This window comes from Mirounga angustirostris, unplaced genomic scaffold (genome assembly GCF_029215605.1).
Source record: "Mirounga angustirostris isolate CCGP_5_RB_7025 unplaced genomic scaffold, mMirAng1.0.hap1 SCAF_80, whole genome shotgun sequence".
NCBI classification, from domain to species: domain Eukaryota; kingdom Metazoa; phylum Chordata; class Mammalia; order Carnivora; family Phocidae; genus Mirounga; species Mirounga angustirostris.
The window spans coordinates 1-72,089 of record NW_026991788.1 but is presented as its reverse complement, the minus strand read 5'-3'; the positions used below and the strand labels follow the sequence as shown (position 1 = coordinate 72,089).

At 39.2% G+C, this 72,089-nt stretch overlaps 1 protein-coding gene across 9 annotated transcripts; it reads left to right on the top strand.

Annotated features, from left to right (window-relative positions):
• The first annotated feature begins 35,988 nt into the window (after positions 1-35,988).
• Positions 35,989-66,472, top strand: LOC135363249 (mitotic spindle assembly checkpoint protein MAD2A-like). 9 transcript variants are annotated; one of them, XR_010408901.1, is made up of 8 exons: positions 35,995-36,449; positions 41,394-41,766; positions 42,674-42,820; positions 45,788-45,908; positions 47,127-47,230; positions 47,546-47,635; positions 50,511-50,664; positions 66,301-66,472. XR_010408901.1 is itself a non-coding variant. In XM_064583879.1 (7 exons), exons 2-7 carry the CDS (start codon positions 41,694-41,696, stop codon positions 48,074-48,076), a joined length of 672 nt encoding a protein of 223 aa, XP_064439949.1. In that variant the 5' UTR covers positions 35,993-36,449; positions 41,394-41,693; the 3' UTR covers positions 48,077-53,715. The 9 variants fall into 9 exon arrangements, 6 of the variants coding, with proteins under 6 accessions (XP_064439952.1, XP_064439953.1, XP_064439954.1 ...); XR_010408902.1 differs by lacking the exon at positions 66,301-66,472 and adding an exon at positions 55,486-58,111; XR_010408900.1 differs by lacking the exon at positions 66,301-66,472 and adding an exon at positions 54,612-58,111.
• Positions 66,473-72,089: the final 5,617 nt, after the last annotated feature.

The following is a 72,089-nucleotide window of genomic DNA, read 5'->3' as shown; positions in this document are numbered from 1 at the left end:
AGAGTTCTTTATCCTACTCTGGCGGGGTCTGGGAAGGGGTGTCGTTAAACGGGAAACTCGGAGCAGTCGAGTCACTTCTTCCCCCTCCAGGAGACTAAACACTAGACTGACTAAACGAGGGAGAGAAGAGTCGTGTGATACGATAGAAAAGAACCTGGGCTTTGGAGCTTCACCAGTCAAGGTTCAACTCTCAGCCTAATCCCTGAGGGACTCGTAACCTTGGGCAAAGCCATGGTTTCCTCACTACACAATGGCGACAACAGCCAGCTCCTCCGGTCATCACTGGCACATCCTGGGTGGCCTGGGCAATATGAGCCCCCATGCCTCCAAACACATTGGCCTTCCTCTGCCAATTGTGGCTCATCTAGAAAAGTACTCAGCTACTATTTCACCTCTGCTACGTCATATGGAAACTAGCAAGAGATTCCAGAATATCCTAATAAGATGACAGGTCTTCCCCAAGCTCACCCAGAGAGAGCGAGCATGAGGCAAAGCAATGCGTGAGAAGGGACTGAAGTTAGACAGACAGATACGTTTTCTCTCCAGCTGTGTGGGTTTTCCCTCACAACCCCACCAAAATCCCTGCTTCCCAACTTTATGATACTTCTTCATTTAAGAAATGGTTTTCTTAAGTTTTTGTTCATACTTTATAAAGTTTCATAAGATGGTATGCATCAGTTACAGCTCAGTAAAACTGGAAACAAAATTTAAAAGCAAAAAATAAGTAAACTTTAATAAGGTAGGCTACTTTGAAAATTATCCTTGTTTTATTTATTTTTTGATATGTATTTATTTGAGAGAGGGAAAGAGAGAGCGTGAGCGGGGCAGGGGGAGAAGAAGAGGGAGAGGGAGAAGCCCAAGCCGATTCCCCGCTGAGCACGGAGCCCATAGTTGGCTCCATGTGGAGCTGGATCTCACCACCATGAGATCGTGATCTCCGCCGAAATCAAGAGTCAGACGCCCAACAGAGGGGCCCCGAAATTTATCCTAGGCGTAAAGACGTAACCACTGACCCCAAAATGTTAGCTCTTAAACGAGGCCACGCATTGTAACTTTAGCCCACGAATGGGCAGTATTTTAAAATGTGTACCCAAAGTACACGGGCAAGTATCACTCTTTCTAAGTTATTTCTGAGAGAACTCTGGTTTCTATGTGTTTTTGTTTTTTTGGTTTTTTCTTAAGCTTTTATTTATTTACTTGACTGAGAGAGACACAGCGAGAGAGGGAACACAAGCAGGGGGAGTGCGAGAGGGAGAAGCAGGGTTCCCGCTTAGCAGGGAACGCGATGTAGGGTTGATCCCAGCACCCTGCTTTCATGACCTGAGCCGAAGGCAGACGCTTTACCGACTGAGCCACCCAGGTGCCCCTGGTTTCTACATATTTTTATCAACTCTGAATTTTACTGGGAAGTCCTTCCCATTTTTTCTTAGATCCAAGGTCTGTATACAAAATGTGATTTATAACTATGCCCTATGGAAAAGAGCACCCCATTCTTGTCTTTTTGTGTTACAGATTTGTCTTGTACAATTTCTCATTGAAAATTGCCTCAGGATATTTGGAGAAGACATCACTTCCCTCTTGGGCGAGAATTCAATGAGTCGTGGTAACAGCGAGAAGGCTGCAGGTACCGGGAGTAATTTAATTGGCTTTAGTGAGAAGCAGACAGCAAGGTTGCCAGGGGTCATGGGAGATGCTTAGACAGAGCTGTTCTGGAGCCCAGAGCATCGCCAGGGCAAGGAGTTCCATGGGCTCCTTCTTCCGAAGGCTGGCTCACAGGTCAAGGGAGGTTCCACACTGTTGTGAGACCAAAGAAAGGATAAGATGAGGTCTCTGACTTCAAGAAGTTTCTAGTGTAGATCATAAGGGCATTAGGACTCATCATGGTATGCTACAGTGTTTGGGAATTTCTCTAACAAAATTTGAATGGGTGACATATATATATGTCATATCATACATATATGTTTAGTTATATATATAATATATAATTAGAAATTTAGAATATCTAATTTTTAAACAGAATATATATACTTATGTATATTAGATGTGCTCTGGTTGAAGCCAGAGCAAGTGGCCTTTCTTCCCCTCCCTCCTCTTTTGGCTCAGGGGCTCTTGAGGCACCACAGGATTCCAGTGCCCTTTGAACTGGGTTGAAAAGAACTGGCATCAGTTCTTTCTCTCTAAAATTGTGGATAAAAATATTGTCTAAATCTTAGAATTGTTGTAAAGATTAAATAAGGTGATGGATGTAAAATAAATTTCAAAAAAAAGCCATTAATAGGACTAGGAGAAGTGCCCCTGAGACTAGAGCTAGTATATTTGAGCCTAGCTAATCACAGCTAACTCGTAGCAGTCCACCTTATAATAGACTTTCGATTCAGAACTTGGAGACACATCTCATCAATCCCTCTATATTTTTGACATTTCTTGGTTTTATGACGTTTTTGTCATTGCTTTGAGGAAATCTTTAGGAAAATACATGTCATCAGGAATTAAGATAAATCTAGTGTAGTGTCTGAGAATATGCTTATATAAGACAACTGTTTATTTTTCATTTCAGTAGTGTCAGGAAATCAACCTCTTGAATCCAAGCCAGTGAGAGTGAGAGTGATTTACAAAAAGGCACAACTGCAGAATGATACGAAGACCCCATCTGGCATGGTTCCACCCAGCTACCTGTCTACAGTTTTCTAAGTCACTGAAGACTACCATCTACATAATGACACTTGACTCTTCCGTTTTCTTTAGTTCCTATAAAATAGAAAATAAAATGAACTGTTTTTCCAATGAATGAAAAATGAGCCCCTTCCAAGGAACTTGCTCATCCCATTAGAATTTTTCTTTTGCCTCATCTCATATTACCCATATTGAGGAAATCTTCCCACAAAGTATCTCCTCTGTCTTCAATACCTACCATCTCATATTATGTACTTTGTTGCATTGTAGTGTATTGCATATTTTTATACTGATGCAATAAAAGTAATTCCATCACTCAGTGGGTTAGACATCCATTTTACTTGTTTATGATTCATATCAACACTTCAGTGGAGGCTCATCTGAGCAGTTCTGGTCTCAGCTGAGGTCACTTGAGCACCTGCAGTCAGCTGGCAGCTCATCTGGAGCTAACCTAGGAGTCTGTTTATTGGTGTTGGCTCTCAGCTGGTCCCCATGTCTTCAACGAGCTAGCCTGTCCTTCTGCATATGGTGGAGGAAGAGTTGCCAGAAGCAAGAAAAGCTTTTCAAGAGTTAATGTGGGAGAGGACTGTGCAAAGCACCATGCCAAAGACAGTGATTTACAAGACAAGGAGGTATTCATTATTTATTAAGACCACACATGATAATCAAAGCTCAAGGCAGCACCACTACTACACACATCCTTTTATTCATCGGCTTTTAATCCTCAGTGGATTATAATCAGCATTTCCTAAAAGGCATTCAAAGTGTGGTAGGAAGTATCTTTGAAATAGTAACTGATTTTTTACCTCAGGTATTCTTTGCCTCTATCCTTGTCCCGGTCTTAAGCTGTCTTACGGACAACTAAATCACTTCCTCAGGGAATAGAAGCTATAGGAGAATATGAGGAAAAGGGAGCCCTTTGTTGCTTATGAGTTTTAAAAATTTAGCTTTCTAGGAAACAAAACTTACTCATGGCATAGAGTAGAAGATTTAGGTGGAAATCTCATGGGAAAAGCCCAAAATCATTAGGTACATGGGACATCTGCCCCTTTTCCTGGATAGAAGCCAAAAGAAAGCAGGAAGGCCTCACAGAATAGCTAATTGACTTGTCTAAGAAAGACGGGGCCCCTGTGGGTCCACATAGAGTTTCTTATACCTCAGTGTGGAACAGATCAGTAAGAAAAGTATTCCCATCAATTCCAGAATAGTATGGAAGAACTACAGAGAGCCACCAGGTTTGAAAGACATGTCTCAACAACAGTAGTACTGACCAATTCCCCAGGACCAGAGAACAGTTAGGACATCTCAGCAGATGCTAGTATACATCAATGACCCAAAGCAGCAGATAAGTGCCACCTCGCCATTTCATAGCCTTCTAACTCCCTGGCACTAGAAGACTCCAGAACATAGACACACTCCTGGGGGAAATTAAGAGATCCTGAATTTCTACCAATCTGGGAACAGAGAATCAAACTAGACACCAAGCGAGCTATTTAAAAACACAGAATTGGACATTTATTACATATGTCAATGTATACATTGAGGTTGGTATCAATATATATAGAATATATGATCCAAGCACAGTTTTCCTAGAAAGGGTTCCCTGGTCAAATAGGTTAGGGAAATTCTGTATTTTCCTTTTGAAGTCAAATGCTCCAGTTTTTTCCACACTTATTTGACATTACTTGGCCCTTTTGGAGTAACCCCATTAATTAATGATCCTGGGAACATACATTAATAAACATCGCTCTGAATTTATTTCTTCTTAACTCACAGATTTTACCATTTCACTCACCTGCTAAGAAGCCATCAATAGATCTTTGAATTTTTTTTTTTTTTCAGAAAAAAATGTCCTTTTTTAGATCCTCCACAATGCAACCTGCTCTAGTAATCAATTTTGTCTTCACTCTTTCCCATTGTAGATCCTTTGCTTTAGCTAGGTCAGAAACGTTACTGGTCCCTGAATAAGTCACACTCACTTTTCTAACTATAATCCTCACCTCTCCTTGGTCTCTACGTTTCCACCCACTAACTAGGTAGCCATCTGGGTTCTCCACTCCCAGAATTTCACAAAGCCTTCCTGATCTCAAATTAATTGTTCTTTACATGAGCGCTTGCCCCTACTAGACATTGGCTCGTATGCTGCTTTGCACCGTCAGGAATTATGCCAGTGTGTTCATACATTATTCAGCAAATCCAAATTCCTGTGGTAAACAACTGTATCTTGTGTTAGTTTTATATTACTTTTAATGCCTGGCTAAATTTCTACTCAAAAAAATATGAATGAATATGTTCAATTTTCGAAGGGTGTAGAGATTTTATACACATTGGTAGCAACTGCAAGTTTTAAAACTGAAGAGGTAGAATACAGCACATATGGAATTTCAATGGGTGGCAATAAGACATCATCAGTTTGACCAATTTTTTTAGATATGACTTCACAGCCTTATTCACAAGTTCTGGGATATATTATTTTTATTCATTATGTAAAAAATCTGATATCGGTGTGATGCATTTGGGAATAATTGCATTTTTGTATTAAATTTCTTCTAAATATCAACAATCCAGAATAAAAGGGGCAAAAAAACATGGCTGGGCAATGCATCTGTGAGTTTTTAAGCCAAGGAAGATATTAAAAAAAAAAAAAAATTGAAAAGAAGAGGAGCTAGAAATACCAGAAGGTAAAGAAAAGCTGAAATTGAACTTATTTGTCAATGGCAACTCAAGAGATTCCTGACCTAGGAAAATGGTTAATAAATGTTAGTATTTCCTTCAGGAGACTCAAGCATAATGTCTCCTTGAGAATAACAATTTATTTCTTAAATTTGAGGAAAAGATCCTAGGAACTCTGATAAACTGTAAAAGAACTTAATTGCCTAATCTAGAATGAATAAAAGGCAATTAGACATTCTGATATTGGCCTTTACCATACCTGGGAGTAAGATGTGTGTAGTCATCAGTCAATCTGCACTTAGTGATGTAGTTAAGGTTAAACATCTCCAGAAGTAAAATAAAGGTACTTAGAATGACTCTCCTATTTTATTCCAGAAAGAAAGCGACTCACAGGCTACCAATATCAGCAAATTAATATCATGGATGGTTGGGATTAATTACCATGATAAATTAAGTGGGATATATATATAATCACTCAATGTTTATTCCACAAAAGCAACATGTAAGAATTTGGTGAGTGGAATATATATTAGTACAAGAAGCCACTTCTTTTCAGAGAGCACTGAACGATGCCTTTTATATTTTTCTGTAATTCTTTCTATGCTTAAGCCGAATGGGCCAGTAATACTCTGAAGATTTATAGTGGATGGTGACTCTATTTTCCAGTTTTGTTTTGTTTTACTTACCCACAACATAATTGGTGCTAAGAAAAAATTGGCTTCCTTATGGTCCTGGGCCTAAATGTCAGTATTAATTTAGTTGGCTTAATCTTTAAAAAATGGTATCATTCCTTTGTCAAATAAAAGAAACAACTAGAAAACCAAACTGTCAAAGGAAAGTTATAATTTCCTAAAATGGAAAAAGAGAAACTGCTTTGTAAGAATGGGAGTTTTTCCAAAATGTAAAAATATAAAACTAGTTGGGAAAGAAAAAACAAAACAACACCGTCTTCAGGATAGTGATTACCTCTGTGGAAGGAAAGAATGGGATTGAGTAAAGGGGGAAAAAAGAAACTCCAAGCACACATATATTAATTTAATTTCTTGAAAGATTTAAAAATGCTAACATTTCACCACGTGCTTCACACTTCTTAAGAAAATGTTAGAGGTGACTTTATTACATAAATATCCACAACATACCCATGCATACACACACACACACACAATTTGTATATATAAACATACAAAACATTGTTAAATGAATAAGTAAACTACAGAAATTCTTATCATTCAGCAATTTTATCTTTTTACCATAGGTTTTGTGATTCCTCTGTATGGATGACCTGGTTCACTCCGTCTAGTATTCCATTATATGATAATGCATTTATGTGTGTACACATCTACCTTGATCAAACTTTCTAGAGGCTTGCCTAGTTTATTAGCTTTCAAAGAAATAGATTTTAAAAATCATCTCCATTAATGTTTTTTCCTAGGTTATTAATTTGTGTTTTGCTTTTACCATTCTGTTGCTTCAACTTTCTTACTGTTTTCACTTCTTCATCTAGCTTCTTGGATTAAATGCTAGCTCATTTAAATTTAGTAAATATATTTAATAAGACTATTCATAACTTCTAAGTACTGCTTTATCTATATCTCACAAATTTTTCATATTTTAGTTTGTTGGTAAAACAATTACAGTTTATGATTCTCTTTGTGAAGTATTTTTTCACTTACTCATTGTTTAAGCTTTTGTTTTTTTTCAGATTTTCTAACCTATAGGATTTTAATTACTAGTGGTAGTAGTTAATTTCTAAATAAATTACATAGTAATTAGATAATATGGTTTGAATAACTATGACTTTTTGTGACTGAGAGTATACAGTTAATTTTATACATATCTAATGTGTTGCATGCATGCTTTAGGAGAATGTGTATCCTCTGTTGTGTTGTCTTTTGGGTGCAGGCATATGTAAATTCACAATTATGTCCTATGCGTTCCTCAGATTCTCTGTATATTCTCCAAATATGTGGTTTCTGAAAGAGGTGTTAAATTTTGCCATTATGCTTACATGAGCTTTTCAATTTTATTTTGTAATTCTGAATTTTTGTAGTTGTTGGCTTTTGGTGTTTTATAGTTTAACTCTATATTGTTAGGCAAATACAAATTTATAACTTCTATAGCCTTTTCATGAAGTATAGCTTATTTGCTTTATTCACATTAATGTGTTGACTTCATATTCTATTTTGACAGATATTGTTGCACCTGCTCTTTTTTGGTTCATATATGCTTAGTATATTTCTTTTTTTTCCTTTTTATATTTTCTGTTTCAGAGTGTGTTTGTGTGCATGTGTGTATAGCAGTGTGCCTTATAAGCAGCATATAACTGATTTTTTTTATATCCATGCTGATAATTTCTGATTTTTAATAGAGTGATTTAATCTATTTACATTTATTGTCGTTACAATGTACTTTGAGTTACACTGACCACCTTATTTTGTATTTTTCTTTCATCAGAGATTTCTCCTGGTTTCTTTTTTCTTCCTTTCCTAATTTTTATGTGTGTACACATCTACCTTGATCAAACTTTCTAGAGGCTTGCCTAGTTTATTCATGCAGGCTAATTTTTGTTGGATTGATCATTAAAGTTTAGTATTTTCTCTATCAATTTTTATTTATATATATTAAAATTTCTCAGCTATTATATCTTTGACTAATTTGCTGCAATATCCCTCTATTATCTTTTACTAGAATCCACTAAAATTTTATGAAACGGTGATTCTCAAAGGACACTCCATATAAACAACTCTTTTAATTTTTCTCTTTATACTGCATCCTGAGTAAACTTCTCAGTTCTTTCTTCCAGTTTATTAATTCTTTAACTTTGGACATTCTAGAGTTAATTCTTTTAGTTTCATGTCTTTTTTTCACACCTATATGTTTTCTGGGATTACTAATCAGATCTTTTTCCTATTCATATAATTTTATATTTTTTCAATAAAGATCATTTCAGGGGCGCCTGGGTGGCTCACCGGGCTGAGGATACGATTCTTGATTTTGGCTCAGGTCATGATCTCAGGATCCTGAGATGTATCCCCGCTGAGGCTCCCCGCTCAGCAGGTAGTCTGCTTGAGATTCTCTCTCTCTCCCTCTGCTCCTCCCTGCTCTCTCTCACTCGTGGGCTCTCTCTCTCAAATAAATAAATAAATAATCTTTAAAAAAAAATAAACATCATTTCATTCATTTTCCTCTCTGATTTTGGTACCAAGAAGGAGGATGCTGCTGTGACAAATACCTAAAAATGTCAAAGCAGCTTTAGAATTGGGGAAGGGGTAGAGGTTGGAGGAGTTTTGAGGGGCATGCTGGGAAAAGTCCACATTGCTGTGAAGGGACTGTTGGTAGAAATGATAGATGTTGAAGGTGATTCTGGTAAGTGTTCAGAAATAAAAGCGAGAGCTTCAGGGATAGACTCTATCTTCTTAGAGAGTATGTAACTAATCAGAAACAGAATGTTAGAAATATGGATGTTGAACATCTTTCTGGTGAGATCTCAGATGGAAATGAAGAACATGCTGTTGGAAACTGTAAGAAAGGAGATCCTTGTTATGAAATAGCAAAGAACTTGGCTTAACTAGTGTTCTAGTGTTTTCTGGAAGGTCGAACTTGCAAGCTATAAGATTGGGTATTTACCTGAGGAGATTTCTCAGGGAAGTTTTAAAGGAGTTTGTTTCTTCCTGATTGCTCATAGTAAAATGCAAGAAGAGAGAAATGAGTTGAGGCAGGTATTAAGCAAAAGGAAATCAGGACTTGAAGATGTGGAAAATTCTCAAGTTTTCCAAAATCAGTTTGTCATTTCTACTCTAACACAGGTGCTCATGCTGTTGCTGCCCCTAGATGGTTCCTCCTGTTCTCTTCCTGTCCAAATCCAACCTATAGAGTGTCAGCTTCCCAACAAAGTCTGTCTTGATTTGTTCAGTCATGTTGGCATTTTCTCTTGTGAATTTCTATAGCCTTGTAATCATTTTCGTGTAATGTTTGTGACAGGTAGTCTTTAAGGCACATCTTTTTTTTTTTTTTTTAATTTTACATTTTCTGAAACTGAAGTACCCCCCCGTCTGTGTATATATGTATTGTTTTTTTTTTCAGCAATTCTCTGTCCGCCCTCAAATGCTTTTAAATGGATAACACATGCATAATCCATGGGTTCTAGAAAATGAGGAAGTAGGAAACTTGACTTCGCAATTGTTCTCAGGTGGTCCTCCATGGCACCTTCCAGAGCCACCAAGAGCAGGGCTAACGCAGTGGGAAAGTTAAGTAAACCAGTGGAGCCCTGCTCTGGTCACTCTTACAACCTTGAACAAGCAGCTCACCTCTTTCTTTCTTTCTTTTTTTTTTTTTTGTACTTTTTGGCTTTATTATTTTATTTATGGGTCTGAGGCAAAAGGTTTTGTGAACCTGAAAATATTGGTATAAATATGTAGTATGTTTTAGATTTGTCTCTCTCATTAGAACACAGGCTTCTGCACCCAAAGGGACTAGCGCCGTTATAGCTAGATAATTGGGTCAGCTTGTTCTTGATTGGTTTGTGTGCAAACATCAGACTACATCCACAGTGAGCATTCCTCTTAATCTTTTCAAACAACTGTGTGCCAATCTCCTAAATGTTAGTTTCTTTCTGTGTCTTAATTTTCTTAAAAAAGTGGTGTCTTAGGCCTCCCAGAATGAACATGAATTATTGCTCTAGTATTTATACACAGCAAGTTTTAGATTTCTTTCCAAAACACATGCATGGGTTTTAAGGAAATCTGTAAATGGCTATAATTTAAGATCAGAAAGTATTACCCTTAAGATAATATTAGAATTTGGAAGGAAAAAAACACAACTTTTATTTAGGAACTTGTTATCTCGAACATAGAATTCTGTTCCTGCAGAATTTCAAGTTATATACTTAGTTTGGATGCAAGAAGCAAATGTTGGAAAACTAGAAGTAGGTGAAGTTTGAAAAGACTACACAGGGAATGAATTTACATTATCTACTTTCCCCCTTTTATTTGGGGGGGGTGAGAGAGAAAACAAGCATACACTTTATTGTAAGAAACTGGCTCACTTGGGGTGCCTGGATGGCTCAGTCAGTTTAGCATCCAACTCTTGATTTCGGTGCAGGTCATGAGATTGAGCCCCACATCAGGCTCCATGCTCAGTGTTGAGTCTGCTTGAGATTCTCTCCCTTCCCCCTGCTTGCATGTTCTATTAATTAATTAATTAATTAATTAATTAATTAAAATCTTAAAAAAGTAATGGGCTCACACAATTGTGGAGGCTGGCAAGTCTGAAATCTGTAGGGCACGCTGGCAGGCTTGAAATTCAGGTAAGAGTTGATGTTACAATCTTGAGCCCAAATTCCAGGCTGGTCAGATAAATGAGAAATTTAGGCAAGGTTTCTATTTTGCAGTCTTGAGGCTGTATTTCTTCTCCTATGGAAAACTGGTCTTTGCTCTTAAAGCCTTCAACTGATTAGATGGGGCCCCCACACACTAAGGAATGTAATCTGCTTTACTCAAAGCCTACTAATTTAAATGTTAATCACACCTAAAAAATACATTCACAGCAACATCTAGACTAGTGTTTGGCCAAACTATTGGGCACCATAGCATAGCCAAGTTAACATAAAAAATTAACCATCACAGTGTCTCATTACCTATTAGGCTCTGTTTTCTGACATCTTTTCTTCACTCAGCTCTACTTAGTTTCACCTTAATCCACCAAATAAAATGCAACATGATTTCAGCCTTGTAAGGGTCTCCAATTTGCTAAAGACCTGAAATCCCCGAACTAATCAAGATTTCAGAGAGCTGTCTAGATGACACAGCCACAAAGACCAAATCTCCAGGAGCTTTGTGTGTCAGAGGTTTTCCCGCATGGTAGGTTTGGTGGAAGAGACAATGAGTGAAAGAAGTGGATGATGTGAGGCAGGTTGAGCTCAAAATGTTAACACAGATTTGTCCCTGAATTGACCTTATGGATGGTGTATCACTTGTGTCATTATTTCTAGAAGTAAATTTTCATGAAGTCTTTAAAGGAGTACCTTGATACATATGTCAAGACTGATGAAGTGTGGGTAAGTAAAGGTGGATCTGAACTGCTCTTTCCTGCTGCATTTGGAATCTCAGTGGTCATCTCCTGGATTTGTTTAGAGCAGAACTGATACAGCACATTTCGAGCTCTCAAAATGACATTTGAATGCATTCAAATGAATGCAAGTAGCTGTATAAAGTAAGCACTAAAAAATGAGATTAACCACTGCTAGGCTTCATGAGCCCTAGCGTGTTTTTCTTCTAGCACCGTGGTAATAATAAAACTTACTTGTAGAGGTCTTGGCAGTTTAAAAGCAGCACATTTGTATTTCCACATTTGAGTCTCCCTCCAAATAGCATGATGGTGGGAGGGGGGAACGCCTGGATGGCTCAGTCGTTAAGCATCTGCCTTCGGCTCAGGTCATAATCTCGGGGTCCTGGGATCGAGTCCTGCATTGGGCTCCCTGCTCGGCGGGGAGCCTGCTTCTCCCTCTCCCTCTGCTGCTCCCCCTGCTTGTGCTCTCTCTCTCTCTCTCTCTCTGTGTCAAATAAATAAATAAAATCTTAAAAAAAAAAACAAATAGAATGATGGATAAAATATTGTTCTACAGATATGGAATTTGGGATTCAGAATTCCGATTTCACTTGCTGAAGGACAAATAGTAAATACTGGGGTCAGAAGTAGATAGACCACAGCTTTTTCCACTACATCATCTAGTCTGTTAAACATTCTTAATTGCTGTTCTGGGAGATAAAAGTCATTATGTTTCTAAAGGAGATTATGAACAGCACTGAACGACTTGTTTTAGTGGTAGGGGTTCTTACACAGGAAAATAAAAAGCAACTACTTGTGGCATTACTGTGAAAGCCCCTTACTATGAATTATCAGAGAAAAAAGTTAAGTTTACATGAATTTCATTGATTTAAAATGTAACATGAAAATGCTGGAAGAAAAAAGAAATGGTGTTTTTCAGTTATGATAATAAAGGAAGTAATTTTCTTTTGTGACTGGTAATTGCATTGGAAAACATTAAAAAAAAATACGTGCCACTCAAATTTAAGTAGATCTTTGAAGAAGTGGAGGAAGGAGGAGATTCATTCTGAGGATCAGCTTGATCTTTGCTTCTTTCACAGAGATCAAAAGATTTATTGTTACTTGAGAAGGAAAAGCAGAATTCAGTTAGGACTGAAATGAAGGACGCTAGGAGCAGAGTAGCTGCCTTCTGTACTTCCTAATTGGGTATCCTGTCTCCAACTAGATACTCTTAACTGATTCTTCAAATTCTTAATTTCAGTAATTAAGTCATGTAGACATCAGAAGGATGTTAACAGAGTCCAGTAAGAGCAACAGGATTCAAAGTCATTGCAAATGACTAGAGGAGCAAAGAGATGAAGGAATTGGAAAAGAGGAAAACTTTTTTCCTGGCCCTCCAAAGTCAATCTGCAATGCCTCAAATGAGTTCATTTATCATTCACAAGCTAGATAATAGGTCTCAGAAATCTCAGAACGGATTCTCTCCATATAAATCCATCCTTTGTTTTAGGTTCAAAACCTAATTATTCCCATTCTGTCATCATCAGCTCGCGGACTTCCGAGCCGTGCCCAAATCAGAATTTGCTGGCTGAAAGTATATTTAGGGGCCTGAACTTTGTGGCAGAATGTTCTTAACTTCCCTAAAATCAAACTCATCACACACAATATATTAAGTTCTGAAGTTGTGTTGTTTTTTTTTTTCAATGCTTTATTTATTTATTCATGAGAGTCAGAGAGAGAGAGAGAGAGGCAGAGGCAGAGGGAGAAGCAGGCTCCCCGCCTAGCAGGGAGCCCGATGCGGGACCTGATCCCAGGACCCGATCCCAGGACCCCGGGATCACGACCTGAGCCGAAGGCAGACACCCAACCATCTGAGCCACCCAGGCGCCCCTGCAGTTGTGTTTTTTTTAAAAGCACAACCATGACAAAAGTAAGTGATAAAGCCCCAACTGCATTTCATTTCCATGACAATGAAATGTCATGGAACAATGAAATGTTCTCTGTTTCTAAGAGGATCATACGTTCTATAGCACATAATTTAAGAAGGCAAGTTTTAGAGCAGTACAGACATTCAAAATTTGGGCCATGTATTTAATTAGGTTTTAAACTGCAATTGTTATTCATTCTCCGTCTTTTGCCCTTTGCTTATCTCAGTTGACAAGCATATTCTCAATAGCCTTCCTCTTTTTCCACATATATGGAATTCCAACCATATAGAGTTGAGAATTAGGAAGGAAATTAGTATTCCCTAAACACCAGTCACTGTCCTTCATAGTGCTTCATTTTATTTACTTCAGAGCTTTCCTCAATATTGCCTCGAATGACCTTGCTCTTTTGTTCAGTTGTTCATGGTTAATTTGTCCCTCACCAGAATGTAAGTTCCATGAAAGCAGAGTCCTTCTCTGTCATGTGCTCTTCTAGATCCTGAGCCCCCAGAGGTGTGCTTGGCACACAGTAGGTATTTATGCTTTGGTTTGTGTTTGTTTTTGTTTTTGTTTTTGTTTAGAGAGAGAAAGCACATGTGCGTGGGGGGAAGGGGCAGAGAGAGGGAGAGAGAAAATCTTAAGTAGGCTCCACGTTCAGCATGGAGCCCGACACAGGGCTTGATCTCATGACCCTGAGATCATGACCTGAGCCAAAATCAAGAGTTGGACGCTTAACTGATTGAGCCACCCAGGCACCCTAAGGTATTAATGTTTTTTAATAAACTCCAGGCACAGGATTAGACACATTGTGAACATTACCTCATATAATTCTCAAAGTGATCTTGAATATAAATGTATTATCCCTTTTTCACACGGAGGAATCAAGCTTAAAGGAATTAACTAACTTGTCAAAAATCAAACAATTAGGAATTTAGGTCTGATGGTGTGTTCTGTTTGGGGTCCATGTTATAAGGAATGTTCCCAAAGTGGTCCATGGCTGTAAGTGAGAGGATTATGGGTAGTAAACAAAGTGGCATTAAGTAATGACAGCATTAGACCATAAGAAAAGTATTCCCTCTAAAACTTCTTTGTAATTAATTTTATTACATCAAGGATAAAGTCTCCGATTGGTGCCAGTGCCATTAATCTGGTGCTCAGATTAATGCTTCCCCAGTAATTGCTACTCTCTCCCTCTCTCTCTCCTTATTTCACTTAAGGGCGGCAGGTAAGTCTATAAAGCCAGAGTTTGTTGGCAGTGTATAAATTTTCTACAACTTAAAGCAAGTGGTTCTGGTTTCCCATTTGCAATAGTTACATAGTTCCTTCAGAAATGAAATTTTAGATAAAAGTCCTGAATTTAGGGGCGCCTGGGTGGCTCAGTCGTTAAGCGTCCGCCTTCGGCTCTGGTCATGATCCCAGGGTCCCGGGATCGAGCCCTGCATCGGGCTCCCTGCTCCTCCCTCTCCCGCTCCCCCTGCTTGTGTTCCCTCTCTCGCTGTGTCTCTCTGTGTCAAATAAATAAATAAAATATTAACAAAATAAAGTCCTGAATTTACTTAAGGAAAATATTAATGGTACAGGGGATCTATTTGGCAAAAATTGTGGAGGTGGCACAGTGTCTGGTTTAGGAAACCCTGCTCTAAAGCAAATTTACAAGGCCCTGAAATAGAAACAAGCAACAGAAGGCATTGCTATGATCGGGAAACTCAGACACATAAAATAAGTATCTCCAAAATTCTTTAGAAGTGGTGTGCTTGAGGAACAAAAAACGAACTCGACATAACTGGGGAAAATACCACTGAGATACAAATTCTGGATGTACAGTGAAGTTATAGTTCCTGACTAATGGTGCCAAAAATACAGTGGGGGACATATATAAGTAACCAGAATACAAGTAGGGAAATAAAAAATGCCCAAAAGAAGAAAAAAATACATGTGGATGTGAGAAATCACAGCTCTACGGTGTTAGTTACCTTTAATTACCTTCTGTTATCATTAAGTTTGTTAATTATAATTAATAATTATTTACAGTAATGACATATTTGTTTAAAGTCATAATACATAAATTCTATAAATATTATAAATTAACTTACTTAATTTCAATTAATAATTTTGTCATGCATGCTCAGAATAATGAGTATCCTTGCTAAGCCTATCGTATAAAAGGAGAAATAAGAACAAATAGCTTTAATCTCATTGTAGATGGCACACAAATGCAGAATATTCCCACTTGCAAAAGGGCTGGGCACTCTTTCTTATAACTAACTGCCAGAAAAGCCTCGATGGCTTTGGCAAACAGGACCTGCGAAACTGCCAACCATTTAGAAGAAATCGGAATTCATAACCCCGGTAAAGCTGCCACGTCTTTAACACGGTACCAAATCAGGGCTCCACCAAGGTATGGTGCTGCCCGAGAAACTGTCATCACTTAGTACACTTCTGCGTAAACCTCTCCCGATGAAGGGACTGGATTTGCTCTTCTAGTCTTTATGCTGACATCTGTTTGTAGGGAGTATCGGAGTCCATTCAAATGGTCCCAAAGCTGGGGCTTTCTGTGAGGCCACCTGTCCGTGGCTTGCTCCTTGTTCTGCCAGCAGCTTCCAAGGCAGAAGCTATAAGCTAATCCAGGACATCTGCCACTCTCTAGCTCCGGAGAGGCTATCTGGTGACAGGGCGGGCAGGGACCCGACAGCACAGACTCCACGTCCAAATTCTGATTCTCCCGCTTATTTGAGCGAGTTGCTTAATTTCTCGAGGCCTCAATGTCTTCAACTGCAAATTGAGTGAACGGATCTTATTAGGAGATTTTGAAAATTAAGTGAAATAAAGCAAGAGGGTATTCGGTGAGGCCGGGCACATGATAAGTGAAACGTCAGTTATCATTAGCCACTATTAGCCTGTGTTAGAAGTACAGTGTTCTCTCCTCTGGGCATTCCAGAGCCCTTGGGAAACACGAGCCTTTTCATCGGACGCTCTTGTGTCGGTCCTTAGGGTAGCGCTTCAGGCCCGCTTCCCCCATGCAACTTTTGGCTGTTTCCTCAGCCCCTCCGAGTTCTCCCCCCCTCTCTCTCTCCCCCTGTACCTCCCCGGCCAGAAGAGCGACTCTGGAGGCCCTACCTCCCTCAGTGACTCAAATCCCTCTCCTTCTGCTACACCACCAAAGAGAAAGCCTGCATTAAAATTCAAACAGGGACTTTGGTTTCTCCAGAGAGGTGACTTTCACCATAACCTCCGCAGAATCTAGTCTGGAACATTCTTCTCATTTGCCACTCGCTTTAGTTGGCTAAGAGTTCACATCGAATACAGTGCTTGTGCTAATCTTTTTATAGCCACTGGACGGCAGCTCCCTGGAAACTTCTACCTTTTGCTTCTGACAAACAGTATGTCAGACATTTGCCCAAACAAAACACAAAGAAAGTGCCTGAACTCCGCCTGTGCTATCTTTGCATGCCTTTCACTTTATAGCCAAGTGCTCCGATAAAGACGTCGTGTACATTTAGTGAGATAGAGTGTGTAAGACCCTTAGACTCCTTCGCCTGTGTCTAGAACAAAATGTTTGCTTCTTCAGAATATCTATCTGGAGGAAGAATCATTCCCGAATGGTCTATTTCCAGGAGTGTTTGCCGAGTGGGCAGTGGGCCCCCGCTGCTGGGTTCTCAAGCCCTGCCAGGCTGGCTTAGCCGTTTGGCTTTCTGAGAGCCAACTGGAACGAAGACACCACAGAACTCTTACTCAGTCCTTGCTTTTACTCATCCTGAGGCTTGAGTGTTCACATCTCCTCGGATTCTCAACGTACCGGAGTACCCTTATTATAAATTACCTCTTTGGGCTTAGGCGAGCACAAGTGGATATCTGCCATGTATAATAAGAATTCAAATTTAAAACTGAAATTAAAAAAATTTTAAGGACATTAAGCTTCTCAGCAATCTATTGGGCTTTTATTTTTCTTTCACTGTAAAAGCTCATCGACTTGTTTCAACAGCCAACAGGTAGGGTTAACTGCCTCTAAAAATATCAGGAAAGAAAAACACTCTTATTCAGTGAATTTCTCAAAGTAATGAGGAATATAAAACACACACGTACATAGCATTTCAGATTTCATTTTACCCTCGCCAAAATTATCTTCTTGCTAAAATGACCTAAATCTTTTGAATTAAAACAAGAGGAGTTTCTTATGATACTCAATATTCAATATTCTTGTGATATTAGTAATATGTGCCAACTCTAGAATTTTAAGTAGTGATATGATATACTTTTGCAAATGCGTATCATTTATTGTAGCAACAGATTTTAAGCAATTTGTGGGACTGGGAAGTCACAGTAGCTGCTTTACTTCTTTTTGTAACGTATATGTTAGGAAATTTAGTCCCACCATCCTTCCTCAGGCTCTTCTTTGACTATTTACACATACCCTTCCAACATACTACGCACTTTCTTGTCTCTGCATCTCCCCCTTAACTAAGTTTGCAAGGAAAACTTCTAATCATCCTGCAGGGCGTGATTTAAACATCACCGTCGGGGCAAGTATTCTCTGCACTTTCTGTCTATAGCTCTCTGAGCAGAAGCAATTTTTTACTTCCCTTTTATTTTTCGTCATATCACTTTGTAAAAACATCTAGCATTTTTATATCTGCTCTATTAGTAATTTCAGGCCTGTCACCCCAAGTTATCTGTAAATCCCTTTATGGCAAAAACTAGATCACGTTCATAATCGTGTCTTTCTAGCACATTAGACAATTTCTCATTGATGACTGACATTTAGTACATGTTTGTTGTTGTCAACAAGGAATTTCAGTTCAGAAAAATGTGAGGAAAGTGTCAGGTGGTCCTCTAGTGATGGTTTTGAGAATTACTAAAATGTTATTAAATATAGTACTAGGGCCTTTTCTGGTTTAGACCTATTTTTTCGATTTATGATTTTATTAAAGCTTGCCAAAAGTTTTTCAAAGTAGTTTTATCAATTTCTATTCCAAGCAACAGTGTGTGAGAGTTCCAGTTGTTCCCTACCTTACCAACGCTTAGCATTTTCACATTATATTTATATACTTATATACATACACACATATTACTCGATTTGGTTTGATGTCTTATTCAGCACTTTTGTTTCTAATGTTTATAAGTGGAGTTGGACTACATTAACTAAACTTTTCCTAATTTAATCATTTCCTTCATTCCACTTTGGGTACATGCTTCCTTTTTTCTAGTTTCTTAGAGTGAAAACTTAGGTTCACACAGATTCAATAGTCTTTCTGGATTTGTATATGTATGTGTGTATACACATATGCATGTATGTATACATATATTTATATATTAGATATCATTAGATATATATCTTAATATATTAATAGTATTTATAGTATATAATATCAATCTTATGTCTTACATATTCTTATTAATATCTACTTTTTTACTGTATTAATTAATATGTAATATTATTAGTATATTAATATTAGCTATAGTAATATCAGGAAAAATATATCTTAAGGTAGAACTATTTTCTGAAGAAGTTTAAGTTCTAATGATAAATATTTAATATATGCAATATATATGTAATATACGATACATATAATATATAATCTAATATATAATAAGATATATATTAATGACATAAGTTTATCATATATCTTTATTTATACATAATTAATATGCATATATTAAATATATATTACATATTTTATATTTGTATTTGTATGTATATTGTATATTTATATTGTATTTTAAATGTATATTATATATTTTATATATATTACATATAATATATAAATTATACATTAGACTATATAAGTAAATAATATATAAGAAGTTTAAGATCTAATGATATATATCTAATATATACATAAATATATATTAGATTTATGTATGTGAAAGATATATTCAATTATATATTAGACTATAATTTCATACTTATATGTAACTTAATATATAATGTACACATATAATGTGTGATTGATATATATTATGTCTATACATTATATATTATATAATTTATACCTTTTGTGCAATCTGCCAAGATAGGTGGGATTCTTTCTCACCAGATTAGCTTTCTGTGCTTATGCTACTGTGTTTTCTCCCAATTACTTAAAACAAATAAAACCCAGAAGTTCCTTACTTCTGAGACAGCTAGGATTGCTTACAGTTACCCTAATTTCTGCTTATGTTCATTTATAAATATTGTGCCGTCATTTCAATTACCAAGAAACCAAGCTACAACCATTCATTGTTCTCAGGTACTTATGCATCCATGTTAGAAATCAAGTGACCAACCTCCTCTGCTAATGCTTTTGACTCTTCTCAAAGCCAGCCACAGAATTCAGGAAAATCAAAGGTGAATGAATAAGCAAATTCAAGATGCCTTTTTAAACTATTTTGTTTTCTTTTTTTCTTACCCTACAAAGGAAACACTACTAGAAATAAACTTTATTTAATATTCCATCTTTCACAATTAGCTCAATAGTATCATAAAAGCTACAAGGGAAGAACTGTGAAATCAGACAAGTTTCACCCTCATTGGTTGTTACATTCTGGTAAAAGTGTTATTAATTTAATGTATGTCAGAGATTATATACTTTATAGAAAAGCACTCATATATCATACATAATATGTTACTATCCTAAAGGGAAACTGATGTAATCCTTATGTAACCTTTGCATATTCTACCCAAAAAGAGGATTTTACTTTCCTCCATTCTGATGTTGTTGGTTACTGATATAATCAACCACAGTCATTCATCCTTATCCTCCACAGGTAAAAATTTCCTTTCCTGCTTGCCCCAAAGCTCTGACATTAGGCAGAGAGGCCAAACACTGTCTTCTGTAAGGAAGGACAGTTTCAGAGCCTCGTGAAAAGGATTGTACCAGGCACTCTAATGACGCTTCAAGGAATGGACTCAAAATACAGCCCAGAAGCAGCAGTTTGAAAGACACCTGGAAGGAGACTGATTTCCTGATCTTGCAACTTGTGCTCGGGGTATAGGGATCTTTAGGAGATTTCTCCAAGAACAAAAGAGCTGGTGGGTGCAATTTCCCTCCCCCGCGCCCCGCCCCCCAGTCTAAATATCTAGACAACTGCAGGATCCAGCATGAATACTCTTCACTTAGCTTGCTAACACCGTATGCCTCACCCCTGCATTCTCCTGCGGACCTGCCCACTTCAACACACCCTCAGCCAGAGTCCATCCAAAGCCGCATCACAAGCCTGGCAGTGTGCAAGCAGCCCTAACAGGGGCCAGCACCACTCCACAGTGACTCCTGCCCTGGGGAGAGGGCAAGAAAACCACATACACCAGTTTGTCTGCAGCCCCAGCAGTGGGCTGGGGGCAGACATATGGTCTGACTGCAGGCCCCACCCCCCAACAAAAGCTCCTCGGGGGACAACACAGGGAAAGTACCCTACAGTTCAGTGAGACTGAAGCTCTGGCAAACTGCTGATCTGAGTAAACTCAAGCCCAGGAGGGCCTCAGACTGGCCTATTAACAGCACAGAGACCAAACCCTGCCCACAACAGACAAAGAGAGCCATTGCAGATGACTGGACTAAAGACAAACACAGGTCAGCCACAACAGTAAGGCACATACAACACACATAGGAGACGCCTCTGAAGCATCAGGTTCTGGGCAACAGGGGACATTGCACTGCAGGGCACAACAGGAACTCTTCTTCATAAGGCCACTACCTTCAAGAGCAGGATATGTAGCTGACTTTCCTAACTCAAAGAAACAGAGAATTAGACAAAATAAAGAGATAGAGGAGTATGTCCCAAATAAAAGAACAGCACAAAATCACAGCAAGAGAGCTAAATGAAATGGAGGTAAGTAAAATGCCTGATAGAGAATTTAAAGTAGTAGTCATAGAGATACTCACTAAATTTGAGAAAAGAGTGGAGAACCTCAATGAGACTCTCAACAAAGAGATAGAGAACATAAAAAAGAACCAATCAGAGATGAAAAACTCAATAACTGAAATTAAAAATACACTGGATGGAAAAGAGGCAGCACGCTGGAGGAAGCAGAAGAATGGGTCAGTGACCTGGAGGGGAGAGTAACAGAAAGCGATCAAGCTGAACAAAGAGGGAGAAAGAAGAATAACAAAAAATGAAACTAGACTTAGGGAACTCAACACCACCATCAAGCATAATAACATTGCATAATAAGGATCCCAGAAGAAAGAGAAGAGGGGGCAGAAAATGTAGTTAAAGATATAATAGCTGAAAACTTCCCAAATCTGGGGAAGGAAACAGAGATCCAGATTTAAGAGGAACAGAGGGCCCCCAACAAAACCAACCCAAGGAGGTCCACACCAAGACACAGAGCAATTTAAATGGCACAAAGTAGTGGGAAAGAGAATTCTTGAAGCAGCAAGAGAAAAGAAACTAGTTGCGTACGAGGGAAACCCCATAAGGCTATCAGGTGATTTTCAGCAAAAACTTTGCAGGCCGGAAGGGAGTGACATGATATATTCAAAGTGCTGAAAGAAAAAAACCTGCAACTAAATACTCTATTCAGCAAGGCTCTCATTGAGAATAAATGGAAAGATAAATAGTTTCCCAGACAAAAAAAGTTAAAGAAATTCAGTACAGCCAAACCAGCCTTACAAGGAATGTTAAAGGAGATTCTTTGAGTGAAAAGAAAAGACCATAAGCAGGAATAAGAAGCACAAAAGCAGTAAAATCAAGTATATCTACAAAAACTAGTCAAAGGAGTCACAAAATAAAAAGATGTAAAGTATGTCACCATACACCTAAAATGTGGGGAGAGAGGAGTAAAAATTTAGTGCTTTTAGAATGAGTTCAAACTTAAGGGGAACCATCAACTTAATAAAGACTGCAATATGTGTATAGATGTTACATGTAAACCTAATGGTAACCACAAATCAAAATCTGGTAATATATATGCAAAAAATAAAGAGAAAGAAATCCAAGTAATCCACTAAAGAAATCCTCAAACTGTGAGAGAAGAGGGGTATGTTCCCTCTAGACCTACTTTGTTGAGGGTTTTTATCATGAACGGATGTTGTACTCTGTCACAACTTTGTCTGCATCAGTTGAAATTATTGCATGGGTTTTATCCTTCCTTTGTGGTTGTGATGTATGATGTTGATTGATTTGTGAATACTTTAGTATTTACCCTTGCATCCCAGGAATAAATCCTATTTGATCGTGGTGAATGATTTTTTTAATGTATTGTTAGATTCTGTTTGCTAATATTTTGTTGAGGATCTTTGCACCTATGTTCATCAGAGATACTGGCTTGTAGCTCTCTTTGCATTTTTGGTAGTGTCTTTATCTGGTTTTGGTATCAGGGTAATACTGGCTTCATCGAGTGAATTTGGAAGCTTTTCTTCCTCTATTTTTTGGAACAGTTTGAGAAGCATAGGTATTAACTCTTTAAATGTTTGGTAGGATTTGCCTGTGAAGCCATCTGGCCCTGAACGTTTGTTTGTTGGGAGTTTTTTTTGGTTACTGATTCAATTTCATTGCTGGTAATCAGTCTATTCAAATTTTCCATTTCTTCCTGATTCAGTTTGGGAGATTATATGTTTCTAGAAATTTATCCATTTCTTCTAGGTTGTCTAATATATTGGTATGTCATTTCTCATAATATTCTTATAATCCTTTGCATTTCTGTGGTGTTGGTTGTTATTTCTCCACTTTCATTCTGATCTTGTTTATTTGAGTCCTCTCTCTCTTTTGATGAATTTGGTTAAAAGTTTATCGACAAAATTGATAACTTTGTTGATCTTTAAAAAAAAACAAAAACAGCTTCTGGTTTCATTAAGAAAGACTTTTTGAGGTGGCAACCTTTGAATACAGACTTAAAGAATGAGAGATGACAATCTATGTGAAGACCTGGGCAAAGTATATTCCAAGCAGAAGGAATAGCAAATCTGAATCTCTGAAGCAGCAACAAGTTAAGGGAAGAGCAAGAAATCTGGTATGGCTGAAGCAGAGTAACAAAAAAGGAGGAAGTAGCAGGTAAGTTCATTAAGGAGGTAAGGACAAGATCATATAGGGCCTTGTTTACCATGGTAAGAAATTAGAATACAATTCCAACCAAGATTTAAGCAGAGTAGTAACATGAGGCAATATAATTTTTAATAAGATCACCCTGGTTGATATGTGGAGGACAGACTGCAGAAAAACCAAGAGTAGAAACAGGGAGATAAGTTAGGTAGTCCAGATGAAAAATGATTATGAACTGAGCCAGAGTGGCAGCTGAATAGACGGTGAGAAATAATTATATTCAAAATATACTTTGAATATAGAATTAGAATGGTCCATTTTAGAGCCCAATCCTAATGAAGAAGAAGCTCAAACTCAGAGAATTGAGTTCTCTCCTGCTGGCTCACAGGACAACCTTAAGTTTTCATGATAGGTTAAGGACCTTGCCATAGCTTAATGGGAGCTGAATTTCTAAAATATCTGGGCTGGCCATAGTGTGTCCTCAAAGCTGGGACAAGAGTTCCCATAGCTGCATATTTGACTGAGTGACTGACAATACTGTTCTCTGTGAGTGCCAAAATAAGCAGTTCTTTTTCCTCTCATTTGCCCATGAGGATCCATTATTAATACTTCATCTTTTTCATATACCTTGTTAATTGGTGGAGTAAATGATTTTGTAAAAAAATAATTTTCCTTTCCTTGGTAATGGAAAAGTCTTCGTGTTATCCAAGCATAATAACCATCATTTATTAAGTGTTTATATAAGTCAGACCACACCAAATTTCTTACATATTTTATCTCATTTATTCATCTCAATATGCCTATGAAGTAGGTATTGTTATGACCCTATTTTTTTTTGCACATGAGGTAACTGAAGCCCAGAAAATATAACTGACCTGCCCAGAACCACATGGCCCATAAGAGTAAGAGCCAATGTTCAAACCCAGAACTTTTTCCAAAGTCGTTACTCTTAACCTGTATCATATGCATACACAAAAATAGGCTGTGGATAGCAAGAGGAAACCGATATAAATATTGTGAGACGGAAGATTATTCTAGCTTTCCCTTCTCATTCACATGTTCATCCAAGTCCATTATACTTAAACAAAAAATTCCCCATTTCAGATCTTTGGGGGTCTTCTAGGGATTCTTTTACCTATCAGGAAAATTTTCCTACAATGGTGGAGATTTTTTTTAATAAAAAGGAAGAGAACAAAAGTTAGAAGTTAAAAATGGAAATGGTAGAGAATAGTTTCCCCTCTACGTCTAGGTAAATTCATTTCACTTAAGAGCTCTCTTTAATCTTGGTGAAGATAGAGACCCTGAGCGAGTAAAACCAGTATTCTTCCCAACACCTGCTCTCACACAACGAGGACTAAGGATAATCAGGGAAGAAGAACCTACTCAATCTGCATCACATGCTTCACTAGACTGGCATTGTTCCAGACAAATAAATTACTTGACTACAGAAGGAGCAGTTATATTGGAATTTCAACTAAACAACTACAATAAGAGCAAAAAATAACAATATTAACAACTATGGATTTGTGCACTTATTAATTGTTCAGAAATGTGAGATCCACAACTCTGATGTGTCTGTTGTCCAATGCTTGGTCTGTGGTATACAACAAAAACTTTTCCCTGAAAATTCGTGTGAAATTTACATCCAGTGAGATTCACAGAACCCAATTTTTTATTGTCCATTTTGTCCGGGACTCACTGCCTTATTAAAATCACCCTCTGTCAGCTATTTTTTTCTAATGTGTATTGGTTTCTTATTTAGTCAAACTTACACATTTTATTTCCACTGAATATGGAATTCTAATTCCTTATTATTTAACCTTAACTCAAATCTTACCCTTTTTTTGATAAATTAGGACACACTGGTCTTATAAAATATTATTTGTAATTATCTGCTAGTACATTCCTCTCTCTTCTCTCATTTGACAAGTGAGACATACAATAACTCAATCTTTATGTAAAGATATTTGATGAAATAATATAGATTTTACAGAATACTGTGTATGTTATTTCTATTGAATAATTCATTTTAGTGTTTCCATCCATCAAAATATAGCATTCATATAGAGTTTCTCGAATAAATTTTTTGCCCCTTATGAACAGACATATATAAATGAAGTAACTGCCTTATAACATGAACTTGAGTTGACTTATTTATTTGTATGTGGGGGTTTATACACTGATTTGTCTCCAAAGATCAGTTGAATTAATTTTTAAAAATGGAAAACATAAAAATTTTAATGTGAAGACTACAGGGAAGGTTTTAATTAAGGAGAAGGCTGACAGATTTTCCTGGTGATGACAACACAGACCTTGTTAAATTTCTTTGTGAGGACAATGAGAGAAAAGATAGGAAGGGTGCTTTTATAAAGTTATTGTTATTATTACTCAAGTCAATGAGCTGGTAAGTACAAGCTTAATTATGACCTCTGTTCGTCATCTTGATACTTAATAATGCACCAGATGTGCTTTTCCTGCTTTGTCAATTGCCTGATCTATCAGTTGACTGAGTATTCCCTGCCAAATGTGTAACTATCTTCCATCTCCAGAGGAGATAGATGGTTTATCCACATCTAGCCTCCAGGCAAGTGCCAACTCATTTTCTTCTCAAAAGATCTTGCTCCCTGGGACAGGTTCCATCAGAAATTAAGCTGGACATTTGTTGCTTACTCACCACATCTTAGGTCAGAAGAAACATAGGAAACAGTATCTCAACTTGATAAGTGATTGAGCTATGTCAGATGGCAAAATAACTTTAAGTTAAACAGTTATTTTTGACATGGAGTCTTTCCAGAAGATTCACTAGCTCCAGAAGTTAATGAAATGAGTGTCCTACACAGATACAGCAAAGGAGCACTACTAATTCAAGTGCTGCTCTGCAGCTAACAATTCCGTGGAAGTCTTTCATTTATTTCTCAGAAAAGTTGAGCTCAAATTGAATAAAGAATTGTATTTTTTAAAAGATAGAGAATGAAAGATTATAAAAAGGAGTATTTTAGATTCTTATAAATGGAAAGATATAAATTATCATTTTTTCATTTTAAACTATCCTTTTACTAATGAAGAACATAATTCTCCAATTTTCAAAGAGTAAAAACTGATATTAAATTCCAAATTTACTTACCAATTGAATTACCCTTCAGCTATTTCAGGTGCTCACTATTTTTTATTTTTGGTCTTCATAGGAAAATTTAGATCATAGTTTAGGTCAAACAACAGCCTTACAATTTTTTGTTTTGTTTTGCTTTGGTTAGGTAAAGTATTCTTTACTCAAAACTCAAGAGTTAGTCGTCAGTATTGTACTGACAAATACAGCCTAGGTAACATACACAATTATTTTTGCCTTTCAGAGTAAAAGACCTTTGTTCTTTAGCAGATACACACTCATACACACACACACACCTACAACTTGAAAACCGAGCTTCCGTTAGGCCCTTTCGCCATCTGTCTGTAGAAGAAATCAGTCATTTGATAGGCTTTGTCATATAGACTGACCATCTGCAATCCTGGTAACAGTATTTAAGCTATGAGATCCCAGTAGGAAATCTGTTTAAATGTGCTTTCTCAGGTCATCCAATGTTTCATGTTTTCAACTATTTTAAAAGTAAATAAAAGGGGGGCGCCTGGGTGGCTCAGTTGGTTAAGCGACTGCCTTCGGCTCAGGTCATGATCCTGGAGTCCCGGGATCGAGTCCCGCATCGGGCTCCCTGCTCGGCAGGGAGTCTGCTTCTCCCTCTGACCCTCCTCCCTCTCATGCTCTCTGTCTCTCATTCTCTCTGTCTCAAATAAATAAATAAAATCTTAAAAAAAAAAAAGTAAATAAAAGGGAAAACTTGGTTATATTGGGAGAAGTTTCCTTTTCAAGCAGAATGATCTAAGTAAACACTTCTGAAGATGATATCTGGATGCATACAATTTGACATTGTGCATTTCTGCAAAAATACGAGATTAGTTGAAGGTATCAATTAATAAATAGGGATTATGAAAAGTCATTTTAACAAATATAGAAGATTTTGATATATTCACAGAAATAATATAATTTTGGATATAATATTAGATAATTTTAGTTCTTTAAAATTAACATAAATTAACACAGTTACTTTCAGGAAATTTAATCCCAGAGCTGAAATAAGGCTGTCTGTGCCATACTATCAAATATATAGCTAGCACAAGCCGAATGTACTAGAGAACAAAATTAGAAGATGACTTCACGAAGAGTTCCATGGCAAAAGTCATTTCTACAAATTATAGAAAGAACTATTAGTTTCCTCTCATAAATATACAGTAAGAATATTTAGTTTAAGTTGTGAAAGGCTATCCACTCATGAAGGCTATTCATTAGATACTTAATTAAATATAAGGCATATTTTACAAAGGTACATTTTATGTGTAGCATATAATTCAATATTATCAAGATGCCTTAGTGTCCCTCAATCTTATAAAACTTAATATTCAAGAATGGGTCTGATTTCACTGTTTGTTCTTCATAAAACCAGGAAAGAGATAGTTGCAAATAATCCAAATTGTTCCTTCTATTATTAGGCATTACAGAGTCACTGAAGCATCTGTGGCCCCAACAGTCCTGCTTTCTAACTATAGACAGTCACCATGGGCTAGTGGGTACCTATATCCTCTAGATAACATAGAATGGAGCAGAGAATAAACACCTGTTCTTCAGGATCAGCACTCACTACCAGCCCTGGAGTCCTTCCTAGCAATTCCCCTATCCCTTCTACTCTACAGCTGGCCTTTTTTACTCATCCCTAACCTCAGCCAAGTTCCCTGAAGGTTATTCTTTGTCTCCTTAAATCTTTTACATACAGGTCTCTCCTCTCAGCCAGACTTCCTATTGAACTCTCTTGGCCATCTTGCCCAAATGCCACTTAACAGCTCAGGATGATCATCTGTGTCTTGTCTCTCCTTCTAGATTTAAAGTTCCTTGAGGGTATATACCATATTTTATGCCTCACTGTGATCTCATGTAAACCTACAAAGTACACTCAGTAAGTTTACATTAAGTTGATCCTAGGGCCATACAATTTCAGCATAAAATTCATTGGACTGGATCAGAAAGAGTCAGACTTGACTTTACATGTTTTATTGGAGTTGGCTGCCTGAAGAGCTGTGTGGATAAAGACTGAGCAGTGGTTATCTGCTGTTTCTGTAGGACATGAGAAAGATGACACCCATGCAAATAGTTGTGATCTTAGCATGAATTCGAGGCAAAGAGTTGCAGCTTCTCATCTAAATGTTTTCGAAAGATTCTGTAGAAGTGGTCTTGCGTGAACTTTTATAGGATAATATGTACTCTTGGTCACGCTCTGCTTCTGTATTGGTCAAATGAATATTTATTTATTTCCTTTAGACCAATGGGACCAGTCTCTGGCCAGGAATCTGGGAAATGGGCTAGGTAGCGCCCAAAATGAATGCTGGCTTTTGGAGTGTAGGCTTTTAGGATTGCATAATACTATCCTTTATAATTACTGCACTCCTAATCTGTAATGATAGGCCATGTACAAGGATATTCAGCGTCCACAAAAGACTGACTCTTCATAGTTCCTGGCTTAGTAGTAACAACCACAATGAGAATTTCTTGATTCAGAAAAGCAGAATAAAATTCTCTAAATTTCAAAGAGTAAAAATTATTATTAAATTCCATATTTTCTTACCAAGTGAATCACCCTTCAGCTACTTCAGGTGCTCACCGTTGTTTTATTGATTCCTTGCTTCAAGTTTCGTTTTATCATATTTAATAGCAATTATTGACATTTTTTATGACTTCTCATAAAACTGGAGGCCAAAGCAAGTGGACTCACTTGCAAAAATTCTGAAAGTAAGATTAGTACTTCCATCTTCCAGAACTTCCTAATCCTACATACACTAAAGGAACCTGAGTGTCACTAAATGTGTGCCTTGGGTTCTCACCTCTCCATCTCACATCCTCCAGCTGCACCAACAGTTAAAGCCAATCTTGATAAAAGTTCTTTATTAGTGTGTTCTCATCAAAAAACACCATACTCTACACTAAAAAGCTAAGGAGTCAGCCAAGTTACCATTTGCCTTTCATCACTGTCTTAAATCTTGGAAGTTTAGATTTCAGAAGACCAAACAGTATTCCATTTAGAATTATAAAGCATTATGAAACCAACAAGGTGCTTTAATTTCACTCAATTTACATTTAGGACCTCTCAGCTGCTATTTCTCAAGAGTTGCTGAGAAACAGTTTTTACTAAATCTACAGAGCATTTTAAAAAGGGTGTAATTTTCCTCCTACAACATGGAATGTAGAGAAGCTAGCTAATCAAAAGCAGGCTCTTTACTAATGTAACAGTGATACAAACAATATTAAATATTAAAAGTTTTATTCTTGGAGAAATATTTATGAGTTATGGGAAAAAGTAACACATAAAAAGTATAAAAAGTAACCACAGAAACTTAAAATATTAACAGCACATACAAACAAATGGGTTAGCCTGTACTGTGAAATGGTAAATGGACTGAACAAAGTATTATGTTCCATTTTCTCTTATCTACACTCATCAGAGTTAATATTGTGCAAAATGCTGGGCTATGCTATCTGTTCCCATTTGTAAAGAAGACTTCTGCACACTTTTCAATGCTCTCTTTTTCTTTTTGATAGGCAGAAAGTTTCATATATACAATTTGCGTATTTTTCTGTCAACGGTTTCTGCAGGTCAGTGTAAAAATAGAATGATTTGATCTTTTTAAAAGTGTGCTGCTTTTTGAAAGAACTTTTAAAGAAAATTTTTAGAACTGGGTGTTATACGCAACTAATGAATCATTGAACATGACATCAAAAACTAATGATGTATTATATGTTGGCTAATTGAATTTAAATAAAGAAAAAAATTTTTTATTTCATTTGTTTTTGAGGGAGCAGGCACAAGAAGTTTAGAAAGATTAGGCATACTTTATTCAATGTATTGAAATGATTTTATTTCTCTTCTGGTACACTGAGGTATGAGCCACTTAAACACTCAAATGGGGTGATCCTGTGGATGGTACAATGACAAATACCTTTTTAAACAAACATCTCATTGGTACTTAGCTGTGAGGGCAGAGTACCAAACTGAAGGCAGAACCTAAATTCCTTTTTCAGCATATGCATTAAGAAGTAATTGTACATCTAAAACCTTTAGAGTCTTTTCAGTTTCGTTGCCCTGTCATTATAAATATGCACTGTATGGTTTCTCTTCTTTAAGAGCTTAAATATAAGGCAGGCATATACAATTCTGTCAGCACCATCCCAGTCACATCATCTCTCTCCCACATATAAATACTTACATAAGGTTAATTTATACCTGCATTTAAGAATGTTTGTATTTTGTATCCATGTGATTTTAATTTTGTAGAATATTAGGTTACTTTACATTCTCTATATCATAAATCCATCTGTATCGCATCCCTCTGTCAGGAAGGCGTGTCTAGTATCTGTCCAAAATCCCTCCTGTTTTCGTGGACGTCCGTTTCCTCTGTGTGTGACCTTCGCTGATACAAAAAACAGCTGTTCACCATTTTCTATGTAATGTCTTTTTACATGGATCAGACTTTGTATGTCAAACTGAATTCCGGGGTGCCACAAGAGACTTGGGTAGAAAACCCTACGTTTGATTTGGGAAAGAAAATTCTCTGTACTGATGGGAATAATTGCACCATTATACAGCTTTATTATTCATAAGCTGGCTTAGTCTTTGAAATGGAAAATTATGATCTAATTTAAATTCACACATTTAAGATATTAAGCGGATCCCTGCTGTGCAACAGCTTGAAGCGTGTATTCCAACACTGTCCTCAGAAAACTATTTCACGTGAGGCCAGGGCTGCTAAGAGTAAAAGGTGATTTTATTAAGTGTGATAAGACTTCCAAAGACCATGAAAAGAAATAACCCTTCCTCAAAGATCAATTGCTAACATATTTACATACAATACACAAAAGAACTGCCGAAGTAATTTAAGAAAACTTTTTTTTTCAAATTGCCCCCACAAATATCTACTGGACACATGCTACATCGCACTCACTATGCTTTATGACAGTGTTATTCTATAAGGATTCCTGAGGTGGCCTCCACGGATCCTTCTCCTGGTGTTCACACCCTGTTGTGATTCCCCTCCCCTTGTGTGAAGGCAGAAGCTTGACTTGTTCCCAACAAACAGAATATGGCAAAGGTGATGGGATGTATGTAATTATGTGTATGTGATTGCATGGTTATGTACATAAGATTATAGTCCCGTCTCGCTGGGGTCTCTCTCCCTTGCTAGCTCCAAGGAAGCAGGCAGTCATGGTGGGATAATGAAGGCGGCTTCTTGAGGCAAAGGGGGGCTCCCAGCCAACAGCCTGTTAGGGTCTCCAGCCAGAACTCAGCAAGAAAAAGAATCCCTCGGTTCTACCACCACAAAGAATTGGATTCTGCCAACAGCCTGAGTGCACTTGGAAGCAGGTCCTTCTCCCACTGACCCTCAGATGAGGCAGCTCTGGCTTCCCGCCCGGTTGCCTTGTGAGACCTCCCCTGAGCAGAAGACACTGTTTAGCGGAGCCTAGACCCCTTATTCACAAAAACTGGGAGATGACAAATGTGTGTTGCTTCAAGCCACTAACATTGTGGTAATATTGTTACAAAGTAGTAAATAACTAGGTCCTCACTCTTTCTTTGTCTTTCTTGACCTTGAAGTCTTGGAAGCATACAGGCCAGCTATTTTGTACAAAGTGCCTCAAACTGGGTGTGTTTGTTTGGAAATCCCGCAATCCGATCCTCAGGATTAGATTTAGATTCAGGAATAACATAGAAGTGATGTTGTGTCCCTCTCAGAATATCCTATTTAGAGGTTTATATGCTTGGTTTGTCCCACTATAAGTGATATTAAATTGATCACTTGGTTAGAAAGGTATCCATAAGTTCTCTCCATTGTAAAGATACTATTTCCCCATGATGACTAATAAAAAACTTATGAGGAGATACTCCATTCATCATCAAACTCTCACTGATTAGTTTTAGTAACCATTCATGATCCTCTTACTACATAATTCCTTTTGTATTCATTAGTTAGCATTCTACTGTAAGGAACATTCTCTTCTTTCCTATTTACTTACTTATCTAGTGATTGATTTATACCAGAGTGAAATTACAGTTTCTTATTTTAGTCAGCTGTTAAAATCTGTTACTATTACTGTATCCCAATTTTGATATTTAAGTTGCTCTAGATTTGTCCATTGGAAGCTCCCTGCAGATATATCCTCTGTCCTTCTGACATATTGCCATCTTTTCAAGCCTTTCTAATTTTCTAGCAAAACAAGATTTTCCAGGCTTATCTAATACTTTCTGTGTCCTAGACCTGGAATTTTTTCTCCACAGACTTCTGATTCCTTTTAAAGTGAAGAATGGTTTTTAGACACCAAAATCTGGGTACTAACTGTACTCATTGCTACTGGAATGTCATAGCTTCTAGTACTTCTCAGTGACAGGGCTGAAGTAGATACAGAGATATATCCAACAAAATATGTGTAAGACAAATATACTAAAAACTACATTACTGGGAGAAATTTTAAAAGACTAGAATAGATGGATAAATCCACTATGTTCATGGATTATAAGACTCATCATTATTAAGTTGTCAATTATGAAAATGTCTTAGCATCTTACAAAGCTGCAAGTCTATATATTGGCTGGGATTGTGGTCACATCTGGGGCTCGAATGGGGAAATATCGACTTCTGCACTCACACAGGTTGTTAGCAGAATTTGGTTCCTTGTATTTGTAAGACTGAGGGATCCATTCTCTTGCTGACAGGAACTCCTTGTAGGCTGTCAGCTGGAGGGTACCCACAGCACTTAGAAACTGCCTGCATTTCTTCATCATGTGGGATTTCTCCCCGTGATACAACTCACACCCACACACAAACCCACATATTTAATTTTTAACCTCCAATTCCATTTCAACACCACAATGTACCTTCTAGTCTTCCCCCTTCAATAGTGAGGAAACTGGATCCCATTATAAGTGCAAATATATTAATTTTCTCAAGCCTGGAATACACTGGAAGGTTGCAAAGGGGACAGAATATACTGTATGGGATTTGAATGAAAAAAAAAGCAGGTCAGTCACTGATATGAGGAATTCTTAATCGCAGGACACAAACTGAGGGTTGCTGGAGTGGGGGGTGGGGTGGGAGGGATGGGGTGACTGGGTAATAGACACTGGGGAGGGTATGTGCTCTGGTAAGCGCTGTGAATTGTGCAAGACTGTTGAATCTCAGATCTGTACCTCTGAAACAAATAATGCAATATATGTTAAGAAAAAAAAAAAAAGGAAGAAGAAGAAGGTAGCAGGAGGGGAAGAATGAAGGGGGGGAAATCGGAGGGGTAGACGAACCAGACGATGGACTCTGAAAAACAAACTGAGGGTTCTAGAGGGGAGAGGGGTGGGAGGATGGGTTAGCCTGGTGATGGGTATTGAGGAGGGCACATTCTGCATGGAGCACTGGGTGTTATGCAACAAACGATGAATCATGGAACACTACGTCTAAAACTAATGATGTAATGTATGGGGATTAACATAAGAATAAAAAAATTAAAAAAAAAAAAAGCAGGTCAGGAAAGATTTCATGACTCCTGTAATTTACATTCCTTTTTTTGAGAATTTGATCATCATTGATTTATTTTTTTCTAGTTGTATGATCAAAACCTCAACAGTAGAGGTAGGTAGAAGTCAAATCATGCGGAACTTTGTAAGCCACATTAGAGAGTTTGGGTTTTATTCTACTACGATGGGAATTGGAGGCCTTTCTGTTAGGCCTCCATTGTGCATTTGTTTGTTGTAAATAGCATTAACAGCATTTTTAAAGTTATTTCCTGATAATGTTTATTATTTACTCAATCTTCAACTCATTCTAAAACAAGATTGGGGATGCTTAGGGCAATCCATACCAGTAAGTTAAAACATTAAAAAATCTATCAGATAGGGATAAAAAATAAAATGGAGCTGGGAAACAAGAGGTCAGGGTGAGGTCACCTTTAAGAACTTTAAAGTTACAGAGATTTGTTACAAATTGTATCTGAGATCTCTGGAGACTAGAACAGTTTGAAATAACTCATCCCCCAAACCACTGTGATATGCTCACTTCAAGTAACCAGCCTTCACAAGAACCCCCAATCTGCCATGTATACCACACAGAATTCAGACTCGCTAATGGCAGAATCCACGGATTGTTTTTCTTGCAGTAACTTTTCAGAAAACTCTCTGGTTTCTGATAATTTAACCCTTTCAGGTTAAGAGAAAAATGGACAGTTAGATAGTGCTTGTTTATTTAATCAAGGCAGCCAGCTGAAGCAAACAATTCAAGCCAAAAATTCACTTCATTTTTTGTAGGAAAGTATAGTTTTAAATTATAACTGACCCTCTGTTAGGAGAAAGGCATGGATTTCCACAGGGAAAAACTGAGCACTGAGGACAAAGTCTCGAGTTCACGAGCACTGTAATCACACATCAGGATCACAGAACTCGCATTTTAAAATCTGATATAATTTATTGCACATTATTTCACATTCTACTGCTTTGCTTACTTTTTGTTGGTTTGTGGTTACTTGCATACATCAGTGAAGTTTCAGAAAAACTATAATTATAGAAGGACAATTATTTAATGCAGGAAGGATAAACCATTGCATTGGCGGGTTGGAAGACATTTTTTAAAGTTCTTATATTATCAATTTAATTATGCATTTCTATGTAGTAATACTCATTCTATGAGTAATGTCTAACATTCTTGCCAAGAATAGTTTGAAAGGACTTTGTTAAAAGTATGTCAGCTAAATCACTATGGGTATATCACTGCTAATGGTGTCGTTCACACGTTGTGAAACATACAACTCCGTATTTCATTCTGCCCCCAAATTAGGTCATTGCAAAATACCGTTATTAAAACTGCAAATTGCGGGACAAGGAGATGGAGATGAGAACAAAGCAAAAGGAAGACACCCATTCCTTTTTGGAAAGCATGATTGGGATAGGACAAAATAGAGTAGGAAAGCTGAGCCCTTTGAAACGGATACTTTTTTGTGGGGTGTGTGTTAATTCCATTTAAATATAAATGACTAATAAAACTTGGGCTAACCAGTCTGCTCTGTACTATCCGCGGGTAGCGTCTATGCTCTCTAACCTAATTGTACAGAGGTTCCCTTGTCTTCTGACTTCATACACAAACCATGATGATTATTTCAGTTTTACCTTTTCCTTTTCCCAGAAAATCTTGTTGCAGTCATAAAAAGGGAATGTTTGATGCAAAGACGCCAAATTTATAATTATTTGTGGTTATTAACAACATAGTAATTACGGAAATGCCTTTGTTGGAAGTTACCCACCAGGAGCCGCAAATCCGTGGCACACACCCCCGGGCTGCCTGGGCTCGGAGGAAGGTCGATCCCTGCGCCTTCCAGACCCCAGCCCTGGGGAGGAAAGCGAGGCCGGTCGGTCACTGTTCACTCAGACCTGAGAAAAGTCGCCAGGGTAGCCGCACCTCTTACTTTTGGTGGAAGGTTCCCCTGACTCCAGCTTTCAGGACTTGGGATGGGCGCACACATCGCGACTCTCCCTTTCGTACTGCGGGGCACTCTGCGAACACACCCCCAGTCACCTCTGCGCGCTCCCCGGAACCCGCTCAGCCCACAGCGCACCCCAGCGGCCGAGCGGCCTCCTTCCAGCGGCGGCCACGTAGCTGCCGGCGAGCTCGCCAGTTGCCTCCGCCGCCGCCTTGGAATCTGGGGCCCCGACGGCCGGCGAGACCCCGCCTCCGCCCGACCCCGGGGAGGCCGCGCGGCTGCTGCGCCTGCCCCAGCCGCCGCACCTGGGAGCGGTGATCACCAGGAGAGGTGGGGCGTGGCAAGAGGCTGGCCGGGCGCCGGAGCAGCTTCGCCAAAAGCCAGCCGGACCGGCGCAAGGCGGAGGGGGAGGGTCTCGGGGCAGAGGCCGGCTCCTCCGAGGGAGAGACCCCAGCTGGGGTGGAAAAGGGCACAAAGCAGCTGCACAGACGCTGGGCGCGGATCATGGAGCGGGCCAGCCCCGGCTCCGGGGAGTCGAAGCTGCAGCGGGACCAGGATTCCGTGGAAGCGTGGCTGGATGATCACTGGGACTTTACCTTCTCTTACTTTGTTAGGAAAGCCACCAGGTAAGAAGAGGGCCCCTGGAAGACCCACCCGGGGCGCTGAGAGTGACCTGGGGGCTCATCTCTCTCCCTTACTGAACTTTCCTCTTCCTTTACCATTAAACGACCTCGGTTCCCAGGCCCTTTGCTTTTGAAGTAGGTCTTTGGTCCTGCTAGGGTGTAGACACCTCGACTTTATGGCTAGTACAGTCGAAAAGCCCAAGCGTGGGATTCGATCCAACTTGCTCAAAAAGTTCAATGCAAAAATGTACATGCGGACCCCCCCCCCCCACACACACACACAGCCCGGCTGCCCCGGTATTCCCTGAGAGCAAGATTATTTACATACATCCGCGCTCACGGGCCTTCCCCCAGCCCTTCTTTAGCCTCCCAGTCCCCCTAAATCTCCTCAGCGAAACCAAAACAGTTTTGAGCCCCTTCCCTGCGGCTCCGGAAGCACCATTTCCAACTCGGTCCCAGCAGCTCCGCTCCTCCCCCGTCCCCCCTCGCCCTGGCCCTTGGCGGGGCGGGGAAGTCGGGGTAGGGGCGAGACCACGAGGAGCCCAAAGGCAGCAACATGCCGGAATCTTCCCGGAGTAAGCGCTGTCGCCTTTTGCCCCTTTCCAGTCCCTTGCTTGGCCCGGCGCTTCCTTTCACTCTCTCTTGCTCCCAAGGCGGCGCCGCTGGAAGGGCTCCGCAGAGGGGTTCGCGGCGCGCACACAAAGGGCGCTGGGGAGGCGCGGCGGGAGCCGACAGCGGGGCGCTGACGGGTCCCGCGCAGCCCCAGCCGACCCCAGAGGCCAGCTCTTCCCGGTCGAGAGCCAAGCGCCGGGGCGGCCGCTGCCGAGGGCGGGGCGGAGGGTGCCTGTCCTTTGGGAGGTGGCTGCCCGGGGGGCAGTTGGGGCGCGCGTGGGAAACGCTCCCGGAGAGTTGGGGAGGAATTGAGGTGGAAGCCGAGGAAGGAGGGGCCGGAGCGGAGAGTGGAGGCGGGCGGATGCCCTGAAGCCTGAGGAGTTGGTGGGAAGCCGCTGGCGCGGGCAAAGGCTTCTGCACGCGGACTCCGACTGCCTCCAGGACGCGCCTCTTTGGAGAAGAGTCCCGAACCCGCCGCCGCCGCCGCCGCCGCCTCCAGGCAGCGGCCGTCGGGCAGCTGGCGCGGGCTGCCTTGGCCGCCAGGAAAGCGCTCTCAAGGCGGTGATGGTGGAGCGGCCGGCCGAGGCCCGGCGCTGGGCTCCCCCCCGCCGGCGTTCGGCCTCCGCTCTGCCGGGCGCTCCCCGCCAGGGGGCGGCGCAGCGCGGAGCGAGCGGGCTGCGGCGGGCGGCGGCCCGGTGGCGGGGTCGGTAAGGGAGCAGGCGTCGAGTCACCGCCTCCCCTGGGCACGTCGTCGCCCCCCGGCGCCTCCCGGAGTCCAGAGTCTGCGGAGGCCGCGTGGTCTGCACGTGGACCTTCCTATGTTTGCTGTGTTGCCCTTTGGAGACAAAACAAGGTAGTCCCTTCAGCCTCCCCCCACTTGCCACTTTACCTTGGGGGCGCCCAGCGGGGGGCGGGGGGGCAGAGGGATGCTTCATTGAAAATGGACTGTCTGATATTTTTGTCTTCCTTTATGCTCTTACGGTGTATTCCTTTGGGATTTTAGAAGGGGCTCTTTTTAAGGCAGTTTCTCCTAAACGAGTTTGTGTCGATTTCATCCCTTTCGGGGGTTTTGGACCGAGGCGATAGCTTAGGGCAAATCTTATCTCTTCTGTTTAATTACTCCGCCCTCCTTTTAAAGTCCTCTTTCCCCGCTTTGGCTGTCTTCCTTCAAAATCTGAATCTGGAGCAACCAGAGGATAAACCCTGAAAAGAAAAGTGGTTTCTTTTCAAAGGACAGTTTCCTGCGAGTTCGGGGTGAGGCACGAAGGCCATCTAGATCTGGAACTATTGATTGTTGTGGGCCCCCAGTTTTCAAAGGTCACCTGCTACTCCGAGGCCATCTGTCCCTAGTTTCCTTTCACCCTTGCGCACTTGCACTTTTCTGCCCCCATTGAATGGGGAGCGGGCAGGAGAGCTGGGCTGATTTTTTTCAGTGTGTCAGGCTGTTCTTTGGAGATGTTCTGTAGGCAGATTATTAGTAGTTGAAAGAAAAAAGTGATTTGTCTTACAAGTCAACATCAGTGTCCTCTTCTTTTTTTCCTTCTCTCCCTTTAAAGACAGAAACTTAGGATAGTTTGGTGATCTTTTTAAGTAGTCATACATAAGAACACTTCACTCAGAGCCTGCCAAATCTTTGAAAGTAACATTTTATTGGAAGTTAAATGGAAGGGGTTACATTTAATTTTCTTTTCACATTACTTTTTCTCCCAAGTAGCACAGGATTACAGTCCTCATTTCTCAAAGTTACACTTTTCTGTGTAAAATTCAGATCATCTGAAACTCTGTATAAAGACTTTTTTAGTTACGGTTTTTATATTATAGTTGATGTTGACAATAGGCTGACCACTTTCTATGACATGTATGTGTATATATATTCTTATATATTTCTAAGAGTTTATGTTGAGTAAAACGTGGAAAACGAAAGTGTAAAATATTTAAGAGTAGTACAGGCCCTCCTTAAGTATAAAGTGCTGAAAGTTGTCAGTTTAAAGAATACGACCTAAGAGCTTGTGTGTAGTCAGAGGTTCCTGTTTGGGCTTATATTTGGTGGCATTAACTAGAGATTTAAGATTGAGAGATTAGACAGTAGTTGATTATAAAAATTCCAAACTTCTAAACCCAGTGTGATTCATATGGTTGTGGTAAAAACTTATTGCAGACATTTTAACTTTATAGCTAGGATTTTTTTTTTTCTTTTAACTAGAAGCTGTTACTCTGCTTTTATCCTTTTTGTTACACTCTGTAAGTGTAAAATGAGTACTGTGTGTGATTCAGGACCCCATGAGACAGTTCTGTAGAAACATTTAACATGTTTTTAAATTTAAAATAAATTTGGATTCACTTAGATTGGCCATCTGTGCCGGTAAACAGGCATGTTGATGGAACTACTTCCATGCATGACATTCATGCATGCTTTTTTATCCTATTCCCAAACTGAATGATCTGTACTCAGTAGTAGTCACTGAACAGAATGAAGGTTTCTGGCATCCCTAAATTCTCATTTAAATACCCGTGAATTTTGGTTGACCTTGAAAGCAGTTCGGCTGCTATATTACATTGTTTCCTATAACTATCTTCAAATACAGAGCTAAGCACCTAGTTCAAAGCTACAAGCTTGGAGCATAGATGCTTTTTAGTAATCACAGCCTGTTGATGTGAATTTGAGTGTCAGTTGAACAATTCATAACATAATCTATTGGCATAAAAATTAACTGGAGACTAGTAAACTACAACATACGGAAACTCCCACCCTCACCATTCTAGACAACTTTGCAGTTCTACCCGCCTGAGATACTACTGTGTTAATTAAGGGCTCCAATCTTCATGCTTTTGCAAATGAAGGCTTCCGGGTGCTAATGCCACTTTAACAGCTGTTGTTATTCTTGACAGCATATTAAAATAATGTTACCTTTCATTAGTTACTAATCATTTCTGCCATTGTGGGTTATGTTTCAGATCATTTAGTATTGTAGGGGTAACGTGATTGACTTCTTATTGCTTTGTTTTGTACTAGGCAAAAGCTTGAGAATATTTGACATATAATGGAAATAGGAGTTACTAACGAGGACCAGTTTTTATGACCGCTTGGATCAAAGTCCAGAAACCGAAGTTTTACACTTCCATGTAACTTTCTATGAGAGACTTTTTACTTGACACTGCAAAACTGTGCTGAATTAGTTGACATTCTGGGTCCTGTGTTTGAGACTTTTTTCTTTTCTCTTTTCTTTCTTTCATATTTTTTTCTTATCTCTAAAAGCTGTAACATTTTTATTGGCAAGATATTTGTATTAAAATCAGATGATGGATATAAAATAAATATTGCCATCCACTTTTTAAAAACACTGTTTCTGTAATTACATAGGAATATAGTTTTCAATTTTCAAACAAATGATTTGTTAAGCATATTTTATTAAGCTGTCAGTAGTGTTGAAGATAATAAAACCCTGTGGTTATTGACTCAGTGTGACTTTAATATTATTTATAATATTTTTTATGATGGTAATTCTGATGCAGGAATGACCTTTTCTTTTTGTATTGTTTATAAACAGGGTTCATATGGTCAGCTTTAAGCTGCTTTTTTAGTGCCCTGAAAGTACTCATGTGTATCAGATTCTTTCCTCCTAAAAGAAGCTGTAGGAGCCCTTATAATGATGTTTCCCATTGCCCTTCTATCGCTAGTGTTCTCAGGGTTTCAAATTCAGATCCATTTTAGAGTCTGCAATGCAAGGTCATGATTCCTAACAATGTGGTAGAATTAATGCAGTGGCAATTATTCATAGTTGCAGATCTCAAAATAAATCTATTTGCTTAGCTAACAAAAACTTAAGTAGGCATATAGTACAATTCAGTAGCTTTTTTCCAGATCTGTGAAAATGGCTGATATTTTCATAAGATCATGTTTTCAACACCTCAAGGTGTACAATTTTTAGCATTTTGAATATGGTGTGCAACAAAATTTTCTTTTAAAGTAATTCCACCTAAATATTTAAATATTTAAAATATCTGAAACTGACCCTCCCCCCTCTCATGTGCTCTCTCTCATTCTCTCTCTCTCAAATAAATAAATTCTTTTTTTTTTTTTTTTTAAGATTTTTATCCATTTATTTGACAGAGAGAGACAATGAGAGAGGAAACACAAGCAGGGGGAGTGGGACAGGGAGAAGCAGGCCCCCCGCGGAGCAGGGAGCCCGATGCGGGGCTCGATCCCAAGACCCTGGGACCACGACCTGAGCCGAAGGCAGACGCCCAACGACTGAGCCACCCAGGCGCCCCAATAAATAAAATCTTTAAAAAAACAAAAAAAACACACCAGGTTTTGGCGTCTTCTTCCCTCAGGCCGGTCTAGTAGACCACAACTACACACGCCCAGCCGGGACCCTGCGGAGCTTGACCACCCAGAACTGGGCGACCACGCCTACCCCCTGCGCCTGCGGACAGGCCAGCTCCGAAAAGCGCCCAGAGGACCTGCAGGCCCCGCCCCACGGGGCGGGGCCTAGGGGCTCATCGCGCCTGCGCCGAGGCCCGAGGGCGTGCTGCGCCGTTACTTTTGAAACGAGTGGCGGGGAACTGCTGTGGGCGTCTCTGCTGTCGCTCTCTGCCGGGGGGAAGCGCACTCCTTCGTCTGTAGGACTGGCCATGGCGCTGCAGCTCTCCCGGGAGCAAGGCATCACCCTGCGCGGGAGCGCCGAAATCGTGGCCGAGTTCTTCTGTAAGTCGTCCTCGCGCAGGCCGGAGGGCGGGGTGAACTGAGGCCAGGCCGCCCGGTAGGCCCGGGGCTCAGCCGCGGAGGCGGGGGAAGCGGGAGGGGGTGGAGGGGAGGCCGCGAGGCCGCGAATTAAGCTCTCTCTGCCCCAGCCTCCTGCCCGGCGGGAGAATCTAGGAAGAAGCGGATGCAGACGCCGCCTCCGGGCTCCTTGCTAATGGTGGAGCTTGAGGCCTAGGTGCTGCTGAGGCCTGCGGCGCGATGTAGCCCCTCCACCTGCAGCGTTGCTTTCAACTACAGAGCCAGGCACTTTCCGCCCGCCCCCAGCCTCCGCGACTTCAGACGGAGTAGGACCGGGGTGGGGGCCACGTATATTTTTAACAACCCCTCGGCCCCTCTTTGATTCTGGTATTGGCGGTGATGGACTAGAGTTAGGAAACGCCATTCCGGACCAGGACAGTTGGGCCTTCTGATAGGATCTGGCAGGACTTGTGAGGAGAAAAGGAGGAAAAAGAGGGAAAGGTTTGCTGAGAGCATTGCAGAGAACAGTTAATCAGTTGCTAACTGAGATGCAAAAGCCTATTTTGACAGCCTCTAACCACATAATCTGAATTGGGACTTGGATTACAGTGAGTTGTAGTACTACTTTGACAGTAGATTAATGCAGTTTGGCGTTTTTCTCTTTTTTTGCCACAGAAATGCAGGTATCGTGTTCTCTCTTAATTAGAAGCAAGGTTTTAAGAATGTTTAATGCCACTTTTTACCTACTCTGCTTTCAGCAAAACACCCACAAACACGTTAAGGCATTTATGGTTTTATGCCATTAATGAAACGTAGCCACATCTAAATATGTTTTATTTTCCAGAGTTACAAAGTGATAATGACTTTTCTTTAACATTCCTTTTGTTTCCAGCATTTGGCATCAACAGCATTTTATATCAGCGCGGCATATATCCATCTGAAACCTTTACTAGAGTGCAGAAATATGGACTCACCTTGCTTGTAACAACTGATCCTGAACTCATAAAATACCTAAATGATGTGGTGGAACAGCTGAAAGGTATTTAATTGTTGCAAACCATTTTGAGTTTTGCAGGCCTTGTAGAACCCATATTTTCTGGCATCTTGGTGGTCATTTTTCAGCTCTGTACAAAAAGGTATAAAACACTACAACCTCAAATATAGTGATTCTTAATTGGAAGGAAGCAAATAATATATAAATTGAAAGAAAGTCCACCCTTCCCATACTGCAGTTTGAGTGGGTTGAATATTTTGATATTAGGAATCTGATATGGCTTCACAAAACTGTCTCCATCAACTTCCTTAGAAATGATTTTTGCAGTTCATGTAGCCAGATGGAACAAGTTGGAATTTTCTGTCCTTATGATGGTGTTCACTATTGGAGAAAAATCCACTGTATATTTTTAACATACATTTTCTGTAACTGCCTAGAGTTTAAAGCCATCATTACTTAAAGGAAAATAAAATTGGATCCAACCTGGAAACTAAACTTAAAGAAAAGAACTACTAAGTAGTAGAGCACCCAGTAGAGTTTTATTTTTTATATATTTCCATTTGTCTTTTTTAAAATCCTGCCTTTAATCAGTAAGCCTTTTCTATCTGAGCACTCACTGTTTTTCTTTAGCTCAAGAAATTACTATATTGAATCAATACTTGTTCTCCATCTATTCCTTTTTCCCCTCATATTTTTCTCTACTTAGGATTCCCACTTCTAATTTTTCTGTTGTAGGATGTTTCTCCCTAGCTCCCCATTTGATCTTCCAAAACTAGTTCCAAAAAACACTAGTCATCTTTTTTTCTTAATTCATGAGTCATATATATTTCTTTGTATCAAGTAGCTTTATTTTTAAAATTAGATTAATTGTTTTTTTTTTTTTTATTCAGGGCTAAAAAGTAAGATTATTAGTAAGCAACTAATAATCTATGTCATCTTAATTTGATGGAGAAGCAAGCCCCACCTAAGCTACTGGTTTTTGGGTTGTCTCCTTTAAGACTACACTGAGGATATTTCTTCACCTCGGATGTATGCAGACCTTCCTATTTAATTTCTCCCTTTTATTTTAGTTAAAATGGAGGAATTGCTCTTCTTAGAGGCAAATTGTTCAATCTGAATCCCCATTCCTCTAGCCTTAAGGATTTTATCCTAGTTCTTCTCTGGTATTTTTGATTTCTTTGTTTTGATCTCTCTTCAGTTTTAAAAGAAAAAAATTTCCACCCACCCCAAATCCTTAAGTTACTACCCAATTTCTTCCTTTTCAGAGCTAAATTGAGAAAAATCGATATATGTCAAGAAAAAGTTGATACATACGACAGCCCGTGTCTAGCAAGTGGCTATTTTTGTACTGCCTGCAAACTAAGAATGTTTTCAGATTTTTTTTTTTCTTTTAAGATTTTATTTATTTGAGAGAGAGAATGAGATAGAGCATGAGAGGGGGGAGGGTCAGAGGGAGAAGCAGACTCCCTGCTGAGCAGGGAGCCCGATGCGGGACTCGATCCCGGGACTCCAGGATCATGACCTGAGCCGAAGGCAGTCGCTTAACCAACTGAGCCACCCAGGTGCCCTGTTTTCAGATTTTTAAAGGGCTGTTTTTTAAAGACTATGCAACAGAGACCTAGGTGGCCCACAAGCCCTAAATATTACAAAATTGTTTTGTCTCTTAAAAAAAGAAAAAAAACCACTACAGATTCCTGAGTATACTATCCCAATTTCCAAGATTAATTCAGGGCTTGTCCTGAGGCCCTCTTCTCACTATAATCTCTCTCTAGGATGATCTCTGACATGTACATAGCTTCACTAACAACCTTGGTGTAGTTGACTCACAACTGTACATCCAACCCAATTCTCCTAATTGTGCTCATATATTTCGTGGCTCCGTTGATATCTTCATCTGGCTATCGCAGTGATACCTGAAAACTAAACTTAAGGCGCTCCTGGCTGGCTCAGTCAATGGAGCATGCAACTCTTGATCTCGAGATATGAAGTTGCAGCCCCATGTTGGGTGTGGAGATTACTTAAAAATAAAATCTTAAAACTTAAGCATCATCTCCCATTTGCATTCTTTTTCTCAGTGAATGGATCAGCCATCCAACTAGTGATATAAACTAGGAAGTTGGGAGCTATCTCAGTCTTTCTTCTTGCTTACTCATAAGTAGTCAATAAATCCTAACAGTTTGAACCATGAAATCTCTTGAATCTATCTACTGATCCATCTCTACCAGCTTATCCTTCTCTAAGCCTTCATTACCTCTTGCTTGAATTGCTAATTAATTGGTGTCTCTAGATCCCCTCTTTACCTCTACTCTACTTTCCACATCACAGCCAGAAGGATAGTTCTGAAATACAAATTTAATTACATCATACCATACTTCAAATACAGTAATGACTTCCCTGGTTCTTGAAGTGTAACTTCTTTAATTTGGCCCATATGGCCTTGCATGGTCTGACCCCTGTGTATCGTACACAAACTGACCTTGTTCATTCTCCCCTTTCTTTACTGCAGTTGTATTACCCTTCTTTCAATCCTCTGGTCAGATGCTCTTCCCTTTTCAATATTTAAGACCTGTACCCTTTTCTGTATCATTTTGCATATTTAATGATAATTTATTTGTAGAACTGAAGTCAAGTGAGAACTCCCTGAGTGAGTCCAGTTTTCCTCTATTATGCTCTCATTGCGTCACATACTGCACCTTCATAGCGTTTATCACAATTATAATCTTATATTTATCGGTGCAGTGATTAGATTAATGGCCATCTCCTGCATCTTACTTGGATTAGGGTGTACTTCATGTTTTCTACTCTGTCTTCAGCACTCAGTACTATATCTGGTACAAATACTGAGAATTTGAAAACAGGAGCTAGGTTATTGTGGGGCAGGTTTTCTGTACAGGTTGGCAGAGTTCCGAAATACTAGCGGTAGGAATTTGCTGAGGATAGAAAGTGAGACCTGGGAAGAGAGTTGTTTTGTAATGCAGTGAAACAAAAAAGATTCCTTGTTATGTATTGCAGATTGGTTATACAAGTGTTCAGTTCAGAAACTGGTGGTTGTCATCTCAAATATTGAAAGTGGTGAGGTCCTTGAAAGGTGGCAATTTGATATCGAGTGTGACAAGACTGCAAAAGATGACAGGTAAGTATGAAGTAAATTGCTTCCATTTTTACAGATCTTTTTCCAAAACTGTTTTCTTTTACTAGATGAGTTCTACTTATATTGAACTAGTTTCACATAAAGTAGTTTGTTTCTAAGTATGTTAGATGTGATCTTTAATCTCCTGTGGAGAAGGATTGGGCTCACAAATTGTGCTCACGAAAGAATTTTGCCTATCACGGACTTTTAACATAATTGCGCTTAGGCTAAATCCATAAATTTCAAACTTTAGTGTTTATGATGCTATATGTAAAGCTACCATGGTGTCCGTCCTAGGTGGGCCATTTCATGAATTGTAGAAAGGTACTTTTAACCATGAAGTATTATCCTAGACTTTCTCCCAGCTTACTGTGCAGCTCTACTGTATTTCATTTAATGCTACAGACTTCTTAGACATTCCCTTTTTTTTTTTTTTTTAGGATTTTATTTATTTATTTAATAGAGCATGCGAGAGAGGGAACATAAACGGGGAGTGGGAGAGGGAGAAGCAGGCTTCCCGCCAAGCAGGGAGCCCGATGTGGGGCTCAATCCCAGGACCCGGGAATCATGACCTGAGCCAAAGGCAGTCGCTTAACTAACTGAGCCACCCAGGCGCCCCTCCTTAGACATTAAACTGAAGTTTTTAGATTATCCGGATGGGAGATGCCCATCATTATATGCTAATTTCTAGCATTGTCCTAGGCATGCTTACCTGTAAACTCTGAACTATCTCTCATAATGAAATGATGGAGTTTGCTCCTGAAGCCTTTGGTCTGTTTTAGAAAATGTTTAATTATTAACGCCATACACGAGTAACATCTTATTTGAGGCAATAGGAAATTAGACATTTAGGCATTACTAAAAATGCCAAAATGATTATACCGATTCAATATTTTAGATACTGCTTGTTATCTTTATTTTAAGACATGCTGAAGCTTTCCTGACTTGAAGTACTTGGCAGGTTTTCTAGTCATCTGTTATTTAATGACCTGATACTAAGAACAACCCTAAAAAATGATTGGAAGGATAAATGAAATAATAGAGATACATATTGTGCCTACTAAGTTTCTTAAGGACATATATTTATTTTCATTTAAAAAAAAACTCCTTTTGAATGCATTACTTATTTGATTTTGGAAGCATTTAATCAGATAAATAATCTTACCTGTGTTTCAAATAACTTGTTAAAACTTAAAATGAATTAATTGGTTTCTTTGATAGTGCACCCAGAGAAAAGTCTCAGAAAGCTATCCAAGATGAAATCCGTTCAGTGATCAGACAGATCACAGCTACGGTGACATTTCTGCCACTATTGGAAGTTTCTTGTAAGTATTATACAACTTCACACTGGCTTAAATTTGTTGTGGAAAAGACTAAGCTACTACTTTAAGAATTAATGCGCTCATTAAGTTTTTTCTTAATTATAAATGTCATGTTATATGAATGAGAAAACTGTGATAAAGCTAAAGTAATGCTATTTGCATTTTATTTACAAGTGCTGAAAAGGAAAGGAATGAAAGTATTCTACAGTACTCACTCTTGAATATTTTGATGTAATTTCTGTCATTATTTTTATTTTCTACACATTTCTATGTATATAATTAAGATTTATAGCTATAATTGTGTCTTTGTTTTCTTAGTTACTCCTTCATTCATCAGATATATCCTAAATACCTACTACATGCCAGATGCTGTTCTGGGCACTGGGATACAGCTGTCACAGAACCAAGGTATTATCTTTTCTATGGCTTAGATTCATGCTGTCTCATGATTAATTGTATACTTTCTACAAATATTTTTAGTGGTTTTCTCTTTAAAAAAAAAACTTGAGTTTTTCATAAAGTAAAAGGAGTACAGTATTTTCTGTACTAAAATTTCCATTGAGGAAAAGCAATTAGTTAATATAATTGATTAGAGATCAAGGTAAACTAGCTTTTCTGACACTATAGATGGTTCAAATGTGAAAGACACAGGAAGGGTGGTTGTACTTTAGAAAAAAATAATTGTACTTTAATGATCTTATCCCCAATTTAGGTTCATTTGATCTACTGATACATACAGACAAAGATTTGGTTGTACCTGAAAAATGGGAAGAGTCGGGACCACAGTTTATTACCAATTCTAAGGAAGTCCGTCCCTTCGTTCATTTACTACTACAATCCACAAAGTAAATAGCATGGTGGCCTACAAAATTCCTGTCAATGACTGAGGATAAGATAAGGACAGTGATGTACTTATAACTCTCAGATGTGGTTTTCCTGAAACCAAGTCAACTATAGTTGATACATTTTGTTTCACTGGTTAATTTTTAGATGGGGAAAACTTAACATTATACTTCTATTGAACTGTGCATAATTGTTCCATTTTTTGGTACCCGTATGACTTTATACAGGGTTGGTATAAATTATTGCACATTGTTCAGAAGGGAACTAGCAGATTACATCAGCATTGTTAATGTCAATTCCTTTAAAGGTGGTAACTGTAGATGGAAAGCTTTTGCCATAAAGCTAAATGCCTTCTTAAACCTTTTGGTCAAGTACCTTGATTCGGAATATAGGTAGGGAGATATTTAAATATAAAATACAGCAAAAGAAGTCCGAAAATTCAGAGTCTTTGTTTAGATCCTGAAATTATCTAATGATAATCTGTAAGTAATGAAATACTGCTCCTGTTAGGTCCTTTTGCCATTTATTTTATTTGTATATTTTCCGTATTAAAAGCATTTCCAATTATTTGATTTTAATTTATATAACTTGAACTTACAAAGCTATGTATATTGCCACTGTTTAAATTCCTGTGATACAGAACACTTAAACATTTTTTTTATGTTTTATAAAATCAAGCTTTAAATGATGTAATAAAGTTAAGTATGTATATTTTAATTTGTCTTAACATATTTTTATATTGGTGTGGTATTAACACAGTTAAATAGCAGGATGGATTCAGTATAGCAAATAATATCTTGTACCTACCAGGGCCTAAGAATACAAACTTGAGTCAGTCTGGAGGTGCTTTCAATTTAATGGACAAGCTTTGATTATACCCCTTTAATCTTATAACTGTGGACTTAAAATAAGCATCATTCTTTGTATAAAATAATACATGTCATTTGGAATTAATTCATTTTAGCATATGTTGGGCTGTAGAACTTTTCTATACTCCTAGCCTTATTGCTAGCCTAGTCTTCCTTATTTTGCCAAGGTCAGTTGAAGGCAGACTTCTAAAAAGTCTCTTCTAATCTCTGTTCTAAATCTTATCTCATTTTGTAATAATTAAGTGCTTAGTATCAGACACTGTTCTAAGCTCTTTATATGTATTAACTCGTTAATCTTCACTATAAAGTAAAAACACATAGCCTGTATCCATTCCTTCAAAAATTACAAAGTGAACACCTGTTAACGTGCCAAGTATTGGGATGAATGAAACAGGGTCCTGGCCTTTCTGAAGTTTGAGATATGAAGGAGAGGAAAATACATGGCAAGCTTCCAAGAAGTAACTACACGGATTTATCACATATGTATTTGTCTTTGTTATTTCACCTGAATGATCTGTTTGATCCTGTTGCCTGCTTGTTAAGAATAAAGGGCAATTCTCTCACTACAAGACAAGTGTAGGTCCCCGTATTTGATGATGGGTGTAGTGAATGCTGTTGCGAAAGCCCATTCCCTTGAGAGTTGAAGCTATCTAATTTTAGAGGTCCACCCACAACTCTTGCCTGAATAAGAAAAGTAGTTATGCAGAAATGGAAATGATTTTGAATTAGGTATGGTCAAGAGTCTGGTTTTCCAACATGAGATATAGTACAAAGTGGTCACTAGTAAGATTAAAACATTTGAATTCTTGGCTGTACATAACCTTCATAACATGACACATTAGGTTGAGAAAGAAAGCAGAAATGGAAGCTCAGTAAAAATATGGAGAGAGTTGAAAATTCTGGAACTACTTTTGGGACAAAAGTTTGAAATTCTTTTCAGAAAGCAGTAACTGCTTTAGGAAACACAATGCCTCTGCTAAGTGGCCGGAAATAATGTGGTTCTTCCCCCACAAAAGCTCACTGGTAGCAACTTTCTTAATATATCATTGGTAATACTTAAATTTCTGTCATTTGTGTTTTTATTTACCAAATTAAATGACCCTAATATTATCACTTTTAATTTGTGATTTCTAACATTGCTAATTTCCCCCCCTTATAGATTATGTATCATTTAAGAAATACAAATACAAAGCTATGAGCTTTGTTGGTAAAGCTCAATTGGAAAAGCTTTGGCCTATGGCTCCAACTAAACTTGTCCTGCCTTCTTTCCTATACCCGAAGCTCACCTTAGGAGGGAGCTATTTAAACCAACAGGTTCAAGAATTGTGAATGACCGATGAGTACTGGGTGTTACGTGTAAGTGATGAATCACTAAATTCTCCTGAAACTAATATTACAGTACATGTTAATGAAGTAGAATTTAAATAAAGATTTGGAAGGAAAAAAAAAAACAAAAACAAAACGTGCGTGACTTCCATACCATGTTAAACAGAGAAGCCAAGATTCCAAGAGAGTCTGATAGGCCTCTGATAGGCCTGGCCTGGACTCTGACTCGGTTTTGCTTACCGTAGGTACAGGAATGAAAACAACATGTTCCGATTGGGCCTGTCGAGGTCTGAAACAGAGCCCCAGATGGGACTGAACCACACCCGGTCTTCAGGACTCTTCTCCCAGTGTCATCAATTGGACAGAGAAGTCAAGCCTTGATGGGAATTTTACACAGAGGTATAACGATCTCATGTTTTAGTTGGCTTTTGCTTCATAGCAAACAACCATAGAATAACCGTAAGCATTTTTTTTTTTTTCCTGTAAGTCTGTGGATTATCTGGGGTGCTTGTTTTATTCTCATGCAAATCTGCAGGTCACATGTTTCATTCTACCATTGAAGGGGCAATAGCTAGCCAGGACTTTTAAAGCTTAGTTTCCAACTTTGACACTGACATTTTTGCCCACATTCCACTGATTTTGGCCAAGTCTTGGGGCTGAGCCAAACTTCAGTGGGGCAGGGAAGTATACTCCTCCCATGGAGTTGGGGAAAGGGGTATGTGAAAATGTGATGAAAGTGATAATATTATTATTAGACAGGAAAGATCAGAATAGCTATAATGCCGCATTGTAACTCATTTTCCACCAGATGTCACTAATGCTGCAATATTCAAATTAAGGTGAACTTTTGACTTTAAAGGCTGTAATATTCAGCTTTTCTTATTGGAAATTAACAGTGGGATTTCTGGCTACAAAAATATAGACATCCAAGGAAGGAAATACAGCATCTGTAATTGGCTAAGCACTTCACATGAATTATTTAATTTAATTCTCATGCTTTAGTGCACAAGTAGAATTGCGGAATCAGCGGGCATGCAAACTGCACTACATTTTTTAGAGTTTAGATGGTCTCTTCTGTCCATGACCAAGGAAGCTCATCTGGCTCCTCAGCAAGCACATCAAAAGGAGTGTTTCTTCACCCGTTTCCTAATGGCTCTTACCTTTGACATCCTCTTAGCAATTGAGTGTCCAGAGCAAACTGGTTTTCATTTACTCCGCTTTACAAAACTCTACGTTTCTTTGGGTGCATTTGTATTTACACTTTCCTCAGATGACTTCCTGTAACTTATCCATATTGTGCAAAGAATAAATCAAGTGTGCATTTGTGAGCAGTTGTGAGACACTTGACCCACTAGTCAAAAGAATTGTTCGTTAAGTAACCTCAGTTACTCTTTAGGGAATTAATTTTTGGCTAAAGTTGTAAATAATAATTTCTTATTCTTTTTTTAATTAAATATGTGAAATTAGATTTTAAGTTATTTTGTTCAGTGTAACCGTGATAAAAATTTGTGTTGGAATAACTATGGAATAGAAATGCTGCTAAATTCCAAATTTTATGAGCTACATTTTCTAAGAACAGATCTTTAAAGATCTTTCCATTCATCACGAACATGGCTTTGAAAGCCAGCAGTATTAACTGATGCTTATTAAAAAAAATCTAGTTGGGAAAGCTACTTAAGCTTCATTAGAGTGGACAATGCTGTTCCAATCTGGCAAAAACACTGTAGCCTTAGCAACAAAACTATTAGAAAAGGCCTAGGGAGAAAAATGTCAAGAGTTGACCCTCTGATTACACAAGTCAGTTTATGTTACCATTTCACCTATTTTTGTGCTCTTACCATTTGATCTATTTTTATACTAGAGAAACATAATTTCATTTATTTGTATAAAGTCCATTGTCATCTGCGTTTATCTGCACCATTTTGTTATGTAAGCTTGTTTGCACAAAGGTACACATCCTATCAAAATCTTAATTGTTTTGGCATTTTATCTGTGCTGAAAAAGGCCTCTGAATATAAGCACGACCGCTCAGGCTCCACTTCCATGCAGGGGAAAGATGTCAAACCTCTTTAAAAGCTATCTAGATATGGACATGCCCAGTGGATACCTAGACATGGATGTGAATTTCTTTCTGAATGGCAGTCTCACTGACTCACACTCATTTCCTTTAATCCTCACAACAACCCTAGGAGGGTTATTGTTGCCATTTTACACACGTAAAGCCTGAGATTCAGGGAGCCTAGGTAATTTGCCCAACTTCAAACATCCAGAATCTGTCCCCAGGCCCGACCCCAAGGCCAATATTCTTTCTAGTATATCTCATTGCTTCTCAGAGACTAGGGAACAAAGGAGGGTGCCCCTGCTCCAGTGTGCACAGACTCAGCCAAAAAGACTAGACTGCTACATGACTCTAACCCCAAGTTGGGGAAGGAGAACTCAACAGTATTTGAGTATCAAGTTTCATTAATTTTTTAAAAAACACTTTTTCATAACAAGCGATCATTAGATGTTTATATACACACAGTATTTTGCTGTACGATAGCTGCATGCATCTTCTTCCATCAACAGTTTCTTCTCTCATTCTTTCACTTGTTTTTGTAACTACATGCTGTGTTGGAATTTGAACGAGTGAGAAAGAGGAGACAGAAGGCGATTGAGATGTATGTTATCATCCAAATCATGGGGTTCCCTAGCAAAGCTGGGTAGAGTGAGGCTTAGATCTCAAGCAGAAACAGGGTTTGCTACTACACCTCCAGAAATGAGCCGGGAATGGCCAGGCAACTGCAGGCATCCTCGCGCAAGCCCACTCCAACGTGGGAGCAAGAAGCCCTGCGTCCTGAACGCCAAGGGCACAATAAGAAAGCACTTGACTCGAACTCCTATAAGTCTTAGAAAGGTCTTTTCTCTGTTGCTTGGGATGGTGTGAGAGAGAACGTGGAGAGAGGGGCCCCAAATCTCTGCCCAACACCACCTTCTGTCATCAGGATTGGAGTGGAGACCCGGAGAGTGGAGTAGCATGCATCCCTCTCGTTGAATATTTGCCAGCTTTTTAAGCTTTTTAGTGTATTACACTGTGCGTTCCACAGGCGTCCTGTGAGTTGCTTTAGGTAGCATGCTCACGGGCATTTTTTTTTTAATTTTAGTAGCTATGTATTTTAGTCTGTATTCAGAAAAACGTATAACATGTTCTAACACGTTACCATGAGCGAAGATTCTACAGTCCACTCTGAATATTTAAAGAAAAACCGATCAGTGTTTTGTATGGATGATGCAAATGTAGACAAGGGAAGAAGGCCGCGCACTCATGATGGAAGGCTGCGAAGCAGTGTCGTAGCCCATGGTGCTCCAGCCTCCGAAGGGAGCCAGGGCAGCAGTCCCCTTAGCGGAGCCGCGCCTGCTCCCGCTACTGCTGCGCTCACACACGCCTGAACTCGCCTCCTCCCCACAGAGTCCTTCGGGAACTGCTGAAGGGCATCTTGCTTTCTGCCCACAAAAGACTCCGGCCCCATGAGTCCGGTAGAACGCCATGCAGCGCCCTAAGCTGAAAGTTAACTCGCCGTTCCATTTCGTATCACTAATTAGGTCCAGTCATGTTGTCCAAAGGGGCTCACCAGCCTTTGATGAAATGAGCACAGAGACTGTATCCACATGAAAATGTCCCAGATTTGAACACTAGGACACTCTTTGTTTATGACTCCACTTCCCCCCAAACTAAATCCCCTCACAAAAGCCCATAGAAATTAAAGTCCAAGTGCCTTCATTCTCAATCGTATACAGTTGGCTCAGTGTCAGCCAGAGGCTTTTACGCAGAGCCTGGGTTCCGGTAGCTGTAGCGGTGTCCGGGGATTTCACAGGAATGGGCGTAGCTTCTTCAGCCTCTTCAAAGTTGGTTCGAACCTCGAATTAGTTCTAGTCTCCAAGGGGTCAGCAGTCACCAAAGAAACTGCATCTCCCCTATAGAAGTTGTCACAAACAAAACTGTGGTCCCCCAATTAAGTGAATAGGTAATGGCGTGGCAGGTAACTTAGTGCTCCCTCTATTGGAGACAGCGAGGACCTGGGAACTGTTGGGTTTCAGTCCCACGGCAAGCCAGCCAGAGGCACCCGCCTTGAGTCCACAGCCTGTGAGTCCGTATTCACTGAGCACACAGCGCCCAGCAACTGTTGTGCTTCCACAACGGTTTATGTTTAATATGTGTGTGTATTTCTTTGTGTTTGTTGTTGTTACTGTTTTGTTTTGGTGACTCGTGTGTAGTTATCTCCCATATATATTGCCTACTTTCAGGGAGTGACCTTTTCTTTTTTTTTTTTTCTTTCTATTAACATATAACGTATTGTTTGTTTCAGGGGTACAGGTCTGTGATTCATCAGTCTTCCACAATTCACAGCGCTCACCGTAGCACATACCCGCCCCAATGTCTATCACCCAGCCACGTCATCCCTCCCACCCCCCCACCACTCCAGCAACCCTCAGTTTATTTCCTGAGATTGAGAGTCTCTTATGGTTTGTCTCCCTCTGGTTTCATCTTGTTTCATTTTTCTCTCCCTTCCCCTATGATTCTCTGCCTTGTTTCTCAAATTTAGAGAGTGACCCTGAGACATTATTGCCTTCTTCGAAAATTTAGATATTCTGGTTTCATTTCCTTGTGTCTCGTGTCCCATGCTTTTGGCACTTTGGTGCAAGATTGTGGTCTAGAGAAAACGTCTACTCCCAAATTCCTCCGAGTGTGTTCTCTCCAGAACAGTGGAGTGAAACACATTCTCCTCTGTCAGTGCATGAGGAATGGGGTAATGAACGTCACCCTGCTCCCTTAGCACTATGTTTAACTTACTAATATGCCACGTCTTACTTGTTCTGATAGTAGTAATTGTCATCACTCTTCCATAGACTTTTCATTCCTACCTAGGCAGGCTGAGTTGGACCTGGCTAGGAAGTAGTTGACCAGAACCAAGATTCTAAGAAAATAAAATACCACGGTCGCAGTAAGAGCCAATGAGTCAGGATTACTCTTTGTCAAGAAGGAACAGAAGGATACCAAAGTTTAGCAAGACTTTAAGAAGATTCTAGACATCACAGATGAAAGTAGTCAAAAGTTAGTATTCCAAAGAGTGGCGCCATTTGAAAAGACAGAACACAAGCACAAACAAATAAAAAAGATTCCAAGACACTTAAATTAAGGGCAGAAACTTTTCTTTTCTCTCTTACTCCTTCCTGTCTCAGTAGGATCTGACCACTGGTGTAAGGAAAGAGACTGCAGCTGGGAAGGAAATGATGCCAAGAGCTGCAGCTGCAAAGAGGGTTTGTTTTTTTTTTTTTAACTTTTATAGTGTAAAATTAATACATACACACATTTTAAAAAACAAGCAGTACAGAGTGGTACCAAATGAAAAGTAAATTCCCTGCCTGAACCTGTTCCCCAACTCCTCATTTCCAGCTCCCTATTTTTAAATATTTTCTGTTCTGCTGGTGGTTATCACAATACCTCTGAAACCTATGTTAATACTTTCATTTCTTGTTTTATGAACTTGAAATAGCATCTATTGAAAGATGAGAAACTTATTTCTTTTATCCATCTGCTTCTACATTTTCCAGTTACATTGTTTTGGTTTTTCTGGTTATTACCATTTTAAAGAGTATGCTTACGTCTGTATTTTGTTACATCAATTTTAGACAGTGTATCTTGATTTTTTGCTATATAAATAAATAGGTGAAAAAGATCTGTGACATTATCTCTTCCACGTCTCTGCTGCCTTAATATTCAGACTTCCATTTTTTTTATATTATCAATGTTAGTATTAGTCAGATTCTTTTACAGTTGTTGTCTTCCAAGTTTTGTTTATACGTTGATTCTACAAATTAAAATAGCATTTCCATTATTCCAATGATTAAATTACTCCTTACCGAAGGACCAAATAGCTCTACTTACTGAGAAAGAAAGGGTAATCTTATGTCATTAAAACTGAAAGATGAATATTCCAAGTGTCAAAGTCAAGTGGGATTCCTTAAACTCAATCTTCAAGACTTTCTAGTACATTTAATTTGGTCGATGATATCTTTAATTTCCAAAAAATCTTTTTCTTTGTTCTTATTTTATAGCCACCCATTCTTTGGCTTCTTGACTCTGAAGATGTTAGTTGGTTTTGTTTTCTTAATCAGTTTTTTTTTTTTTCCCCCTGTTCTCTTACTTGTTTTCTTTAGGATTCGACTGTTAACAGTATCTGTTCCACTTAGACCTTCTCATTTTTGTTTTTCACTTACTCTAAATTTTCTGGGTTTTTTTCCCCCATATATGTGAGTGATGAAAAAGGTTGACCAGTATTGATAGCATGATTTGCCACTGCAGTATTAGACCTCTTTCTTGAATGAAAAGATGGATGGCAGGTTCTGTGTACATATAAGCTAGTAGTACTGTTTTAGGGTACATTTAGATATTTTGTTCACCATGTATTTTTTGCAAATTGACTTTTTAAAATACTATATTAAAATTAAAATATCATATCTTATTTACTTAGTTTTTTGGTGCACCTCAAATTTTGTGTGCCTGGTTTCACTCACTGTAGTATCTATTTGGGCCAAGGGCCTGAAAGGTTAAATGTACTTTCCAGGTATGGTCAGTAGAGGGCAGCAAAGGGTAGTGGAGTGAGCACTCGCAGCCAAGGCCTGGGCATCCCTTTTTTCCCCTCTATAGAGATAAAAATCCATCAGTGGTAGTAGAAAGTCCAGAGTGCCAGAATCAGGAGAGAAATTACTCATAGGGATACTGATCCAGAATGGGGATCAGCTGAGGAGGCACAATTCACAGCCTGGTATCTATCTTAGCGATGTGAACCACTAGACATCAGGAGGGGAATCATTCGACTTTCCCAGTCCTGACTCCTCCTACTCCCTGCCTGTCTAAAACCTCAGATCTGGCTCCGTAAAATAACAGGAGTCTCCTGTCCATCTTGGGAGCTGATGCAAACTTCCTGACTGAGAGTTAGGACATGGTACCAGCAGTGGCTAAGTGTTCCTCAACCAGCCATTTCAGGGAGGAGAGACTGAGTGGGATAGGGGCACCATAGGCAAACACTGACAGCTGATGAAAACACTCACATATGTGTCAGTTAAATAATTTGGGAGCCAACCTAAATGGGATGTGGCTTAAAATATATTTTCTTTCCTCCTCCAGAAGGAAAACATTGTTTAGGTGAGGAAAAACTATATGACTTTGAAATTAGACAAACTTGACTCTGCAGATTATTTGGTATGTGGTTCTCAGTTACTTCACTTTATTGAGCTTCAGTTTCTCCATCTATAAAATGGAAATAATGATTCTTACCTCACAAATCTGCTGCAAGCAAATGAGATGATGTCCATAAACTGCCTGGCAAAGAACTTGGCAATTTGTAGTTACTCAATTGGCATTACTACCTGTTCTCTCTCCCTGTCTTTATTCATGGGGGGAATACCCATTATATTGTTGCTATTTTTGAATAAAAAGTCTCATTGTCTCCTGTAAGCATAACTAAATTATTTGAAGGATTAATCTTTTAGGTACCATACTAACATTTCTGCAGTATGATCTCATTTAATTCTCACAACAACCCTATGAAGCAGATGCTTTTATCATCATTTTGATTTTGCAGATAAGGACATTGAGGCTTTAGAAGTATAACTGGTTTACCCAGTGTCATGTAGGTAGTAAATCATAAGGAAGGATTAAAACTAGGTAATTGGATTCCAGAGCTCATGCTCTCGACACTACATAATGTTTTCCAATATACACATTTAATCAAAGATTTAAAATTGTAAGGGAATAAATCAGAGAAGAAATTAAAAAATACATGGAGACAAATGAAAATGAAAACACCATGGTCCAAAAACTTTGGAATCCAGCAAAAGCTGTTCTATGAGGCAAGTTTATAGCAATCAAGGCCTACCTCAAGAAGCAAGAAAAACATTGAAGAAACAACCTAAACTTACACCTACAGAAGCTAGAAAAAGAACAAACAAAACCCAAAACCTAAAGAAGGAAGAAAATAATAAAGATTAGAGCAGAAATAAATGAAATAGAAACTAAAAAAAACCCAATAGAGCAGATCAATGAAACCAGGAGCTGGTTCTTTGAAAAGATCAACCAAATTGATAAACCTTTAGCCAGACTCATAAAGGAGAGAGAGAGAGAGGGAGAGGACTCAAATAAACAAAATCAGAAGGGAAAGAGGAGAAAGGACAACCAACACCACAGAAATATGAAGGATTATAAGAATATTATGAAAAATTGTATGCAAACAAATTGAACAACCTAGAAGAAATGATAAATCCCTAGAAACATATAACCTCCCAAAACTGAATCAGGAAGAAATAGAAAACTTGAACAGACTGATTACCAGGAATGAAATTGAATCAGTAATCAGAAAACTCCCAACAAACAAAAGTCCAGGAGCAGATGGCTTCACAGGTGGATTTTACCGAACATTTAAAGAAGAGTTAGAAGGAAAGCTTCCAAAATCACAAATTCATTCTGTGAGGCCAGCATTACCCTGATACCAAAACCAGGTAAAGACACTTAAAAAAAAAAAAAAAAAAAGAGGACGGCTGGGTGGCTCAGTCAGTTAAGCGTCTGCCTTCAGCTCTGGTCATGATCCCAGAGTCCTGGGATCGAGTCCCCCATCGGGCTCCTGGCTCAGCGGGGAGCCTGCTTCTCCCTCTCCCACTCCCCCTGCTTGTGCGCTCTCGCTCTCTCACTCTTGCTCTATCGCAAATAAATAAAATCTTTTTTAAAAAAGAGAGAACTACAGGCCAATATCTCTGATGAACACAGATGCAAAAATCCTCAACAAAATAATAGCCAACCCAATCCAACAATACATTAAAAAATCATTCACCGTGATCAAGTGGGATTTATTCCTAGGATGCAAACGTGATTCAATATTCACAAATCAATTAACATCATACATCACGTCAACAAGAGAAAGGATAAAAAGCACATGATTATTTTAATAGATGCAGAAAAGCATTTGACAAAGTACAATATCCATTCATGATAAAAACTCTCAACGAAGTAGATTTAGAGGGAACATATTTCAATATAATAAAGACCATATAAAAACCTACAGCTAAAATCATACTCAATGGTGAAAAACTAAAAGCTTTTCCCCAAGATCAAGAGCAAGACAGGGGTGTTCATTCTCACTACTTGTATTCAGCATAGTACTGGAAGTCCTAGCCCCGGGAATAAGACAAGAAAAAGAAATAAGTGGCATCCAAATGGGTAAGGAAGAAGTAAAACTTTGACTATTTGCAAGTGACATGATACTATATATACAGAAAACCCTCCAGACTCCACCAAAAATAGACTAGAACTGGTAAATGCGTTCAGGAAAATCACAGGATACAAAATCAATATACAGAAATCTGCATTTTTATACACTAATAATGAAGAAGCAGAAAGAGAAATTAAGAAACAGTCCCATTCACAATTATACCAAAAATAATAAACTACCTAGGAATAAACTTAAACAAGGAAGTGAAAGACCTATATTCTGAAAACTATAAAACACTGATGAAAAAAAATTGAAGACAACATGAATGGAAAAATATTCTATGCTTATTGATGGAAGAACAAATATTTTAAAATGTCCCATACCCAAAATGATCTACAGATTTAATGCAATCCCTATCAAAACACCAATAGCATTTTTCACAGAACTAGAACAAATAATTCTAAAATATGTATGGTACCACAAAAGGCCCCAAATAGCCAAAGCAATCTTGAGAAAGAACAAAATTGGAGGTATCACAATCCCAGATTTCAGGGTATATCACAAAGCTGTAATAATCCAAACAGTATGGTACTGACGGAAAAGTAGACAATAGATCAACGGAACAGAATAGAGAATCCAGAAATAAACCCATGATTTTATGTACAAGCAGGGAGGCAAGAATATACAATGGGGAAAAGATAGTCTCTTCAAAAACTGGTGTTGGGAAAACTGGACAGGTACATCCAAAAGAATGAGACTGGACCACTCTCTTACACTATACACAAAAATAAAATTCAAAATGGATTAAAGACCTAAATGTAAGACTTGAAACCAAAAAAGTCCTAGCAGAGAGCACATATAGTAATTTCTCAGACACTGGTTGTAACAACATCTTCCTAGATATGTCCCCTGAGGCAAGGGAGACAAAAGCAAAAATAAATTATTGGGACTACATCAAAATAAAAGGCTTCTGCACAGCAAAGAAAACCACCAATAAAACGAGAGGACAAGTTACTGAATGGGAGAAGATATTTGCAAATGATATAAAAGGTTAGTATCCAAAATATATAAAGAGCTTATACAACTCAACACCAAAAAACCAAATGATCCAATTTAAAAATAGGCGGAAGACATCAACAGACATTTCTCCAAAGAAGACACAGATGGCCAACAGACACGAAAAGATGCTCAAATCACTCATCATCAGGGAAATGCAAATGAAAACCACAATGAGCTATCACCTCATACCTGTCCAAATGGCTAAAATCAACAACACAAGAAACAACAGGTTTTGGCAAGATTGTGGAGAAAAAGGAACTCTTGTGCACTGTTGGTGGGAATGCCAACTGGTGCAGCCCCCTGTGGAAAACAATATGGAGGTTCCTCAAAAAATTAAAGATAGAATTGCTATATGATCCATAACTGAGTATTTACCCCCCAAATAGAAAAACACTAATTTGTGGGGTGTCTGGGTGGCTCAGTCGGTTAAGCATCTAGCACATGGTTTCAGCTCAGGTCATAATCTCGGGATCATGGGATCGAACCCCACATTGGGTTCTGCGCTCAGCACAGAGTCTGCTTGAGATTCCCTCTCCCTCTTCCTCTGCCCCTGCCCCCACCTGTCTGCTCACCCTCTCTCATTCTCAAATAAATAAATAAATAAATAAATAAATAAATAAATAAATAAATAAATAAAATCTTTAAAAAGAGAAAAACACTAATTTAAAAAGATATATGCACCCCTATGTTTGTTGCAACATTATTTACAGTAGCCAAATTATGGAGCAAGCCCAAGTGTCCACTGATAGATGAATGGATGAAGAAGATGTGATATACACACACACACACACACACACACACACAATGGAATATTATTCAGCAATAAAAAAGATGAAATCTTGCCATTTGCAACAACATGGATGGATTTAGAGGGTATAATGCTAAGTGAAATAAGTCAGAGAAAGACAAATACCATATGATTTCACTTATATGTGGAATTTAAGAAACAAAACAAATAAAAAAGAGATAAACCAAAAGACAGACTCTTAGCTATAGAAAACAAACTGATAGTTATCAGAAGGAAGGTGGGTGGGGGGATGGATGGTAGGTGATGGGGATTAAGAGTACACTTATCATGATGAGCACTGAGTAATGTATAGAATTATCGAATCACTATATTGTACACCTGAAACTAATAATAACACTTAATTATACTGGAATTGAAATAAAATAAATATAAAAAAATTAAAAGAAAGAAATTGAATTAAGAAAATAGTCTAGGGGCACCTGCATGGCTCATTCAGTTAAGCATCTGCCTTCGGCTCAGGTCGTGATCTCAGGGTCCTGGGATCAAGCCCCACATCGGGCTCCCTGCTCATAGGGGAGTCTGCTTCTCCCCCTCCCCCCGACCCCCCTCCCTGCTCATGCTCTCTCTCTCTCTCACTTCTCTCTCAAATAAATAAAATCTTCAAAAAAAATTTTTAAATAGTCTTGTCTTTGCAACATGCTTAAAAATATTGGTATTATGGGCATAGGATTACCTTATACTATCTCTTCTATTTGATATTTAGGGTGAAAAGTTAAGTGTTCAATGAAATAGATGAAAACAAACCCTATCACTGTGATTCTATTTAGAGCTCATTCATCAAATTAAAATAAGTAGCAATGGTATTTTAGAAGAAATTAAGCTTTAGCTATTACTGTAAATGTAACTATTACATGACTAAGGAAAGCTCCCTTTATCTTTCTAAGAAAACTTTTCTCTCCTTGGCTTTACTACAAGGGGAAGATAGAATCAGAACACTACATCTTTCTCAATTAATTCCTGAAGATTAGTAACTCACAATCCTGGTTACATACAAGAATCACTCAAAAAATTTTTCAAAATACAGGTTTTCTGGATCTGATGAATCAGAACCTCTGGGGGTTAGAGAGGGAGTGCCTGAAAACTCCCCCAAGTGAGACTGATGCATATCAGTATTGATAAGCAGATACTAGATTCTAGAAGGAGAGTTTTCCTGGTCTCTAAATCTCTAACCTCTCTGAAGGGAGAGGCAGAGAAATGGGACATAATCTGGGAATTGGGGAAGGTGCAGAGATAAGTTTGCCTACATTTTTACATTAAATAACTGTTGACAGATGCTTGAGGGGAGGCCAGAAAGTGTTGCCCCATGAGCCTCCATGGTTCTAATACAATCAAACATGTCCAGACTAGCACTTGTCCCTTTAAAAGTGGTGAGAAGGGGCATCTGGGTGGCTCAGTCGGTTAAGCTTCTGACTCTTGATCTCGGCTCAGGTCGTGATCTTGGTTCAGGTCATGATCTCAGGGCTGTGAGATCGAGCCCCAGGTCAGGCTCCACTCTCAGCACTGTTTGTGCTTGTCCCTCTCCCTCTGCTACCCCCCACCCAAATAAATAAATAAAATCTTAAAAAAAATAAAAGTGGTGAAAAGTCTGAAGGCCACTATCTACATGTCACTTCTGTGCTAGTTTGGTTTTAAGATGAGAGGCCTCAGTAAAGTCTAAAAGGTCTACCAGGACTTGTGCTCTTGCCTCTACCTACTTTTTCAGGCATATTTCATGCTCCTGTACCTTCTGCCTGTATCTCCAAACTAGCAAACTCTTCCATGTCTCTGAAACGTCACATATTCGCATTCTGTCCCTTCAGCTGAAAAATGTATCTTCCCTTCCAATACACTTCTCTTCTTGTCCCTTCCCTCTGCCTTCCTCTTTTCTCTCCTCTCTCTAATCAATCCCTAATTATTCTTTAAAGCTCATTTTAAAGGAGCTCTTCAAAGGAGACTTCTTCACAACTGAAATCAGGTGTCAGGTCCCTCTTTTAATTTCTCATCTCACTCTTTAATTTTTCTCTGCAGTACTTTCCAGAGTCTGGTGTTACACAGTTATTGATGACACTCTTTGTTTAATTTCTGCCCCCCACCCCCCCATTTAAATCCTGGTTTTGTGAGAGTTGGGCCTGGCTCTCTGTTGCCCAGACCTAGCAAGTGTCTTTCTCCTAGTACAGGTTCAAACACTATCTGTTGAATGAATGAAGTAAATGAGAGAGAGACTAGTTTAGGTCATGCCTTTTCCCCATCCATCCATGCCAGAAAACTATTTCATTCACCCATTCAAGAGAATTTTTGAATTCCTCCAATGTGCCAATGTTTGTGAGAATTAAAATGATAAATCAGACATAGACTCTTTCCTTGAGGCCCATAGAGTCGAGTGGGGAATAAAAGAGAGGGATTCACATACCTGTTCGAGGTGCCTATAAGGGAAACCATGAACTTTGTTAGTAGGATCAAATTTCAGTCCTCCACTGTTGTCAAAGGAAAGACACTGTCCGTGTGAGAAGAGTGGGGGGCCCTCACAGGAAGCTGAGTGACCTCCTGAGTCAGCTGGATTTGAATCCTTCATGTTATGTCGCAGCTGCTTGAATTGAAAGCGTCTAACCTGTCCGTGAAGCACCTCCTCATCTGTAAAATGGTCAGTTTTCTAGTGGACAGGGAACACCGTCTCCACGGAAAATGTTTTTAACAGACTACTGTAGGTTCCGTCACACTGAAGAAGATGTCCGCACGGCAAATAGATGTTTAGCATCACTAACCATTGGGGAAATGCACGTTAAATCCACAGTGAGATATCATGACACAGCTATCAGAACAGCTAAAATAAAAAATGACAACACTAGTTGCCAGTGTGGATGCTAGTGTGGATGTGGGGAAACTGAATCACTCCCACAGTACTGGTGAGAATGTGAAATGGCAGAGCCATTCTGGAAAACAGTTAGTGTCTTAAAAAACAAAACAGAGCAGCTACCCTAGGACCTGGCAATTGGACTCCTGGGCATTTAGCCCAGAGGAGAGAAGACCGACGCTGACACAAAAACCTGTACACAGATGTTTACAGCAGCTTTATTAGTGAACGCCCAAGCCTGCAGACAATCCAGAATTCCTTCAGCAGGTGGTGAAGCAAACTGTGATACAGCCATATCCTGGCATACTACTAAGAGACACAGAGAAATGAACTGTGAGCACCTGTGGCAATCCGGATGACTCTCCCGTTATGTTGAGTGGAAAAAAGCAAATCACAAAAATGTTACATACTATATGATCCCCTCTGTATACCATTCTTGAAATGTCAAAATTATACACATGGAGAACAGATTCGTGATTGCCAGGGATTAAAGAGGTGGGGGAGGTGGAAGGAAGTTTGTGTGGTTGTAAAAGGGTAATAGGAAGGATCCTTGTGGTGATGGAAGTGTCTGGAAGTCTCTATCTGTAGAAAATTGATGTAATCTCTCTGTATTATTTCTTACAGATACATATGAATCTATAGTTATCTCAAAATAAAAAAGATTACTTTTAAAAAATCAAAACGTGCAGGCCAAATCAGGGAAACAAGTATGTCAGTTTGGCAGTTACGGCATGAGCCTTAGATCCGTGACATCATAATGGTAGTGATCTCAGGTTACTATGGAATCCTCAGGCTTCAAGCATTTTACAGTACTCTGCCTAGTGCTGTAGACTCACTTGATTTTCAGTCCTGAGAACTGAAGACAAAAGGATGTTCACATCATTCAGAAAGTATGCAGAACTTATAGGTGGTCATTCAAGGCTTCACTGCAGAAGGTAGTCTTTTGATATACTATTTTTGAGCCTCAAAACAGACTGACAATAACAGGAAGTGTTGTTCTCTTTTGTTTCTTCTAATACGTGTACACTAATGAGTAACTTCAGCACCAGCTTCGTGAAAGGCTACTCAGGTTCGTAAGATTCAGTGCTGCTGAGCTGAAGAGAGCAGGGTTTACATTCTCGGAGGAGACACTTTCTTGGCTCCACGAGAGAGAATTTTCCCAGGTCTATGAAAATATCTGTCCTATTTATGAAAGAACTTTTGCATTCTGTTCAATTTAGCTGTTTTACCTATGATGACCAGAAAGTCCTATCAGCGCTCAGTCAGAGCTCAGCCAAGTAATAGCTAAACTCTTGTGTTTAGAAACTTTTTGATGTTTCCAGTATTTTTGCCGATCTTTGAGAATTTTTCCCCCAAGTTTGAATATTGATTTAGATAAGATTTAGATAGATTTAGATAAGTAAATTTCCAGAATCTTCAGTTGTCTTCATTTTTATCTTAACATGAAAGCAAATTGTAATTAATTCTTCACACACACACCGTATCATTTTGTTTTATATTAGGCCACCAATTGTCCTGTTTGTTGTTGTTGTTTGTTTGCCTTCTTGTAATACACTCTACCTCTTGATCCTCCCCTTCCTAAAAGCTCATGATTAGCTTTGCTGCTTTCTCCACCCCACGTCTAAGTGTTGGCATGCCCAAGGGCTTTGTCCTTGAAACTGTTCTCCATCTGCATCAATTCACCAAGTGACCTCATCTCTCTCTCCTTTTTTAAAATATTTTGTTTATTTATTTGAGAAAGAGAGCATGTGAGAGAGAGAGAGAGAGAGCTCAAACAGGGTGGAGGGGTAGAGGCAGAGGGAGAAGCAGGCTCCCCGCTGAGCAGGGAGCCCGACGTGGGACTCGATCCCAGGACCCTGGGATCATGACCTGAGCTGAAGGCAGACGCTTAACCGACTGAGCCACCCAGACGTCCGACCTCATCTCTTTCAATAGCTTTCTATAACTCAGCGATCCCTGAATGTGAGCTTTGGAGCTCTGCTTTCGGGGTTGAGACTAAATTTTAGTGTTATGCGAACCTTGACATTTAGCATAAAACTCTATTGTATATTTGACTAGTAACTAGCTGCTCCGTGGTGTTTGGTGGGTTGCAGGAAGAGCTCTTCTGTTGAGGTGGATGCCTGCAGCAAAAGCACTACATCATCTGAGGGTGCCGCCCATACCCTGCTTATCCACGGCCCCGTCGAGCTCAAGAGAGGCTGGAGGAGGCAGAAGCGGCACCTCTTCTTATTCAGCGATTTCTTGCTGGTGTCCGATACCAAGTATGTATACTAAGCAACGTGCCCTTGTGATGATCACGAAGTTACATTTCCATTAACCCTTACCATAAGAAGACATGACATTTTTTTTCTTTTGTTTTTGCCCATGTTTGGATCCTTCATTCATTCAACAAGTACTTATGGAGGTCTTGTTTTGTGCCATACCCCCCTCCCCCCCACCCCCCCGCCTGCAGAGAATACAATAGAGAATGTGACAAGCAGTGTGTCTCTTGCCTGGAACTTACAAATGACAAAAATAAGAGGGGCAATTATAGATTGTGATTAGTGCTTCTGATAGAAAGTAGACAGGGGGCCGTGTGGAGATGATGGGAACGTATGAGAGAGGGGTAGTCCAGGAGGGCCTCTCCTAGGTGGCAGCACTGAAACTCGATCTATGGGATGAGAAGCAGCCACAGTCCTAGACAAGGTGCCTGAACCTTCTAGGCTGAGGGACCGGCAGGCTACGTGGGTGCAACCTGACCCCTGGGGGGAGGGGCTCAGGAAGGCTGATTTGATGGGAGCCGAAAGCATGGGGCATGCGATCAGATGTGAAACTGCGCTCGGGGTCCAGTCACACACGGTCTTCACAGGCCATGGTGAAAAGTGGAAATATTTTGCCAAAGCATTTTTAACTAGGACTGACTGAATCTGATTTATAGCTCTCGCAAATTTTTCTGACTGTTGGTAGGTAATGGATGGATGGTTGAGCAAGAGTGGGAGCAGGGAGACTGGTGAGGGGAGGCAGTAGTCCTGATGCCTGCTCTCAAGGGCTCCAGGATAGGAGTGCAGTAAAAAGGAAGGAGGCAGCAGACAGATTGGGAATATATGCTGGAGACAGAACTAACTGCGTGCACTTTCCTCTCAACCCTGAACACAAAGGTAACTGATAGCCAGCCTGGAACCTGATGATTGCTCAATAAATGTCCAAAAGCAGGTGGATGGGAGGTCAGCTGTTTACTTGCTCTGTCTCTGTTTTCATTATTCACAAAACATCATGAAAGACAAAGACTATTCCAACCAACCAAATATCAAGAAGCTTTTTAGTCACCAGAAAAAAACTACGCCCCCTTTATTTTGCTGCCCTCACCAGCTCCCAGTTATGCCATGCCATTAGTAAGCCATGCAAGTACTAATTTGGCAAAATGCTGTACTCAATCTGAGTGACATTAATGATAATTTATCAGGGGCTTACTACATGACAGGTGTTATGCTAAGAACTTCATGTATGCAATCTTCTCCAACCTTACAACTACCCTGTGAGATGGGATTATTTTTATTTTAGAGAAGACCTCTGAAAATCAGAGGTCTGAAGGTTTTGCCCAGGTCACCATATTAGTGATGAGTAGAGTCTACATTTGAAATTAGGTCCGTTTCTTTCAAAGTACAGGCTTTTACTCTACGTGTGGTGCTGCTGTTTCTATTATTTCTATTTTTCTGAATTTCATACAACATTCCATGAACACCTAGATTCTCTCTCATTATTGAAATCAACCTTTCCTTTATGTTGAGTAAACAACTCCAATCTGCTTGGTATCTGGTAAGAAATAGGTCAGAATGCTTAGTGAACTGAGAAATGAAGGTAGTGTAGCTGTCCAAAAAAAAAAAAAAAAAAAAAAATCAGAGGCAAAGACAGAAATAGTAAAATATATTTGAGATGAGTGATATTGCCTACAGATGTAGCCTTGGAGGTGGTGATGTCATGAGGAGGACAGAGAGAAAAAGACTGTCCAGGTCCTGGCATGAGGTCCGTATGACGCACTCTGCTCCTCCTGATAGAGGGCCACATCATTATTTTTAAAAAAGCAGACTAGTTACCATTCCCTTTATTTAACCAAGGTGAGTACAGGAGACTAAAATGTGTGGGATGCATGCTGGGGACCACACGAGGAGCATTACAGATTCCTCGTGTAATTTCCCCACAGCCCTCCAAGGCCAGTATTGTTACCATCCACCGACTGCAGAAATGAAAGTGGGGATGGAGGAAGTCTCAGGAATGGACCTGTCATCCACAGGGAAATGGTGGGAGAGACTCCAAGCCAGGCCTGCCTTCATCCCAAGGCCACACTCTTCCTGCCACACCATGCCACACCTACTCTTGCATGCTCAGCCCGAGACACGCTAACAAACAGCAAACTCCTTTCCTGCTCCTTGGGACCTTGCAGACCACTCACATTCGATTTATAAGGGGAACAGGTTGTCCTTCACTTTGTTTTCATCTTTGTAATTATTATAGCACTTAGGGAGAGGAGAAGACCTTTCTTTTCTTACTAGAGCCATTTATTGTCCTGGATACTGCTTACCTCTCAGCGGGTTTTACAGAACCTACGGTGTTCTGCTGAAAAGATTTTATATAAAGGCAGTGTTCTTTCCCCATGAGAGAACTGCATCCTTTTAAGAGCTGAATTTTTTATTTTGATTGGTTCACTATTACAAAAGAAGTGCAACATTTTTCCTCTTCACATATTGCTTTTGAGATAGGTCTTTGTGTCTACGCAAGGGTTTTTATGATGTGACAAAATCTACATCAATGTATTTAATAATGTTCTCTTTAAGAGACTCAGCTCCTGAAAGATTATCTTATATACTTTTTACATCCATTTGGAATATTAGAAAATGTAAGTGATCTCAGGCACTTGAATTTGGCTTCTAAAACCAAGGCCCTTGACAGAGAGAGAACACAGATTTTTGGAAGTCCAAGTTCGGGACACCATCAGGGTCAGGTTCCCGCGAGAGCTGTCTTTCTGCGTGCAGATGGCTGCCCTCTCGCCTATGCCCTGTGGGGTTTCCTCAGCGCCTGCATGTACACACACACACACAGAGCTCTCTCTCCCTCTTCTTACAAGGGCACCAATCCTACTGGATTAAGCCCTTACCCTGATGGCCCCATTTACACTTAGTTACCGCTTAAAAGCTCTCTCTTCAAACATGGTCATATTGGCAGAGAGGGCTTCACGGTAAGACTGTGGGGAGCAGTGGGGGAGGGGACACAATTCTGTCCCTAGCAGTCACGAGCAGCACTTCATGCTGTGGCCGCGTACAAGTTTTTGCCACAGTTTTTAGAAAACGACCATGAGAACATTCCCATAGTAAACATTTGGGTATATTTATGATCACTGTGAATATTGGACAAGTTTACATTTTTTTTTTCTAGAAGGAAACAACTAAAAAGAAATAGCTCCTGCATTAACAACCTTGTTTCATCCCTGTCATCCTTGTTCTTGGAGGATTGTGTTATGCCCTGAATCAATCTGTTCAAATTAATCATCTGAATTTAGGGCCTACGTTTTCCAATTAGCCATAAGAAGGGGTTGGGGTGACCCAGGTTCTGTTTTACCTCAGCTCACCTGCAGGCTTCAGCTGGAAACTCTCATCTTTAGGTTGACGCTATAGAAATTAACACAAATTGGGTAAGTAGTTGACTAATTGCTACCTCTGTATTCTGTCAAAATTAGTGAATTTTAGTTTGTGTGTAATAATAAAAGGAATTTAAATGTTTGTTTCTTCACAAAGAAATTATATTTCTCTAGTCGTACAAGATGTTAATAATAGTGAAAATTGTTTGGGGATTCTTTTCATACGCCTTCAGAAATTTCTCAAGAATTGAGGTCAGATGGAACCTTCCTTATTACTTTTGATATTCATTAGAATACTAAATAAGTTATTTTTCAAAGAAAATTATTACTTTATTTTTAAGAACAGTATCTGCTTGATAAATATTAAGATATTAATACTAGTAGAGGCCCATGAAGAATTTACAAAAAGGAAGGGACTGAACTTAGTTCTTTAGACATCACATCCCTCATATGTAGTTATTAAAGAATATAAAATGAAACAAAAAATGAATTTAAATTAGGTCAAAAGATGAAGATGACTATTAACTCATTATCCGTGAAATTACAAAGAATTACTTACAGAATATAACAGGACCCCCACTCCCAACATCTGTAAAAGGATACCCCTATCTTAGAACAGGGGAAATCCCCCTAGAATCCTGTAAATTTCCACAGTGCACTGGGGCTTCCCTTCTGGTATAAAGGTTGAGGTAGCAGAAAGCAAGAGTGATATCCATCATGTTAATACAAATATAATAAAGGACTATTTTTAGAAATAAAAACCACAGTTCTTTCTCCTCCTCTTTCTTCTCCTCAAGTCAGTTTACATTAGATTAATACTTTCTAATTTCTACTGAGATAATCCAGTTGGGTCAGTGATTGAGAGTGAAGAAATGCAGTAAGACCCTAGAAGAATCCACTGAAGTATGAAGCTTTGTTGTAATAAACTTTAAATATTTCCAAGCTAGTAACCAGCTTTGTTAATATAATGTCTTGAGATTTATCCTCTCACTCCCCAGATAATCCAATGAGAAAGCCTGATGGCTCTGGGGATCGAAGTGAGGCTGAGTGAGGGTAGGAAACATGAGAAGGGTAGTTCATGGAACGATAGGTCAGCAGCCACAGAGGCCAAGTGGTTACAAACATGGGCTCATGAGTTAGGCTGTCTGGGTTCAAACTCTCTTGCCTTTGGCAATTTAGTTGACCTTTCTGTGAGTTTCCTTATTTGTAAAATGGAGCTAATAAAGACCACCTAGTGTAGTTGTTTGAGGATTACATTTTTTATATTTGTATTTATAAAATATTTAGAACAGTGCTTGGCATATGATAAGTGCTCCAAATGTGATAGGACAGTCGAAACCATGCTCTGGGCTTTGGGATAACTCCTTGGTTTGGAGTAGATAATCTTGGTGCTTTCTTGAACTAAGGAGAGAATTACTGAAATGCCTTTTTCCAGGTCAATGTATTTGGAAGTCCCCACACAGTACCTTGGGTGTCTGTATACACACAGATACCTACATTAGAAAAAAAAAAAAAAAAATCTTAAAAACCAACAGATATATGTCTATCTTTCCCATTAGCCATCTATTTCTACCCTGACAATGCCTTTGGAGTTACTATCTAGAAAAATGATTTTATCTGATAATCAGACATCTGATATCTGATAATGATTTTATCCGATGACTTTATTCATTGTGTCATAAACTTTGAATCTAGATTATCCTTCAAGTGTGCGTCCAGCAAAATTATTTTTATTTCATAAAACCCATTGGAGAGTCTTAGCTTTAATTGTTCCATGAATCACTGGAGTCACAGGGATTTTTGCACATGAGGTGTCTTTGATCTCATTTTAGTTTAGTGTTTCCACATGTGTTTCTGAATAGTAAGGAGTTCCAGAGTGGTGTGTCCAAGTTCCCTAAGCATCCCTCAGAGGGCTTATAACTATTTAAATCCCAAGCCCACCTGAGAGTTAAAGTTGTGAATTAACCAAATCAATCAATATGGTGGTTTTCATGTTAGAGATCAAAGAAGATTAGGCAGAAATTGTCAAAAAGCAATTTCACCACTGACAAAGTTGATCACCTTCTGACTCCTCAGAGAAATGGGAAGTATCCATCACTCACATATAAGACCTCCTGACCGCTGATCTGGGATTGATTGATGGATGGATTGATGATTTTTAAATTGGGCTCAATCTGTAGGCTAACAGTTTTTCAGTTTTAGCCAGAATCTAAGGGAAAATGATATGGATAAAATTTTAAGAAGGGAAATTGAAAATAACCTATGCTTTAA

Coding starts and splice junctions, on each gene's coding strand:
- LOC135363249 (XM_064583879.1), top strand. CDS start 41,694: ATGGCGCTGCAGCTCTCCCGGGAGCAAGGCATCACCCTGCGCGGGAGC. Junction 42,821..45,787: donor TGTGGTGGAACAGCTGAAAG/GTATTTAATTGT, acceptor TATGTATTGCAG/ATTGGTTATACAAGTGTTCA. Junction 47,636..47,939: donor ACAGCTGTCACAGAACCAAG/GTATTATCTTTT, acceptor TCCCCAATTTAG/GTTCATTTGATCTACTGATA.